Raw genomic sequence first — 60,948 nt, 5'->3', positions numbered from 1 at the left:
CATAGTGGGATGATTTTCGTTGAACATGACACGGATGACCTGAAAGAAGATTTAAGTATTCAATGTAAAAATATGAGTATGTTTTTCAATAACCTAGTTACAAGAACATCGGAAAGTAAATAAACGTATGAATTTGTGAAAGGTGTATTTATAAAGACAACTGAAAGGGTCAATGATCAGGTAATGAACAATAAAGTTGATTGTGAGGGATTGCGCTGTGAGAATGTCGAGTTAAATTTACACACTCAAAATTATATAATTTTTTCATTTTCTAAATCTAATTTGAAATCTTTCTTCATTTTGTAATCAACGACGATTAAGGAGTATCTTTTGAATTTGTATTACAACCAGATTGAATCTCTCACAATAATATTTCATTGCATATAAGTATAATACCATAAATATAACCATGACAACAATGTCGATGTTATGAATATAGCTACTGATAAAGCAGACTATATTCGAATCATATGAATAAAATAAAAACTATGATATATAGTCTATTTTAAAATGATATTACAAAAGTTCCATTTTAATAATCTAATAAAATATATTCATTCCGTCCCAAAAAAGATGTCTTGTTGAGAGTGGGCACGATAATTAAAGAATAATAGCATTTAATTAAGAGAAGAGACTAAAATACCGTTGCTTTTTAAATAATTTTAAAAAGAAAGTTAGAGATACTTTGGAAAATTAGGAATAATTTTGTTATAAAGTGAGGACCACAATTATTAAATAAAGAAACTAGACAAACTCTATTGGGAGGGAGAGAGGGAGTATAAACTACAACTACAATAAAACAAACAAATTTACAGGATATTAAGTTCAATTGAAAATTTATCCCTTGTGCACTTCGATAGCGTTGGTGGATTCCAGTAAAAAAAAAAATAATAAAAAAAAATATATATTTCTTAAAATATTTCATTTGGCTCACGAATTTTTATATTTTATTTTTTCATTGTTCTTATCCAGATTTCACCATCTTCAATCTGTTCTCCAATAAAAATTGCTTGGTTGAATACAATTTTAAATTTTGCCATTGTAACTGTTCTAAACAACAATCAATCACAGAAATTGACAGAAATTGGGCGAGCAGAACTGAAGTGAGGTGAAATACAAGCATTGATTAAGCCACCAGCAAGCAAACTAACTAACAGAAATCGCAGAACAAGAAGTCTAAGCAGGTGTCCGTACACTCGTAGAAACAGGAGCAACTGTGCAGCAGTGTATCCATTCAATTCCAAAACAAAACAAATCTTAATCAGAAAGAAATTATTCAAATTCAGAAATGCAAAAAGTGGAATTACTTTACCATTCGTTGATAACTTTGTCTTGCTCGTCGTCTTCCATTGCCTTCTGGTTCGTTCCCGAGCCACCAATCGTCTGCGTCTCCGGCGGATCCATTGATTGAGAATTTGCGAGATTATGAAAAATTGGAAGTGTACTATTTCAGTGGCTAAAAAATACGAGAATCATAAGCAGAAAGCGGTTATCACTTCCCACATGCTTCGCTGTTCAATCTTTCCTCATTCTTCACTATTGACGCGTGGTAAGGTAATTTATTGGGCACGCAATCTACTTTTGGGAGGAATGGGAAACGACGTCGTTTCGAAACTAACTACATAAAAATAAACAAGTTATCAGCGAAACGACGTCGTTTTCAAAATTATAAAAGGAAAAAGAAAAAATCCGTTTCGGATCGGGATTTTGAACCCGACGTGAATCGAACACGCAACCTTCTGATCTGGAGTCAGACGCGCTACCATTGCGCCACGGATCCTATTGAGATGTATTTGAAAAATAAAATATTTATTTATTTAACCCACCTTTCGAACCGAACCGCTCCCGATTATGGACCGGCGGTCCAGCATTGTTTCGTAGGAAAAAAACAAAAGAGGAATTGTATAACCTGGCCTTCTATTTTCCTCTAATTCTCATTAGTACGGATTTTTATATTATAAAAAGAAAAATAAAGAATCAAATATTAAAAAAAAAAAAAAAAGAAAAAGGGACACATGGTGCTTGGGAGATGAGATATATATTATATCTTATAAATACGAGTTTGTATGGATCTGCCACTTGAAAAGTCTATTTTGCCCCTCATTTCAAAATGACAATTTAGCCCTTAACCTACCCTTGTACTGGCTTGAAAAGACGTTTTGGAACCGTCGTCAGCAACCGCCGTCAACCGCCCAAGACGAAACGTTTTGGAACGTCTTCTGGTCGGTTACATCAACCGCCTTGCCAAACGCCTCCACCAGTTCCAGAACTCAAATAGCCCAACCGACCAATCCAGAGACCAATCGGTAGACCAAAAGACTCATTGGCCGCACCCACCAAGCGACTTGTCTATCCGCCTGCGGACCAGCTGACTTGCCTATCCGACTGCAGACCACCATCAGACCTGTCTGTCCGACCGCTAACCATCCTACCGAGGACCAGCCGACCATACCAACCGACCGAGGACCTTCCGACCTGCCTATCCGACCGCTAACCAACCGACCTGATCATCCGACCGAGGACCAACCGACCGAGGACCTTCCGACCTGAGCGCAAATTTTTCTCCTTTTCCACCCGACTTCGTGTCTAACTTCCTTTAAGATCCTGCTATCCTTATTTTTATTTTTATTATTATTATTTTTTGTGCGTAACAATTATCAAAGTTGAAATATCCTTACTATTTTTGACATTTCAAAACTCATAAAGAGATGCAGGGTAACCCTTCTTATCTCAGTCTATCCGCCTACGGACCAGCTGACTTGCCTATCCGATCGCAGACCAGCCGACCTACTTTATCCGACCGCAGACCATGAGATCTGTCTGTTCGACCGCTAACCATCCGACCAATGACCAACCGACCAAGGACCTTCCGACCTGCCTATCCCACCGCTAAACAACCGACCTGATCATCCGACCGAGGACCTTCCGACCTGCCTATCCGACCGCTAACCAACCCATCTGACCATCCGACCAACCGACCTGACCAACCGACTTAAGCACAAATTTTTCTCCTTTTTCATCCGACTTCATGTCTAATTTCCTTTAAGATCCTGCTATCCTTATTTTATTATTATTATTATTTTTTGTGCGTAACAATTATCAGAGTTAAAATATCCTTGCTATTTTTGACATTTCAAAACTCATAAAGAGATGCAGGGTCACCCTTCTTATCTCAATCTATCCTTCTGCGGACCAGCTGACTTGCCTATCCGACCGCAGACCAGCCGACCTACTTTATCCGACCGCAGATCATCAGACCTGTCTGTCCGACCGCTAACCATCCGACCGAGGACCAACTGACCGAGGACCTTCCGACCTGCCTATCCCACCGCTAACCAACCGACCAGACCAACCGACCGAGGACCTTCTGACCTGCCTATCCGACCGCTAACCAACCCACCTGACCATCCGACCGACCAACCTGACCAATCGACCTGAGCGCAAATTTTTCTCCATTTCCACTCGACTTTGTATTTAACTTCCTTTAAGATTCTGCTATCCTTATTTTTATTATTATTATTTTTATTTTTTTTTGTGCGTAACAATTATCAAAGTTGAAATATCCTTGCTATTTTTGACATTTCAAAACTCATAGAGATGCAGCGTCACCCTTCTTATCTCAATCTATCTGCCTGCGGACCAGCTAACTTGCCTATCCGACCGCAGACCAGCCGACCTACTTTATCCGACCGTAGACCATCAGACCTGTTTGTCCGACCTACTGACCATCAGACCTATCTGTCCGACCGCTAACCATCCGACAAGACCAACCGACCGAGGACGTTCCGACCTGTCTATCCCACCGCTAACCAACCGACCGAGGACCTTCCGACCTGCCTATCCGACCGCTAACCAACCGACCTGATCATCCGACCGAGGACCAACCGACCGAGGACCTTCCGACCTGAGCGCAAATTTTTCTCCTTTTCCACCCGACTTCGTGTCTAACTTCCTTTAAGATCCTGCTATCCTTATTTTTATTTTTATTATTATTATTTTTTGTGCGTAACAATTATCAAAGTTGAAATATCCTTACTATTTTTGACATTTCAAAACTCATAAAGAGATGCAGGGTAACCCTTCTTATCTCAGTCTATCCGCCTACGGACCAGCTGACTTGCCTATCCGATCGCAGACCAGCCGACCTACTTTATCCGACCGCAGACCATGAGACCTGTCTGTCCGACCGCTAACCATCCGACCGATGACCAACCGACCAAGGACCTTCCGACCTGCCTATTCCACCGCTAAACAACCGACCTGATCATCCGACCGAGGACCTTCCGACCTGCCTATCCGACCGCTAACTAACCCATCTGACCATCCGACCAACCGACCTGACCAACCGACTTAAGCACAAATTTTTCTCCTTTTTCATCCGACTTCATGTCTAATTTCCTTTAAGATCCTGCTATCCTTATTTTATTATTATTATTATTTTTTGTGCGTAACAATTATCAGAGTTAAAATATCCTTGCTATTTTTGACATTTCAAAACTCATAAAGAGATGCAGGGTCACCCTTCTTATCTCAATCTATCCTTCTGCGGACCAGCTGACTTGCCTATCCGACCGCAGACCAGCCGACCTACTTTATCCGACCGCAGATCATCAGACCTGTCTGTCCGACCGCTAACCATCCGACCGAGGACCAACTGACCGAGGACCTTCCGACCTGCCTATCCCACCGCTAACCAACCGACCAGACCAACCGACCGAGGACCTTCCGACCTGCCTATCCGACCGCTAACCAACCCACCTGACCATCCGACCGACCAACCTGACCAACCGACCTGAGCGCAAATTTTTCTCCATTTCCACCCGACTTTGTATCTAACTTCCTTTAAGATTCTGCTATCCTTATTATTATTATTATTATTATTATTATTATTATTATTATTTTTTGTGCATCCTTGCTATTTTTGACATTTCAAAACTCATAGAGATGCAGCATCACCCTTCTTATCTCAATCTATCTGCCTGCAGACCAGCTAACTTGCCTATCCGACCGCAGACCAGCCGACCTACTTTATCCGACCGTAGACCATCAGACCTGTTTGTCCGACCTACTGACCATCAGACCTGTCTGTCCGACCGCTAACCATCCGACCAGACCAACCGACCGAGGACCTTCCGACTTGTCTATCCCACCGCTAACCAACCGACCGAGGACCAACCGACTAGACCAACCGACCGAGGACCTTCCGACCTGCCTATCCGACAGCTAACCAACCCACCTGACCAACCGACCAGACCAACCGACCGAGGACCAACCGACCTGAGCGCAAATAATTCAATTGTATTTTTCTTTTACAGTTTATATTTCAAATAAATAATGTTTCACTATATTACATTATAGAATAGTCGCGCGGTATACCGCGCAAGAGCGTGTTCTAGTATATATATATTTGTAATTTCTTATGAATTATGTTCTAATCGAACGGTTGAGTAGTGGATTTGCCGGGCTGGGCACTAATGAGAGTTAGATAACAATTTTGGATTAAAATATACAAAAACTACTTATAATAAATCACGGCCAACTCAGTAATATTTTGGGTAAACTGTTTTTTAGTTTCGTAACTGGACCCTTATCATTTTAGTCCTGTAAGTGAAGCTGTCGCAAACTAGTTCTATAAGTGAAAATTTTTCGTTGTTTTAGTTCTCCGGCGCCGGAGACGCCCGCGTGGCTCGTCGGAAGCTACGTGTCCATCAGGTGTCCCGCCAAGTCAGCGACACATGGCGGACACGTGGATTTTATTTTATTTTTTCATTTTTTATAATTATTTTAATTTCTTTTTAATTTTTTTTAATTGGACTAAATAAAAATAAATTTAAAATAAATTTTTAAAAAAAATTTAAAAAATTTAAAAATAAAAATAAAAAATAAAATCCACGTGTCCGCCAGGTGTCGCTAACCTTACGGACACGTGGCCTCCGGCGAGCCATGCGGGCGTCTCCGGCGTCGGAGGACTAAAACAACAAATATTTTTCACTTATGGGACTAGTTGGCGACATACTCCATTTATGGGACTAAAATAATAAAATGGTTCAGTTACGGGACTAAAAAACAGTTTACCCTAATATTTTTTTTAAAAAAATATTTATACTTTTAGAAATGATATAGGTATGTTGCTAGAGTTTGGAAAATATATTTGGTTGGAGTTTGGTATAAAATTAATATTCGATAGAATATGATATTTTGTGAGTGAAAATAATATATTATTTTCGAGAAACGCAAAATTTAAATAGTAAAATTTGAAAAAATTTACTAAAAAAACATGTGTATGAAAGAACAAATCTTATTAATAATATAAAACTTCATATTATCTCCTTTTAGAATAATTATATTATATATATATATATTCAAATACTTAATTCAATTATAATTTTATTATTTATATTTTAATCAATTTATTATTTTTTTCTATTTATCTTACTAGTTTTTATTAATTCTTTATTATATCTATCGTAATATCCAATGTATTTTTATTTATTTTATTTATTTTATATTAAAGTATTACTCCCTTTGTTCTGTGTATAATTTGCAATATTTTTTATTTTAGTATATGCTATATATACATACACTGTAATAGTTTTAAAGTAAAAAATAATTAATTATATTTTATCTCATTAAAAATCATTCGAATTAAAAATAAATATATATTATTTGTTCCACTTAATTTGTTAATTATTTTTATTTTCGTCTGTGCCACATAATTTGTCATTTTTTTTTCGAAAATATAATTATACATTTTAATCACATTTTAAAATTTATAATTTATATTATTTTATTTTAATAAAATTATTTAATCATCTTAAAAATCTTAATTTATAATTACTTACTAATTACACAATACTTAAAAATCTATGCCTAAATTAAATAAGACAAATTAGTTGAAACAGAGATAATATTTATTATAGTCACATCACCTAATTTTTAATTTATTCTACTTAATACTACTTAATTCAAATTTTGTTTCAAAAGCCAAATATTGCATAAGAAATTGCGAAAACATAAAGAATTTGATCGGAAAAAATGGAGTATAATACTCATCCGTCCAATTTCTATTGTCCTAAAGTATATTTGCACGATTTTTTAGGTGATTGTTTTTTTTATGAATTGACAAATTTGCCCTTAATTGTATGGTACATATTAAAAGTAATAAATGAATGGAGGATAAAAATATAAAATTTGTGTTTAAAAAAGAAAATAGGACAATAGTTGTTGGACATCCCAAATAGAAAAATAAGATATTAGTTTGTGGACGGAGAGAGTATTATATTAACGTGGTGACCCCATCAGTCCATCACCTAAATTTTAAATAATGAGGGTTTGTTCGTTTGAAGAATTTTACCAAAATCCTACTATTAATCCAAAATTTTTTTCTCAAAAACATCAAATCAAATACCTATTTTTTATTTTTTATATTATACTAAAAATCAATTTTACATTCAAAATATCACATCAACACCTATTTATATTACATCATACAACTATTCAAATTCAAAAATTTTACTATTTGAATCCCAACTCAAAATCCAAACCCCCAAACAAACACACCCTAAAAGTCTTCTCGGCCGCATATGTGTTATAAAAGGTTTAACCAAAATTTGCTTAGATTTAAGATCGTTTGAATTGATTTAAAAAAATAAGTTGAAAATTTAAAGTAGAAGTAGAAACAATTCGATTTTGTGTTTGAATGAATGATTATAAAAGTATTTTTTCATAAAAAATTATTTGGATGTAACATAGTTAAAAATGCATTTAACAGTTTTTTCAGCTTAAAAAATTGTTTCAATTTTTGGATATAAGTCAATGCAGATAAGTGCAAATGCTTTTTACAGAAGCAGAAGCCAACAACTACTAAAATAAGTTAGAAGTCAAAAGCAAAAGCAGAAGCAATTTAATTTTGTGTTTGGATGAATGATTATAAAAATATCTTTTCACAAAAAATTATTTAGATATAATAGAGTTAAAAATACATTTAACAATCTTTTCGGCTTAAAAAATTGCTTCTACTTTTCGATAAAAATCAATGCAAATAAGTACAAAATGCTTTTTACAAAAGCAAGGCCAAAAACTTCTTCCAAAAGCCAATTCCAACGGGGCTTAAAAATTGTTGTTTGTGCTTTAGTGTGGGCCCATCTAGCCAAGTGGCAACAATCCAATGATCCGGTGCAGTGCACCTGGTGTCAAACGTTAGAATCCGTCAACCAACGAATTGCCCCGGTTTCACCATGGGTTTTATTTCATTAAAAAATAAAAATAAAAAATTACCTATACTTCCCTTGCGATTTCAAAATTGCATTACGTTATTTTATACTTTAAAAAATATTATAGAAAATTCCGAGACTTAATGTAAATTTTCACTTTATTATATCCCTTATATTTTCAAAAATTTTTGTATTAAACCTTTAGCGATGCAAAAAAAAATATAGATAAAAAATCGTATTCTCATCACACAAGTAAAGTTTCATAGCGAGAATTTAATGCAACTTTTATCAAAACTACATAAAAGTTATAAACAATTTTACCTTAAAAAATTGAATTTGAAACCCAACCTTTCGAATTATAGTTTCGATTTCGATTTAACGGTTTTAATTGTAATTTCAAAATTAATGATAACAGTTTAAAAATTGTAAGTATCAATTTGAATCGTCAAACTACTTTTTACACATATATTCTTAATATTAATATGTAATACAACTTAAGAGTAACAAACATAAATTTATTAATATTTTACGATATAAATATAAAGATATTTGTACAATATATTGTAAATTATAAAAATATTTTTAATATTAGATAAATAATACAATTACTAAAATAAAGAAGAATATTTTTTATAAGACTGACCAAAATAAAAAAATTAATAATTTGTTAAGTGATGAAAGAATTTTATTTTTATTTTTATTTTATTTTTTTTTGTAAATTCCATTTTCATTTAAAAATTATGTTAATTTCCATTTCAATTATACATATTTATTGTATAAAAATGATATAAAAATATTCCTCAATGAAAAAATTTACAAATTGAGAGATAATGTTAAAAATACTTGAATACAAATTTTAAATATTTTTAAATAATATATAATATACTTCTATTATACACAGTTATTTAATAATTAATTTATAATATCTAAAAATCTAAACAAAAAATTAATTTAAATGTGAGGGAGAGAGTATATTATTTAAAATATTTAAATACATATTTTAAATACTTTTAATTATATAAATCAATTTTTTTTATTTTAAAAATGCCAGCTATATCATTTACATCATCAAAGAAAAATAATAATAAAATAATATTATAAGAAATGCCAGCTATATCATTTACGTCATCAAAGAAAAATAATAATAAAATAATATTATAAGGAAAACAGTATAAACATCAGTTTCGATTCGGGCTCGACGAGTTCAAAACCGATTTGGTTACACCCAATCACCTGTTTGGGTTTTTCGCCCATACTTAGAATTTTGATTTTATTTATACGGACGAAAACAGTAAAAAAATTGTATGTTTATTGTATGAATCGATGCACCAGATGGATATGCGGAGATGTTTTGTAGTGTCGTTTTGATGCGGAAAACGCTGTTGCAGTGTTTGTGAATTTGATTTGGATTGCAGCAGTATGGCGGCGAACGGGCCGCCGTTGGGGGAGACTAGAAATGACGGTATTGATAGGCCTACGAATCCTATGGTGACGCCTTTATTGACGGATCTTTACCAGTTCACCATGGCCTATGCTTACTGGAAAGCCGGCAAGCACAACGAACACGCAGTGTAAAGTTTTTGTTCCTTACATTTCTTATTGGATTGATTGTAATTTGTATGTGGAATAAACTGTTTTGGTAATTTCAAAGAATTTAAGTTTATAAATTTTTGATGAAATGAGTTGTATCGATCTTCATTAGCCTCATTTATGGCGCAGGATTGTAATATCTCTTCAGATTAGTAATAGTAGATCATTAGTTAAGGGAACTACTAAGCAATTTTGTTAGAAAATAAAGTATGGAGGATTGAGAATCAGTCTCTTATTTGCAGCTTTATGTTTTCTTTTCAGGTTTGATTTGTATTTTAGGAGAAATCCCTTCGGAGGGGAGTACACAGTCTTTGCTGGTTTGGAGGAGTGCATTAAATTAATTGCTAACTTTAGATTTAATGAGGATGAAATTGCTTTTATAAAAGCGTCGTTGCCGCCTTCATGTGAGGTATTGGTTGGATACTTACATTCCATTGAGTTCATCTCCATGAGTGCAAGTTTCTGAGAGGAACATATGGATTATTTGTGTGGAGGTCAAGCATGAGATATGTGAGTGGTATTCGCAATGAAACCACTAGTATGAAATGAAAAATAACATTGGAACTCATTTTTCCTATCACAATTCTACTTGCATTAAATTGGACCTCTTTGTATTTGATCGTAAGCGTGCTATTTTTGTATCCGGAGAAATGTTGATTAGGAATCTTGCATTAAAGTTATCATGTGTTTACATGACATACTGAAGTTCAGATATGTTGGCTAATGAATGTCTGGCTCTAGGATGGCTTCTTTGATTATCTTCGAGGATTGGACTGTAAGGATATGGAGATACATGCGATTTCTGAGGGATTTGTTGTATTTCCCAAGATACCTATGATGAGGATTGAGGGGCCAGTAGCTGTAAGTACCTCTTGGAGGCACATTTTGGATCTGTATTATTTACCCAGAATATATATATATATTGTCTATCTTATTAGTAATATTACTCATTCCTGATAACTATAATGATAATTTTTCTGTTAAGGTGGTTCAACTCCTCGAAACCCCTCTTGTCAATCTCATAAATTATGCGTCCTTAGTAGCGACAAATGCTGCACGCCATCGTTTTGTTGCTGGGAAGTCTAAGCTTCTTCTTGAATTTGGATTGAGGAGGGCACAAGTATTGAGTTATTCATTTTGTTCTCTGCTGATTTCTCAGTTTATAAGAGTATAATAAATGAATGTATGTCTTGTGCTGTTGCAGGGCCCTGATGGGGGTATAGGAGCATCAAAGTATTGCTATATGGGCGGATTTGATGCCACAAGGTGAGTTTTTGGTGAAATCAAAATGCCGTTTCTATTCATAGTTGATAGATTCTGATATTTGATGGTCCATTTCCTTATATCAATATCCGTTGTGATGAATAACACCTATAACATGAGCTCTATAGAAAATAACTAACTGGAAGAAAAACTGCGAAACATACCTCTTCCACATTGAAACTATATTGGTCTACAATTTCTTCTTTTCTTCACTTGGCATTTAGCTGCCTGTTAATTCTGAAAATTCTAGAGTAAGGTCATTTATATTTGCTTTTGGTTTTGACAGCAACGTGGCTGCTGGAAAATTATTTGGAATACCACTTCGGGGAACACATTCTCATGCGTTTGTCAGCTCATTTATGGTATATACACTCAATGTGCATTCCAAGTTTGGTTTCCCAGAAGCTAGCTTTTCATTTTATCACGTATTTTTTAATTTTCTCCCTTGTTCTGCATTTTGCAAGATGCTATATTTTTAGAGACATTTGTTATGAGCAGAATATGGTCCCTTTCTATTGGTTATGATTATGTACTTCCATTCCTGTTATCATCATTTGGAAATATATATACATATAGGTGCGTGTCTAACTGTCTATATATGTCTTTATATTTGTAGTATTTAGATACCATTATGGAGAAGATTAGTTTTGCATGCGGACTTCCATGCACCTTTCCTATTTACTTAGTAGCAATATCGATGGAAAAATATTCTTTCTTTTTGTATGGTTATTTATTTCTTTTGGCAAAGTATTTGCATTTTTATTCTCTAGAATCTGGGAATGGTAAGAATGGGTTTCATAACTGATTGGCTTTGATTGAGCAGAGTTTATTGTGTCTATTTTGCATTGCTGTTCTATTCAATTTTCTCTAACCTGTCATTTCTCTGATATATATACATGATCTGAGTAAGTCAAATTATTCTCCAGAGCCCTGATGAGATTACTGAGAAGTCACTTCTGAGCAAGGATAGGTCAAAAATTTGCTCCGACTTTGTTAGTTTGGTGCAGACATGGTTAAGGGATTTAAAGGTTTGGTAGATATTCTCTTTACTTTCTGAGTGATGAATTATAAAATTTTAATCTATTCATGATGCAATAGGTAATGAGTTTGAGTTCATGGCTATAATTTCATGCAAATATTTTCGTTGTTTCGTGATAATGCATGATTTTAGTGTATTTTCTGCTATAGTTGCTTTATGTAAGGAGCATGCTCATCTTGTGTAAAGGCACAAGGCTTAACCAAATAAGACTCCAACAATGATATTAATTATGTTTGTGCAATATGAGCACAATGGGATGAATGCTATGATACATAAAAGTCCTGGGAATTTTCAAAATCATTTATGATAGCGAAAAGTAGTGCATGGTTGTCAAGTTGGGTTTTCTGTAGGCTGCTAGTTAGATTTATATCCATGATTTGCAAGATTCACAACCAATGCTGTGCAATATCCAGTGTTGTACCTTTCTGTTCTTTCTTTCTTTTTCTTTTTAATGGTTTTCATTCATGTTGTATTAGTGCATTAGTTTCAGCTATGTCTCAACAGTTCTTGAAAGTTTCTTAATGTCGTTGAATACATGGAGCATCAAGTCTTTAGAAGCTTTTTTGAATTATGCATAAACATGCTTGTATTTTATACATTAAGGTGTTTGTTTGCATTAATGCTCACTTATTTAATTTTTGCACTTGTTCAGGGGTCTCGTTCATTAGGTGATCACTTTGGTGAAACAAACCAAAGTGAATTGGCAGCTTTTGTCTCATATGCCTTGGCTTTCCCAAACAATTTTTTGGCCCTTGTCGATACTTATGATGTAAGTTAGCATTTAATTATGTATTTAGCCATTGTATGTTTGTTTCAACTTGATTCTTATGTTTAATAAGCATGAATAGCATAAAACCTGTTATATTTAGTTGGAGCAACGGTTCCTGGTGTTTTTCATCTTGCTGATATAAGAAATAATTCATGAGCTTGCTTCTGTAATCGTTGCAAAGACCACATAACTCGCACAAACTAATAAATAGATTATCATATTAATTGCACATGTTTTTTGAACAAATCAACTAAAATTCATCACTATTCATATGAAAAACACAAATGTTTCCAGAAATCAGAAATTGTTGTATGCCAAATTCCATGCTGTTATATCAGAAGACTTTATCGGTTGCAGCATGCATTGTTTGTTCTAGCATTTAATGCATATTGTAATTTGTAACAAATCTAGTGTGCTCAAATACATTGTAGTCCGTATATCTTGTCATGTTCCACTTTATGATAAAAGTTTCACTTTATTGAAGTGGATCGATTTCCATTGCCTTTTGATTTCTGTTTTTCTTTCCATTGACTCAGGTTCTATGCTTTATTTGAACAGGTTATGAGAAGCGGTGTTCCTAATTTTTGTGCAGTTGCTCTAGCTCTAAATGAATTGGGGTTTGTCTAGAAAGCTTATTCTTGCATTGTTAATGTTTGTCTTTTTGTTATATGTTTGATCTGTCGGCTATGTATGCAGTAGTATATACTTATGCAAGTTCTGTACCCCCTAATCAATTTGCTTTAGCCTTGTTCAAGATGTCAATTACTATCTTTTCGTGCTATGTAAGTAACTTTTCAAAATAAATGCTTTTGTTACATTTCTTATATTTATGCTTTTCTCGGTCAACTATATATGATTGGTTTTTTTCGATTTTGGTTCACCTCAACTATCAGCCCACAAGTCAGAAAGAAAATACAACAATGTTTACAACAAAACCAAAATTTCTTCCTACATATAGCTTGTATTTATCTCTATTATAATACCTTGTTTTTTAATGCCCTTTTGCAGTTATAAAGCAACTGGTATTAGATTGGATTCAGGTGATCTTGCGTACTTGTCATGTCAGACTCGAAAGTTTTTCCAGGATATCGAAAAGGAGTTTGAAATACCGAACTTCGGAAAAACAAGCATCACAGCAAGTAATGACCTCAATGAAGAAACTTTGGATGCTTTAAATAAACAGGTAAGTGCATTAATCAGCTGTTTTCTATACATCATCAATCTTAAATGTTAGTATGGCATTAATTTCTCTGAACTTTTTTATTCATCTTATTGTTGTCGTTGTAGGCTATAGTCTTTGTTTTACCTATTTTTAATTTTTTTTTTATTACAGTTCATGTGATTTTTGTTGGCATACTAGAAGCACAAACCACAAACCAGATGAAAATCCTTTGGAACACTTCTCTCTCTCTCTCTCTGGTGAGAGGCTTCTGAAATCCAAAGTGCCATTCTAAAAATTTTCACCTCAACTTACTATGAACATATCCACATGAACAACTTTATATATATGTATATGTATAAGATTTTGTGTTTTAGAAGGCCTGGAGATTAAAGGAGAACAAGTTCTTTTCTTTGATGCCTGATGGGGTTTACTATCCTTCATTTAACACAATTATCTTATATTCATCCTATGAAGGATAGTAAACACTAAACACACCCTAAGTGTCCGAAATAGTCTGGACTTCAATAATTTCATCCGGAGCAGCTGTTTCTTGTCATATTCTCTGAAACACTTAATTTGGCAATCAGAACCTAAAAGAAAGAATAATGTTTTGATCACTACTGCATTTCATGTTGTAAAGTTGCAGTTATATTGTAAACCTTCTTTTGTCAGGGTCACGAGGTTGATGCATTTGGAATTGGAACTCATTTGGTTACATGCTATGCCCAACCTGCATTGGGTGTTGTTTTCAAATTAGTTGAAATAAATAATCAGCCTCGCATTAAACTTTCTGAAGATGTATCAAAGGTTTGATTAACCATCGTCATAGTACTTACAATTTTATTATGTGCTTTTTTACATATCCTTTTCTCTTAGGTATCCATTCCATGCAAGAAAAGATGCTACAGATTATATGGGAAGGAAAGTTACCCTCTCGTGGACCTTATGACAGGGGAAAATGAACCACCTCCGAAGGTATTTTTAAAATTTTTATACTTTCTTAATCCTATGTTTTCTTTTTCTATAATCTATCTTTTAGCATGTAGCCCATTAGTGTGATGATTTATTTCGTAACTTCTTAAAATCTGAAGACTTTGGTAATATTGATTGGTTCCTTTTACAGAAGATATGGTAAGCATGTAAACAGTTCGGAATGTCTAGAATCTTGTTATAAATTTCGTGAAGGAAATTTCTAAGGCAGTCTGCTGCAATGCTTCATTTAGCTTTATTTAATTATATATTTATAATAGTGAGCCCCATATGCATTTTATAGGATTGTTTTGTACTGCCCTGGTGAAATCTACTTGTTTTGCATGTGTAGGTAGGTGAGCGAATCTTGTGTCGTCATCCTTTTAATGAATCCAAAAGAGCATTTGTGATACCACAGCGTGTTGAGGAGCTTATGAAATGCTATTGGCCCGGAAAATCAGGTAGAGATTCTGATCTTTTCATTGTGTAGCAAGAAACCTTGTTACCGTAAAATGACATCCATTGTAGATGTTGAGCAGCTTTCGATACCCCTAAATTATTCAAAATTGCTTTTTTCTTTGTCGTTTTATTCTCCTCTTTATTCTCAGGAAAACCAAGAGAAGAGCTACCATCCCTCGAACTGATTAGAGAACGGTGTATCGATCAACTGGATCAGATGCGACCTGACCACATGAGAAGATTGAATCCAACACCATACAAGGTAAGCTAAATATCTTTTGACCTACAACCCCTCCAAAAGCACCTTCTATATTCCTTAGTCATCATCACACCTTTATACATTATCCTCTGGGCAGGTTAGTGTAAGTGCGAAATTGTACGACTTCATTCATTTCTTGTGGCTCAATGAAGCGCCTGTGGGAGAGTTGCTATGAAAATTATGTGATGCGCCATATATGGAAGCCAAGAACACTCCGATTACCTTATTAAACCCCTTACATGTTTATACTTACATCCGAATCACATAGCCATTGTTTTCTTGCTCCGGGTTGTTCAATAATTGCTCTATACCGATCTGGCTACTTTCATCTTAACATTGAAAGTGAATATTTGCTCTTCACAAATTGTTGGCTCTTTTATTAACCTTCTTTTAATGTACGGTTGAGAATCTCGGGCGGAAGTTTGGTTAATTACTTAAGGTTTGAGTACCGATGAAATGCGAAAGGTACCTCCTTGAAGATTTTTACACTGGTATTCCATCCTTTGTTCTCGATAGGATTTCTATCGGTGTTTGTGTTCTGATCAGGTGGGGTAATGAAAATTTACTGACAATCGATTTCTTGCAGCTCTCCCGGTGTAGAAGCAGCATCCTTTTGCAAAGCTGAATGGAAAGCCGTGTTCATCTATGCAATTTGAGTACTTCTCTGGTTAGTTCTTTTCTTTACTTTTTGCTGCATATTTCATCTCTTTTATAGTTTTATGCCATTAGAAATGTTCATTTGTATGTATGTGTACGTGCACGAATCCTCTTCTCTTTAACCACACCAATGGCGTGATTTATGTGCAAATATACATGGACTAAGAATAAGCTTCATTTAGACGTAAGTTTTTTAAAATCGTTTTAGAAATGGTAAATCAGAAATGCCTTCTTCAGTCCTATTTAATAAAACAATAATATTTATATTCATTCAAAACACTCAATTTATTCGCAATTAATTTATATTAATCATGAATAAAATTTTATATATTTTTATTTATTTATATTATATAATTTTTTTTAAAAAAAAATATACATATGGTATATATTTTAATAAAATATAATTATTAAAATAATTTAATATATATTTTTAATCTTATATATATTACATCATAAATTAAATATTAATTAAATAAATCACTTTTAATTCAACTTTCAACTCATTAATTCGTTGTACACTCAGATTTTATTTCCATTTTATTGCACCGTATATTTTTTCAGGCCGGGATCTAAAAATAAAAGAGCATGAAGTATTATAATGTCTATATAATGCATAGATATTTTATAAATGGAAAATTATAACGTATGGTAGATCATTATCAAAAAATTTCTACATCCAAGTCCATTATCATAATGGCGAAATCAAACTTCATACTCTGTAGTGCATATAGACAAATTAAATCTTTTCTTGCTCTTAAATCAAAATCTTCATTAACATAGGAAATACATAAAAACAATCCAATGTAGATCTAATTATAACTAGCTTCTTAAACAAAAAAAAAAAAAAAAAAAAAAAAAAAAAAAAAAAATTATAACTAAGTTTGTCCCAAACAGTCGATCAAACATAAATAATCCATTTCCTGAATGGGCATTGAGCACCTCTTGTCGGAGTCCAATTTCCGCATCCGAAAAATTGTTTTCCTTGCTGTGACCCGTGTCTCATAATCAATCCTTTGATGCTTTTTACTCGACAGTAGCACAAAGGCGCGGCGGTATCATTTGGCTCGTAGGGTAGCATGCCGGTGATTGAAAACTCGTATCCTTTGTTAATGATCAATGATAATAGCCGTGCGGTGTTTTTCGCGTCGTCTAGTCCACAATGCCAACGGCCTTCCCATGTTAGGCCGGCTTTCTCGACGGCCGTCTTTAAGTTGCACTTTTCTCCACCAAAGATGTCGTGAAAGGGAATTTGCAAATTGATCCATCTATATAAACAAAGTTGTCGAAAAATTACGAGGGTTATTACTCAGGATTTTACTATTTTTAATTTTTCCATTAAAAAATATCATATTAAACATCTATTCTTTATTTTCTATATTATATTAAAAATCAATTTTACGTTCAAAATATCAAATTAATATCTATTTATATCAGAATAATAAACAAAATAGATCAAGAATTTAGAGATTATAGAAACATACCTATTGAAATATAATGGCTTGTAAATGTTTTTGAATTTGCATTCAGATTCAAGCATTATTTCGCAATCACAATCGGACCATGTCACGATGGCGAAGTTGGTGTTCCTTATTCCCATAGTTTTGAGCCATTCGTCGTGTTGGAATATAGCTTCGGTCAAAGTGACTCCATAATCGACCTAAAAAAAAGTCAACAAACATTAATGAGATCAAAGTGAATAGTACAGTAAATAGAGTTTGGATCTATTAGAACCTCAGTTTGTTCTATTCCGGTGAGCTCCTTGCAAAAATCAGTGAGGATCGGGTTGTAGGTTGGACGGACATATCTCTGAAACCATCCCTGTGTTTGCCCAGTGACGCCGCTGACAACTATGGATGGGAACTCAATTATCTCTTGGGGATAAATGATTTTTCCCTTATCACAAGTTGCCTCGAAATCAATTACAATGAAGTATTGAAATTCTTGCAGGTATTGTTGGTAGGGATGAGTATTTTGAAGAATTTCCATTTGTAGTTACGGTGGAATAAACATGTAGAGATATTGAGGTCTTGAAACTTCGAAAAATAGTAAAAACTTATTGTATCTGTATATAAAAAAAAATATAAAATTAATATTAACAAAAGCAAAAACAAAAAGTTTATTATTTTTTCTTGAACACATTACAATATATATCTTCTTAGGGCATATCCTTCGTTGGTATACATTTACTATTATTATTATTATTATTATTATTATTTTCTACGATTTTTGTTGTTTTCCCGAGTGTCTAGGGGATTCAATAATTCCGGTACTGCTAACTATTTATTTGATTGTCTGACATAGATTTAATAATTTATTTTTTATTATTTTTAAAGCATGCAAATATTTCAAAATACTTTAAGAATATGCACAGACGCAGACACATACTCAAATTTTTATTATTTTCAAATTTTTTAAAATTTTTAAAATACTTTCAAAATATAAATAAAAGCATGCTCATTTTCGTAAAAGATGACCGGGTGGTGTGGGGATTTGACGTGTGACTGTGAGGTCATGGATTCAAATCCACGAAGGACTAGAAAGTCTAGTTGAGGAATACCTAAGGTCACCGAAATATCTCAACAAAGGAAGAGGAAATCTCTAACTCCATCTAATTAAAAAAAAAAAAGGAAGAGAAAGTCTCTAACTCTATCTAATTAAAAAAAAAAGAAGAGGATGTTTAGTTGAGAATCTCTAACTCTATCTAATTAAAAAAAATGAAGAGAAAATCTCTAACTCTATCTAATTAAAAAGGAAGAGGAAGTCTAGTTGAAGGATACCTCTTTTCAACTTTAGTAGACAGAGATAAGAATAAGAAGTCTAAATATCTCAACAAAGAAAGAAGAAGTCTCTAACTCTATCTAATTAAAAAGAAAGATGAAGTCTAGTTGAAGAATGCCTCTTTTCAGCTTGGTAGACAGAGAGACAATAAGATAGCCTATTGAAAAAATAGAGAAGAATATTAAAATGAGAGTACGTAAGGTTTAAAGTTCAAAGGTTTTCACTATATATAAACTTTTCATTCTATGTAACAAACTTTTTGGATTTTTTTCTAGATATCTAATCATATCTAATATACGTCATATCTATATTAATTTATATTTATTAATTATAATATATGATTATTTATTAAAATAAAGTATATTTTAACGTATATTTTTTTGTATGTTTTTAGTACACATAACTATAATTATAGTCATAACTAAGTCGGAGTTTGGGACAACTGCCTCGCAATGAGCTTTTTTAATTTTTTTATTTAATAATATATATATATATAATTATATATTAATATGTCTCTCCAAAACTCCAACACCAAGTATTACCTTATTTTGCCTCTTATTTTTTTCTTTTTTTTCATCATTCGTTCCCATTATTTATTATTATTATTATTATTATTATTATTATTATTATTATTATTATTATTATTTTTCACGTTGGTGTTGTTGTGACTAGAGTAATAGAAGAAAATGACATAGATCGTTGGAAATGAATCGCCATTTTGCCTCTCAAAAGTTTAGGGCCCCGTTCAGGTCATTGACAATAGTATTTATAATAATAATAATAATAATAATCACAATGACATATAAAATATTTGGTTTTTTATCCATTCCAGATTAAAAGAGTTTTCTATTATTAAAAAATAATAATATTTTATTATTTTCAAGTGTATAAAATTTTTTTATATTTGAGTCATTTGATTTTATTATAAAATAGTTGTATATGTAATTGTATTGCTGTAAATTTATATTCGGTATTGAATTATTGGAACAAATTTCATAAACAAAAATTCGATAAAAGAATTAACGGAAGCAAATTCGAAAAAAAAAAAAAAAATCCAAATTAAACTAATAATAAACCAACACCGATATGAAATTAAACAAAGTCATAATCTGAAATATTTGGGAGATTAATAAAACGCAAACAAACAGCGCCTCAATCGAAATGAGAATTGAATTGAAGTATTCCCTTCCTGTTCGTGACTTGATTTGCACGCCTCAGACATTTCACAAAGCAATTTTACCGGCGACGATTTCTCCGGTCATCTTCTTCGGCAGTCCTAATCGCTTCGATTTTCTCCAATCTTGACGATCTTCTTCATTCTTCTTTCTCCCTCAAAGGGACCGCGGTTTTCGGCTCAGAGCGATTGATCTGAGATAACCACGCATTAAGGTTGGAAGTTGGCTCGTCACTCCAAGCCTCGACACCCACCGGAATCGACTATTGGAAAGTACTCAATATCATTACCGGAATACTCTCGAAACTCACCGGAATTCCATCGGAACACTTACCGATTCATCCCTCTCTCTCTTGGTCTCTCCTATTCGGTTTCTACTTCTCGAGAGCACTTAACTCTCAATTTCACTTTCTATATCTAACTAAAATTTAACTTTAAAAAAATTGTACTCTCCAAATTATTATAAAATTTCATAAATTTTCTATATTTTTTATAATTTAATATATCAATTATAATTTAAAATTTTAATATACTCATAACATAAAATAATTTATATTTTAAAATTTTAATTTAAATGTAGTATATAGATTAATTATTTTATATTATATTTATTATTATTATTATAATTATAAAGAAATACTAATTTAAATTGATCAGTATTTACGTTTTGAAATTAAAAAAAAAAACCAAATAGTACCTTATAATTTTATTATTTTTTTTTTAAAAGAAAAATATATATATATTTTTTGACAATCAATTCAACGGGACCTAAAAATAAAAGAGCATGAAGTATTATAATGTGTATCTTCTTCATCGATTTTATTCTCCTACTTATTGGGTTTATCAGTCTTAAATAGGTCGATGACTACGACTGTTTGGCATAAATATTTTATAAATAGAAAAATATAGCATACGGTAGATCATTAACAAAAAATTTCTACATTCAAGTCCAAATGGCAAAATCAAACATCATACTTTGTAGTGTATATAGACAAATTAAATCTTGTCTTGTTCCTAAATCAAAATCTTCATTAATATAAGAAATATATAAAAACAATCCAATGTAGATCTAATTATAACTAATTTCTTAAACAAAAAGAAAAAAAAATATAACTAAGTTTGTCCCAAACAGTCGATCAAACATTGATAATCCATTTCCTGAATGGACATTGAGCACCTCTTGTCGGAGTCCAATTTCCGCATCCGAAGAATTGTTTTTCTTGCTGTGACCCGGGTCTCCTAATCAATCCTTTGATGCTTTTTACTTGACAATAGCACAAAGGCGCGGCGGTATCATTTGGCTCGTAGGGTAGCATGCCGGTGATTGAAAACTCGTATCCTTTGTTAATGATCAATGATAATAGCCGTGCAGTGTTTTTCGCATCGTCTAGTCCACAATGCCAACGGCCTTCCCATGTTAGGCCGGCTTTCTCGACAGCCGTCTTTAAGTTGCACTTTTCTCCACCAAAGATGTCGTGAAAGGGAACTTGCAAATTGATCCATCTACATGAACAAAGTTGTCGAAAAATTACGATGGTTATTACTCAAGATTTTACTATCTTTAATTTTTCCATTAAAAAATATCATATTAAACATCTATTCTTTATTTTCTATATTATATTAAAAATCAATTTTAAGTTTAAAATATCAAATCAATATCTATTTATATCAAAATAATAAACAAAATAGATCAAGAATTTAGAGATTATATAGTACTAGTTGGGAGGATAAAGCATACCTATTGAAATATAATGGCTTGTAAATGTTTTTGAATTTGCATTCGGATTCAAGCATTATTTGGCAATCACAATTGGACCATGTCACGATGGCGAAGTTGGTGTTCCTTATTCCCATAGTTTTGAGCCATTCGTCGTGTTGGAATATAGCTTCGGTCAAAGTGACTCCATAATCGACCTAAAAAAAATCAACAAACATTAATGAGATCAAAGTGAATAGTACAGTAAATAGAGTTTGGATCTATTAGAACCTCAGTTTGTTCTATTCCAGTGAGCTCTTTGCAAAAATCAGTGAGGATCGGGTTGTAAGTTGGACGGACATATCTCTGAAACCATCCTTGTGGTTGTCCAGTGACGCCGCTGACAACTACGGATGGGAATTCAATTATCTCTTGGGGATAAATGATCTTTCCCTTATCGCAAGTGGCCTCGAAATCAATTACAATGAAGTATTGGAATTCTTGCAGGTATTGTTGGTAGGGATGAGTATTTTGAAGAATTTCCATTTGTAATTATGATGGAAAGAATGTAGTAGAAACTTATTGTATCTGTATATCAAAAGAATATAAAACTATTATTAACAAAAACGAAAAGTTTAGGGTTTGTTTTTTTACACTTTTTCAAAAAACACAATTTTTTCAAAGAAATTAAAATAATAAGCATATTTATTATTTTTATATTATTTATACAATTTTTTATACTTCACAAATAAATAACAAACATACTCCTATTATTTTTTTCCTTAAGGGCATTAAAATATTTATATATATTTTCTGATGCATATCCTTTGTTGGTATACAATTAATTATTATTATTTACGATTTTTATTTTTTTCAAAGTGTCCCTACGATTCAATTATTCCAGCATATTGCTAAACTACTTATATATATTGACGACTTGACCTATAAATTAAATAATTTATTTTTTATTATTTTTAAATCAAACAAATATTTCAAAATATTTTAAAGAATATACTCAAATTTTTACTATTTTTGAATTTTTTAAAACTTTTAAAATACTTTCAAAATATAACTAAAAGCATTCTAAAATTCTTTTATTATTTAAAAGATAAATAAATTTTATTATTTTTAAAAGGTTTTTTTCCTGGAAAATTTTTCAGATTTTTTTTACTATTACCATTTTTTTTTTACTATTACCATTTTTTTTTTACATAAAATATATCATATTAAATTATTCTTTAAAGTCAAAATCAAAATAAAAATCCAAATATAAACTTTAAATGGACTGACATGAAATATAATAGGTTTGTTTATGTTTTTGAATAGCATAATTTTCTATAAATATTATTAAAAAAATATAAAATTACACACAATTTATTTATTTATGTATAAACGAGAGTCAACCAACATGCTCTCTCGCGGGCAAGGGATAGACAACATAAAACAAGATTCGATAGACTCAAATCTAAATAATCTAATATTTTCTCCGTTCTAAAACAATAGTTTAATTTTACTATTTTCGTCCGTCCCAAAACAATAGTCTTATTTCCATTTTTGGTAACTAACTTTTCACCTTTTTACAAAATTATCTACACTTTTTCACAATAATTACATAAAGCATAGATATCACTTTTACACCCACTATCAATATAATACTCCCTCCGTCGCAAACAAGGTGCAACATTTGCTTTTGACACGAGTTTGTAGGTGGGTAGTATTAAGTAGAATGATTTAGAAATTAGGTGATGTGATGGAGAGATAAATGTATATTTTATTATTTTATTTGGATGACGTGAGGGGATAAAGTGTGAGGTACATATTAAGTATAATTAATTATTTCTTATTTTTAGAAATGTTGCAGGGTGTTTGGGACATACCAAAAGGAAAATGTTGCAGGTTGTTTGGGACGAAAGAGTACTATTGTTTCTTAATTCTCGTGCCCATCCAAAATGTTCCTATTGTTTTGGGACATACGGAGTATATAAATAAAACTAAATCCAAATATTAATCTAATAAATGTAAAATTGAATATCTAAAATATCCCAAGAAATGAAAAGAAAATCTAAATAATCTAGTATATAAATAAAACTAAATCCAAATATAATCTACCTCTTTTCGCAGACCGAAATACGATCAATAGTGCTCGGCAGAACCGCCAACCAGAAGCTTGATAAATAGAGAGACAATAAGATAGCTAATAGAGAAAATATAAGAGAATCTTGAGATGAAAGTATATAAGTTTGTGTGTATGGTTTAGAGTTGAAAGGTTATGACTATTTATAAACTTTCCATTTTATGTAACAAACTTTTTTAATTTCTCTAGATATAATATAATCATAGTTAATAGGATATTATATCAAAAATCATATCTAAACCTTATTTATTTAATATGAATAATTTTTTTGGAAAAGTTTGCAATATTTTTTAAATTTATATTTATTAGTTATAAAATATATGATTTTATTGACTATGGTATTTATAATAATAATAATAATAATAATAATAATAATAATAATAATATTAATATTGACATAAAAAAATATCTGCGTTTTATTCATTTTAAAATAAAGTATATATATTTTTTAATAATTACATTATTTATTAAACATTAAACATATTTTTATTATTTAACTAATATCATATAATTAATACTATTTCTCTCTGCTCACAAGGTATCATATTTTGTTTAGGTTATTGAAAAACAAAATAATTATTTAAAAGATATTTTAATTTTATTATTATTTTATCATAAAAAGTAAAACAAAAATTACTTTTACATTATTTTTATATCCAATATGATTAAAGTACTAATATTATTTTTTAAACTTCGCGTTTATATCTATATATTCTTTTTTTCTATAGTTTCAACAAATTTTATTTATAATGTAAAATGATTGAAAATTAATGCCTTACTCCCTCTGCCTCAATAACGGAAATTTGTAGTTTGATATTTTTATTACGAATAATTATATGTGTAATAGTATTTTTATAATTTATATATTGAATTATTAAATTATTTAAACAAACTTCATATACAAAAATACGATAAAAAATTAGCGGCTACAAATTCAAATAAATCTAATAATAAACCAATACCGATGTGAAATTAAACAATGGCAGAATCTGGAATATTTGGGAGATTAATAAAACGCAAACAAACAGCGCCTCAATCGAAATGAGAATTGAATTGAAATTTTCCCTTCCTGTTCGTGACTTGATTTGCACGTCCAGACATTTCACAAAGCAATTTTACCGACGACGATTTCTTCACCGACAGACACCTCCGGCGGACAGCTCCTCCTCCGGCGACGACGCGGCTGCTTCCTCCTGTGGACATCGTCGAACACTGACGGCGGGGCTGGGCAGCGGCAGGGATCATGACTCCGAACAGCTCAGCTCCGGTCATCTTCTTTGGCAGTCCCGAACGCTTCGATTTTCCGACGATCTTCTTCCTTCTTCTTTCTCCAGCGAAGGGGCAGCGTTTTTCGGGGCACAGCAAATAGGCTGAGGTAACAACGCAATCAAGGTTGGAAGTTGGAAGTCAGCTCAAGCCTCGACACTCATCGGAATCGGCCGTTAAAAGGGCTCGATATCCTCACCAGAATACACTCGAAACTTTGTATTCACTACAAAAAAAATAGTATATTTATAACGGAATTCTGTTCATAAAGTGTACGTCTAACATAATTTTATTCCTAATTTGGTCTCTAATGTCATTAGTGACGGAAAAAATAGATTTAGGGATGAAAAAACCTCGTTACAAAAATAATATTCTTGTAGTGATATTACATAATTTGTTCGGTTTGTATTTTTTGTAACACAATTTTTTATGAAAAAATAATTTGAATTGGGATTCAGGAAGTATTCCGATTTCGAGTGTGAGGGAGAGGGAGAGAAGCCGAGAGAATTTCCGAGTGGTTTTCCGGTGAGTGAGAACCCCTTTCCTTTCCGATAGCCGATTTTGGTTGGGTAAGAGCTGACCTCCACCTTGCGGGATTGGTTACCATAGGCCATATCGCGCATCTGGTCTGAGCTGAAACATATCGTCCCTTTGCCGGAGAATTGAAGATTCAAATCGGTATGAGTCGGAGTTTTCTGATGTCGCTGGAGTTGTTTCTGTTCGTGTTTGGAGTAAACGATATTGCCGGTTCGCCAGAAGAGAGAAAGCAACCACTGCTGTTCGTTGGGAGAAGCTGCCGCTGCTGGCATTGTTGAGCCGTCGTCGTCCGATAACTGTATGTCAGAACTTATTAGGAATTAAACTCTAAGTCCATGATCTACCTTTATTCCATTAGCGCTATCGAATTCGGATCTGCAAACAATGGAGGATTTTGTGTTCTTCGAGCCCTCTTGAAAAAATCGCTAAGAGTTTTGCCGTTACTACCACGATAAGATACAAAGAGTAATGGATGTTGCGTCTACAATGATCACATCCGTGATTTATATCCCTTGTTATTAATTGATATCACAGATCACTTACTAAATATATTTAAATCCAATAAAATTAATAAATCACTTAACATAGGCTTAACCTGACTAATAACTTAATAATTACATTTAACTCACAATTGGATTTTTAATTGTCCACCGGTGAAGCCATCGTCAATCTCCTTGTCCGATTGGGAATCATGTGGTTTGGACATCAATAGATCTCGACGAATAGAGAAGTAATTGAATTCCTGTCATGCTCGCTTGATTTCAATTATCATTTTGGTTCTCCCTTTGTGCGTTGATTGTTCAATTTCAGAATTTCGATGATGCCTTTGTTTTTAATTGTGTTAATTTCATTTCATTTCGATTTGGGTTTATTTTGAATTCGATTTCGTTAATTAATTAGATTGTATATTTTTTATACGACGTATCATTCGATAAATCCAAAGATCTGGGAATAAATTGACAACATTTAAATTGGAAGACTGTGTTCATCTATGCAATTTGAGTAATTCTCAATAAGTTCTTTACTTTTGCTGCATATTTAGTCTCTTTTATAGTTTTATGCCATTACAAAAGTTCATATGTATGCATGTGTACTAAACTACACCATTGGCGTGATTTATGTGCAAATATACATGGACCAAGAATAAGCTTCATTTAGATATAACTTTTTGAAAATTTTTTAGAAAATGGTAAATCAGAAATGGCTTCTTCCTTCTTATTTAATAAATAAAATATATTTATATTCGTTCAAAACACACAATTTATTTGCAATTAATTTATATTAATCATGATATTATATAACTTTTTTAAAAAAATAATATACATATTGTATATATTTTATTAAAATATAATTATTAAAATAATTAAATATATATTTTTAATCTTATATATATTACATCATAAATTAAATATTAATTAAATAAATCACTTTCAATTCAACTTTCAACTTATTAATTCGTCGTACACTCAAATTTTATTTCTATTTTATTGCACCGTATATTTTTTCGGGTCGGGATCTAAAAATAAAAGAGCATGAAGTATTATAATGTTTATATAATGCATAGATATTTTATAAATGGAAAACTATAATGTATGGTAGATCATTATCAAAAAATTTCTACATCCAAGTCCATTATCATAATGGCAAAATCAAACATCATACTCTGTAGTGCATATAGACAAATTAAATCTTTTCTTGCTCTTAAATCAAAATCTTCATTAACATAGGAAATACATAAAAACAATCCAATGGAGATCTAATTATAACTAGCTTCTTAAACAAAAAAAAAAAAAAATTATAACTAAGTTTGTCCCAAACAGTCGATCAAACATAAATAATCCATTTCCTGAATGGGCATTGAGCACCTCTTGTCGGAGTCCAATTTCCGCATCCGAAGAATTGTTTTCCTTGCTGTGACCCGGGTCTCATAATCAATCATTTGATGCTTTTTACTCGACAGTAGCACAAAGGCGCGGCGGTATCATTTGGCTCGTAGGGTAGCATGCCGGTGATTGAAAACTCGTATCCTTTGTTAATGATCAATGATAATAGCCGTGCGGTGTTTTTCGCGTCGTCTAGTCCACAATGCCAACGGCCTTCCCATGTTAGGCCGGCTTTCTCGACAGCCGTCTTTAAGTTGCACTTTTCTCCACCAAAGATGTCGTGAAAGGGAACTTGCAAATTGATCCATCTATATGAACAAAGTTGTCGAAAAATTACGAGGGTTATTACTCAGGATTTTACTATTTTTAATTTTTCTATTAAAAAATATCATATTAAACATCTATTCTTTATTTTCTATATTATATTAAAAATCAATTTTACATTCAAAATATCAAATTAATATCTATTTATATCAGAGTAATAAACAAAATAGATCAAGAATTTAGAGATTATAGAAGCATACCTATTGAAATATAATGGCTTGTAAATGTTTTTGAATTTGCATTCAGATTCAAGCATTATTTCGCAATCACAATCGGACCATGTCACGATGACGAAGTTGGTGTTCCTTATTCCCATAGTTTTGAGCCATTCGTCGTGTTGGAATATAGCTTCGGTCAAAGTGACTCCATCATCGACCTGAAAAAAAATCATCAAACATTAATAAGATCAAAATAAATAGTACATGAAACATAATTTGGATGTATTCGAACCTGAGTTTGTTCTATTCCGGTGAGCTCCTTGCAAAAATCAGTGAGGATCGGATTGTAAGTTGGACGGACATATCTCTGAAACCATCCCCGTTTTTGTCCAGTGACTCCGCTGACAATTACTGATGGGAATTCGATTATCTCTTGGGGATAAATGATCTTTCCCTTGTCGCAAGTGGCCTCGAAATCAATTACAATGAAGTATTGGAATTCTTGCAGGTATTGTTGGTAGGGACGAGTATTTTGAAGAATTTCCATTTGTAGTTATGGTGGAAAGAATGTAGTAGAAACTTATTGTATCTGTATATCAAAAGAATATAAAATTATTATTAACAAAAATAAAAAGTTTAGGATTTATTTTTTCACCATTTCAAAAAAATACATTTTTTCAAAGAAATTAAAATATTACTCATACTTATTATTTTTATATTATTTATATAATTTTTAGAGCTCACATAAAAAAAAAAAAATACTTCTTCAAATAATTTCACTAAACAAACACACCCTTATTTTTTTCCTGAATACATTTTAAAATATATATATCTTTTCATCCCACATCCTTTGTTGGTATACAATTTATTATTATTATTATTATTATTATTATTATTATTTACAATTTTTGTTGTTTTCCAAAGCTCGGCACTGCTAACTACTTATATATGATTGTCGACTTGCCCTATAATCCAATAATTTATTTTTTATTATTTTCAAATCAAATAAATATTTCAAAATACTTTAAAAACATATGCAGATACATACTTAAACTCACTTTTACAAAAAGATTTTAAACTTTTAAAATACATTCAAAATATAACTAAAAGCATACTCAATTTTTCTTTTTCAAAAAATTTTCAAATTTATTATTTTAAAAAAATTTGTTTATTCGAGAGATTTTTCAGATTTTTTTTACTATTAAGGTATTTTTATATAAAATATTATATTAAATTATTTTTAAAGTCAAAATAAAAAAAATCCAAATATAAACTTTAAATGAACTCACATGAAATATAATATTTCATCCGTCCATTATCTACGTATTCATTTATTTTTTGTACGGAGTTTTAGAAATATTAGTATTATATTGGAGCGTGGTGGTATGAATAAAGTAGAAAAAATTAAAATAATCTTATTAGTATTGTGTGATATAAATGTAATGACATTTGTGTAATATATTGTAAGTTGCAAGGGTATTTTTAATGTTGATAGAAAGTAAAACTACTAAAAACATAAATAAATACTTTGTTATGGACATACAAAAATAGAAAAATGGATAGATTGTTAAGAAACGGGGAGTAGGTTTCTTCCACCAAACGAAACTTGCCCGTGGACAACAACAAATGAGGGACGATGAGACTCGAATTCGAAACCTAAGGCTCTAGTACCATATTATAATTAAATTATGAAAATAGGAATATTGCAATCATTAAAACAAGAAGTTTATATATAGGCAACATAAAACAGACATGGTAGACTCAAATATAAATAATCAAGATTAAATTCAAATCTAAATCCACTAAATCTAAAATTGAATATCTAAAATATCTCAACAAACGAAAACGAAGTCAGGTTGAGGAATACCTCGATCAACAGAGAGACAATAAGATAACCGACTGAGAAAACAAATCAGAATATTAAGATAAGAGAATGTGAACTTGTGTGTAAATTTTAGGGTTGAAAGGTTATGACTATTAATAAACTTTTCATTCCACGTAACAAACTTTTTAATATTTTCTCTAAATATGATGTAATCATATTTCATAAGATATGATATCAAAAATCATATATAAACCTTATTTATTTAGTATGGATAAAAAAATTTCGAAAAGTTTGCAATATTTTTTTTATTTATATTTATTAGTTATAATATATAATTATATATTAAAATAAAAGTATATTTTGACGTATTTTTTTTGTATTTTTTTAGCAAACATAATTATAAATCATAGTCGGAACTTACTCGGGGTTTGGGGCAACTACCCAGCACTCAAATTTTTTATTTTTTTATTTTTTTTTGGTGTGTAATAATAAATATTTATAATTATATATACTAATATTTCTCTTGAATTTCAACTCGACGCTATTACCTTATTTTGCCTCTTATATTTTTTCTCTTTCCATGATTCTTTTCCTATTATTATATTATTATTATTTAACAAACTATTTTTTTTTATTTTATTTTGGTCTCTTTCATAATAAAATATGTTTTTTTAGTAACTGTATTGTATGCTTAATATACTTCTAATTTATAATATATTATACAAATGTCATTACTTTTTTTATTATATAATACTAATACATTAGTTTAGTATTTTTACTTTTATTAGTATTTATAAAAAAACCCGTAAAAAAAAACAGAGGGACGGATAAAATACTTCCTCCGTCCAATTTTTATTGTCCTAAAGTATATTTGCATGGTTTTTTACGTGATTATCTTTTTGTTATGAATTGATAAATTTGTCTTTAATTGTATGGTAGATATGAAAAGTAATAAATAAACGGGGGGTAAAAATATAAAATTTATGTTTAAAAAAAAATAGGATAATAGTTGTTGGACGTCCCAAATAGAAAAATAGGACATTAGTTTGTGGACAAATGAAGTATTATTTTTTATTATTATTATCATTTTTTAACGTTGGTGTTGTTTGGACCAGAGTAATAGAAAATTACATAGATCGGTGGAAATGAATCCGCATTTTACCTCTCAAAAGTATAGGGACCCGTTCGGTCATTCACTATAGTATTTATAATAATAATAATAATAATGACATAAAAAAATATCTGATTTTTTGTCTATTTCAAAACAAAATATATACTTTTCATTCTCACTTTTAAAATCATATTTACCTTTTGTATCATTGTACTTAATATTAAAAATATTCTTATATTTGTATAATTTTTTGTACAAATATCATTCTATTAGTATTATAAAGCATTAATTGAAATACTTTTGCAATTTTTTTCTTAATTTTATACTACGTTTTGATATAATAATTAATATTAAAATATCGATATGCAAGAAGTAAATGATTTGTTATTTTTATTTAACTAATATCACATAACTAATACTATATCCGTCTACTCGTAAAGTATCATATTTTTATTGTGGAATGTCTAATTAAAAGATAATCATTTTAAAAATAGTTTTATTTTACCATCATATTATTATTTTTACATCAAAATGTAAAAATACAATTATCTTTACATTATTTTTATATTCACTATAATTAAAATACTAATATTAATATTTAAACTATGTGTCTATATATATATAATATATATAGTATTATTTTCGTTTCAATAGCAACGTAAAGTGATTGAAAATTAATATCTTACTCCCTCCATCCCAACGAAGGAATTTTGTAATAAATTAAATAATAATAGTATTTTATTGATTAGTTAAAGTATATAAGAATTTTTGATATTTTTGTCATTTAACTTTATGTATAAAATAGTTGCATATGTAATAGTATTGCTATAAATTTATATCTTGTATCAATTGAATTATTCGAACAAATATCGTATAAAAAATACGATAAAGAATTAGCAAAAACAAATTCGAAAAAAAAAAAAATCCAAATTAAACTAATAATAAACCAACACCTATATGAAATTAAACAAAGGAAACACCTACTTAATCGAAATGAGAATTGAACTGAAATATTCCCTTCCCGTTGGTGACTTGATTTGCACGTCTAGACATTTCACAAAGCAATTTTACCGACGAGGATTTCTCCGGTCATCTTCTTCGGCAGTCTCGGACGATTCGATTTTCTCCAATCTTGACGATCTTCTTCCTTCTTCTTTCTCCATCATAAGGATGGCGGTTTTCGGCTCAGAGCGAATGGCCTGAGATAACATAACACGCATTAAGATTGGAAGTCGGGTCGTCACTCCAAGCCTCGACACCCACAGGAATCAGCCATTGAAAAGTGCTCAATATGATCACCAGAATACTCTCGAAACTCACCTGAAATTCCATTGGAACACTCACCAATTTCTCTCTCTCTCTCTCTTTGAGGGACTTGCTCGGTTAAATTTTGAATGATCAAAATTTTCAATAAGTATATTTGAAATTTAAGAAAAAGTTAATAATATGATTATTTTTTTAAAAATAAAAAAAAATATATTTTATCCGCCCAATTGAAATATTGACATTTATTATTTTCGTCATTTCCAAAATAAGGTTACAATTTTCTAATTTAGTAATTATACTACATACATAATATAATAAATATCCATTTTATTTATAATATATTACACAAATATCATTATTTTTTATTACACAATATTAGTAAGGATATTTTTGTCTTTTTCATTATAACCAAATATTAACAAATTTATTTGCAAAAAGTAAACGACAACCTAATTGGTAGTTGAAAATAGTAAAAATATATTTTGAATTGAGATTGAGAGATAGATGTTGGTATGTTGTGAATTAATAATAGAGTTAATTTTTGTTTTTTATAACACGACTTTTTTTTTTGAAATATTATTAAAAATTAATATATATATATTAATATAACATATATTTTATCAACTAAAAAAAAAAAAAAAGAAGCTAATATTTCAATATACAATACTCTCTCCGTCCCAATACAATAGTCTTGTTTATCATTTTTGTCTGTCTCAAAACAATAGTGTCATTTCTATAAATAATCATATCACCGTAAAACCATCCTTACTTTTTCATTATTATCACACATTTGTTACTATTTTTTTTACTAATATACTTACAAGAGCAAAAAAGTTATTTATCCTTACTTTTTACCAACTACCGATATAATATCAATATTCCTTAAATCTCGTGCCCAATATAACAAGACTATACTTTTGGGACGAATGGAATATCATCTATTATGTTACCGATATAATTAATATACAAATCATATATATTTTATTTAGTTACAAAAATTAACAATTTAACTCAAATATTCAATTTGTTCACATATCATTTCACAACGCTCAATGAAGAGACTAATAATTTATTATATTACCGATATAATTGTCGATATTTCATATAAAAAATACAAAGTGAACACATAAATTATATGAACAATCCGATCAAAAATATATTCAATTGTTTGCTCGTTGTTTGACTTGACTCTTAAGCTTTTATCGATTACAATACGTATTATTATTAAGTTATTTTTATAGTTTTTTTACCATATATACAATGAATATAAAGTACAGGTTTTTAAAGAAAGTAAAATTTTAATATAAAAAATACTTTAAATTAAAACACTAAAACAAATAAATTCTTAGAACAATCCCAATCAGTCCATGTCATAACGGAAAAGTTAAGTTCTGTTCTTCTGTAAATTTTAACATATATTTTTACTATTTATATATTTTTTTTCTTTCAAAAATATTAAATCAAATAATTTTTTTTTATATTATACTACACATTTATTTCACATTCAAAACATTACGAATTCAACATAAATTCTACCTCGGAACACAGAAAATACACAATAAATTATTTCATCAATATTTAATAAACCGTAAATCACCAATTCAAAATTGTTTATAGTTGGCTCGAAGAATCTGTACCATTTTCTCATTTATTTAAAAACTGCATAAGACTCCTTATATTTCAAAAACATTACATCTAACCCCTTAAAATTTGCACCAAACTCTCTAATGTTTTAAAAATCATTGCACAAAAATTCTTCAAAAAGAGATTCTTGCAATTGAAGAGAGAGCTTCGTGCAATTTCTAAATCAAAATGCAAAACTTTTCAAATCAACTGTGGGTTACAAGTAATTTTGCTTTGGTGGCCATAATAAATGGAAGTTCAATTTCAATATAAACCAACCTAAGAAGCACCGGTACATTCATGGCAGGGAAAATGGCCATTTCCTCCACAATTGCTGCAGCCTGAAGCAGATTCAGATTTGGAGGGGATCTTTGCTTTTGTCTTTGTCTTTGTCTTAGTCTTTATCTTGATATCACCAATTATAGGAATCAAATTGAATGCCTCTCTTCCTCTTCCTCCTCCAGTCGGCTTCATAAACCCAGACCCTTTGCATTTTGAGCATGCTATTAGCTTCAGATCACCACATCTTTTGCACATCCCCAATGACCTGCTTCCATTTATGAGTATCACATCATTCTCCCCAACCGCACACATTAACAATAACAATACTTATCAAATTAGGTAGAAAAAGGACCTTTAACTTTAAGGTTCCAGTTTTGAACTCAAAGAAAACATAATGGCAAAAATTATGCACTCAAGCTAATCACCACAAGTTTTAGAATTGTGAACAAGTTTCTACTGTTAAATTCCAAATCCATAAAGAAGTTTGTGGATTCATCAATTTTGGTGGTGTAAATCATTCAAAAGCTATTAATTAAGTAAATGACGCGCTTTAGACTAACATTTTCTTCAAAGCTTCATCGTTAAAAATCAATTTCACGTTTAAGAACGAATCTGTAAAGAGCTAGCTAAGCAGGTGTGGCATAAGTAGCTGGATTGATTCGAGTGCAGTTAAAGAAGAAATTGACAAGGAAAACATCACCGACGTGCGTTGAGAGGCCGAAATGAAGGAATCGATTTTGGGAGCTGAAATGGTGGCTGAAAGCAGAAGAGCGCCCACTGCATAGCCAGCTACTTCATTTGCTGTTATGTTCTCCAACATCTTCAACGCCTCTGCGCTTCTGCTCCGCCGTCGTCCGTCCCTTCGGTGACCACAGAACTTTTGCAACTACAAACTTATCCTTTAGAAAATAAAATTTTAAGAAATGGATGGGATGGGATTGGTATTTGATACGATGTGTTGTTCCTTATTACTACTCCACTCAGTCCACGTATCATGTCTACAATGTCGTTTATGTCACTTTTATATTTCATATCATTTTTTTCTAAAAAAAAAATTTATTGCACACTTTAATCTCATTTTAAACTTTTTTAATTTATTTTTATTTTTTTAATTTTAATTAAACTAATTAATTATCTTAATATTAATTTATAATTATTTATATTATAAAATAATTATTTTCATTAATACATTCTTAATTATCTATTAATTATATCCCTCTATAAAATACCGTATCTACGGTATAGCAGAGAAAGAAGGAATAATATAATATATCACTTATATTTATTATTTTTATATTTTATACAAAACAAACACATACTTCTATAAAAAAAAATATTTTTTAAAAATTATTTTACAAAACAAATGCATATTCTATTAAAAAAAACTTCTAAGATGTGTTAGTTTAAAAGATTTTCTCGTAAATCTATTAATTTATCAAAAGAATTTTTTCTAAAAAATATAAAATAAATATTTATTTTTTATTTTATATTATATTCTTTTCATTCCATAATTAGTATCTGCTTGCATACGACCTAATCTTTCGTAGCATGCATTCCCGTCCGTGTCGCAACTTTTAATAATATTAGTATTATATTGAAATTTAGTAGAAATAAAATAGAAATTACTAAGGATGTGTTTGTTTGGGGATTGTATTTTAAATACATTATTCATCCAATTTTTTCCCCCAAAAATATCAAATCAAACATTTATTTTTCATTTTTTTATATTATACTAAAAACTAATTTTAAATTCACAACATCACATTAACACTTATTTATATCACATCATACAACTATTCAAATTTCAACTCAAAATCCAAACCCTCAAACAAACAAACTTTAAAATAAAATGAATACTTTGTTATTGGACAAATTAAAATGAAAAAATAGATATTTTATCGTGAGACAGAGAGTATTAAATATTAATTTTACATTCAAAACATCACATTAGAACCACAATTATAATTTAAAATTTTTAACTATTTAAATTTTAACTTAAAATTCAAATTTCAAACAAACAAACAGCTGCTTTAAAATTATTACTTCCTCTTTATGCATATTTAAATATTAGTATTATATTATATTACAGCTAAAAAGAATAAAAATACTCTTATTATTATTATTATTATATAATATAAAAATAATAATATTTATATATAAAAATAATGACATATAATATTATATAAATTAAAAAAATATTTATTATTTTAAGTAGGTAGTTAATAATTTTGTTTTGAAATGAAGATTAAAAATAACAATTTTTTAATGGAATGGGATGGCGCAGAAGGAGTATTATTTTCTTCTGTCTTCTATTAAAATATTATAAATTATAAAGATATTTTCTTTATTATCCGCAAATACAATAATTAGAGTAATGGTGAGGAAGCGTACACGTAGACAAAGCCGTTGTACCTTTGACCATTCAGTACACCAACGGAGGAGGAGGAAGAACAGAGGAGGAGGCCGCGCCGCCATGTCTCGGGTGGATTCAGCTTCTGCCGCCGTCACCTTTCCCGGATTCCGAACCTCTTCCGATCTGCCTCGAAACCAACAGAAGAACCGCTTCGTGAATTTCCACTTCCACAATAAAAAAAATCGCCGACAATTCAGAATCTTTTGCCAGACAAATCCGAATCCAGTGGAATCCGCAGCAGCAGAGGAGGTAATGCAAATTTCGCTGCTATAATTATATAATTCGAAGGTTCGCGAAGCCATAGTATCAAATCAAAACGAAAACCGCGTGTGCAGGAAAAGCAGTTACCGGAGGAGGCGGATTCCGAAGCCAAAGGAAACTCAGATGCAACCACAGCTCCGCCGGCCGGAATCGGATTCCCGGAGTATCCAGACAAAAATTTCAACCGGCGAATCGCGGTGGTTTCCACCGCCGCAGCGGTTGGACTGTTCCTGTCGACGCGACTGGAGTTCGGCGGCCGTGTGTCGTTGAAGGATCTCTCGGCTTCAGCATTGCCTTATGAGGAGGTTTGAAATTTATTCGTCCTTGCTTCGTCTTCGTCTTCGTTTTCCATAGATCTACAGCAGTTTTCAATCGATTTGTTTTTGGTGCTTAGGCTCTCTCGAATGGAAAACCAACTGTGGTTGAGTTCTATGCTGATTGGTGTGAAGTTTGCAGAGAATTGGCACCAGATGTCTACAAAGTGGAGCAAAAATTCAAGTAAACAGCAATAATACCTATTATATCTTCTGTTTCTAACATCTTCAATTCACCTCAATTTCATCATCGTCTTGAAGATGTTCATCAATGTTGAATTGATGATTGCTGGTTGTTGTTGTTGTTGTTTAGGGGGGAAGTGAATTTTGTGATGTTGAATGTCGACAATACAAAGTGGGAACAAGAGCTAGATGAGTTTGGGGTTGAAGGCATTCCTCATTTCGCCTTCCTCGACCGGGAAGGGAACGAGGAGGGGTACGTCGTAGGCCGTCTCCCTACTAAATACCTTCTCGAAAACGTCGACGCCCTTGCCCGGGGTGAAGCAACCGTGCCTCACGCTCGTGTCGTTGGGCAGTTTTCAAATGCCGAATCCCGGAAAGTTAGTCGGGTTGTCGATCCGAGAAGCCATGGCTGAAATAACTAGTACTCAAAGTTATCATTTGCTAATGAAGAAGATGATCATGGTATTCAAAGATTGAATATTATTCAAATGTGCCCATAATTGCAGGAACTTCTATTATATATACATACGTACATACAAACATAGACACACACACAAAACTTCACTTATCATAGCATCCTTGAAAACCTCTCAAGAAGGAATAAATGAACGTTAAGAAACAGGTGGAAGACATAGTTACCTGACTATATTACTGAGTAAGCTGTTGGCGGACGGCGAGCTCTGCTCGCTCGGCCATGGATCCCGAACGGAGACAGGGGAACAATCCTTCATCTCGTCTGTTACAGGCAGTTCATCCGCGACCGTTCTCTGTGGAACGATCAATCGCCGGCTACCCAATCCTGTGCGCTTACTTGTCGAATTGTTGAACGACGTCTCGCTCCCTTGGTACGGAGACGAGCAAGAGGAGGCGACGGAGGATCCCATGTGGATATTCTCTTCCATCGGCGCCCAACCGCTGAGCCGGATCTGTTCCAGCTCGTCCGCCACTTCCATCATCGACGGCCTCATGTCCCTGTGGAAGGCGAGGCATCGGAACGCCAGCTCAGCCAGTTTGTGAACCGACGAGAGTGTCCACGCGTCTCTGTGTGGCTCCAGGTATGGATCGATTATCTCGTCGACTCGACCCTTTCCTATCCTGTCTGTTGCCAGCGCAGCCAGGTTGATATCGCTGTGCGGTCGCGAAAAGTCTACGACTTTCATCGCCGTGATGATTTCGACAAGAACCACGCCGAAGCTGTACACGTCACTTTTATCCGAAAGGTGGAAGTTCTGGTGGTATTGAGGGTCGAGGTAGCCGGGCGTACCTTGCGGCGCCGTCGAAACATGGGAGTCGTCCGCCATGCCGAATCTGGAAAGACCGAAATCTGCGACCTTCGACTTGAACTCGTAATCCAACAGAATGTTGCTGGATTTGATGTCTCTGTGGTATATCGGAGGATTGATCGCCGAGTGAAGATGGGCGATTGCATGAGCGGTTTCTGCTGCGATGGTTAGACGTATCGTCCATGGCAAGACGGGGCCTCTCTCTCTCTGTAGATGCTGAGACAGGGTGCCGTTCGGCATGTACTCGTAAACAAGAATCTGTTCACCGTTCTCAATGCAACAGCCTAGAAGACGGACGAGGTTTGGATGGCTCACAGAGGACAGGAGCTTGATTTCGTTCATGACCTGCTCAACACTCTCGTGGTCGCGGTGTTTTATCTTCTTGATCGCTACCATCTCAAAGTTGTGGAGCTTCCCAGAGTAAACTGTGCCGTATGCGCCGGTTCCCAACCTCTGTTTCTCGGAAAATCCATTCGTTGCTCGCTCGATTTCCTTGTAAGGATAATATGGGACACTCGAGCATCCGGCTGCTTCGCTTATCAGCCGCTTTGCGCTCAGCCGGCTCTTTAGAAGCTCGGTGCGTCGCCTGATACAGTAGCAGATGGCTGCCAGAGTAGCCAACATGGAGGCTCCAACAGTAATCCCTACAAAGATCACCATAGAAGATATATGAACTGTAACTCCAATGCTACTTGAAAGAATAGGTTTTTTCGATATAAGAACAGCAAGTACCTGCAATGAGTGCTGTAATTCTACCATGGCTAGACCTTTGTGGGCTGAGCTGCTGTGGTGCTGGTGCAGAAGCATTAACTGAAGAAAATAAAAAGGTTGAGATACATTGGGTTGGAAGTATTTGAAATAAGTCATTAGAATGCAATTCATGTCAAAGATGAGTGAAGCAAAATTGCAGAAACTTGGTTAGGGATTTTGCCCAAAAAGATGACATTGGTTTTCCATATATTTTCAATCTCTCTCTATACATATTTTCTTCAGTATCATAAGCTATGTTTCAAATTCATAGTCGATGAATTATACTACCTCCCTCCAAGCTAATTTGTCCATATTAGTTGGGTACAGAGTTTTTAATATTATTTAATTAATAAATAATTAAGAAGTATATTAAAAAAATAATTATGATATAATAAAAATAATTATAAATTAATATTAAGATGACTAAATAATTTAATTAAAATAAAAAAATCATGAATTTTTAAAATGTAATTAAAGTGAATAATTATATATTTTTTTTAAAAGAAAAAAGATAAATTATGTGTGACTAATCGAAAAGAAAGAATGAACAAAATATATGGGAGATAATAATAAGAGTTGAATTGCAAAAGCTTTCAATCTCTTGTGACATTCCAATCAGTATTTCCCAATCTAAAGCATCAAAAGATCACATATACCAGCATATGAATATCATGTCCATATTCGGCTTCATATTTCCCCAACTATTTTACAGCAGAAGGTCCAATGAAATAACAGAATTAGTTTTACTAGCAAATAGTTCCTAACCAAAATTGCTTCTAACCCATCTCTAGTTTCGAAAAACTGCACTATTCCCCGTCGTCATCGATTAGAAACCGAGCAATATTCTTTGCCCAAACTTAATGGATTGTGGAAGCAGAATGGGGATGGGGATTCTAAACCATAGTAGGCCATAGTACAACTTTTTCAAATCACAAGTGAATTATAAATAATTATATGTAATTTTTATTCCAATAACATGTCATATTTTCATCAAATGCTCACCCTATTACCCATTCCTAGAAAAAAGAAAGTCAAGGAAGGCAGCTTCACACAAGTCGCCTTCCTCCCTCCTTCCAAATACTCTCAATCCATTTGTCATATTACATCAACTACTACCCTACCAATAAAAAAAAAGTCTAAATTATGTGAGGAAGATTCAAACCAATCACATCATCTCACTGCCAATAAGTTAAGAACACACTCCCCTCCTTGCAATAGTTTAATCAATTCTTGAAACTTCATTTTATCCATCTATATATTATCTTCTGAATCTTGTTCAACTGTAAGATGAACTTTCAACTCTCCCCAAGACTACAGAAATTTCCACATCATAAATCCCAGTAACTAAAAACTTAAATATAAACTTGACCAAACACACTGTCCCACAACTATGGTGCCAAACAGGTCAACAATACTTGCTAGAAAAATCTTAGGTCTTGTCCATTGCACCCACACGTTATCATGCTGCTATAAACCTAAAATCACTTTTCATGTTCATATTGATCAAATTCAAGAATGCCCAAATTCTACATAATTTCCATGTAATTAACTAACACACAAGCAAGAAATCTTTAATATACAAGTGGTAAATAATGACAGTGAATGCACTGACTCACCTTGCCGGCAACCCTCGCCGTCGGCGAAACCATCTCCGGTGTAACCTACTTTACATTCACAGCGGATTTGGGTAGCATTTTTGACGTGGTGTCGAATTGTGTTGGCATTGCTAACACAGGGAAAGCTTTCATTTACCCACCATTTGAGCTCCATCATCCGGAAATCCAATGAAGCAGAAACAGTGGTGTTCACACTAGCATTCCCTATCAAACCTACCATTACCGACGAAATCAGGCCGCTGCAATTCAGTGTCTTCATCCTTTTATAGTCCAAAAACTCAGAATCGTCGTTAGTATCTCCTATATAACAACTCATGGTTTGATTATTGGTGGAATCGATGCAACCGTCTACTCCGATCCCTAACCTCTTGAGCAGTCTGTCAGGAAACAAGCAGTCATTGATCGGCCTGACGCAGTGATCTAACAGAAGAGCGTTGTTCACCGTCGGCGAGTAGTTCGTGCCTATCAGCGAGGATAAATCTTCGATCGAACGGGTGCAATTTGGAGGAACACTTACCAAAATCCGATCGGACGTTAAATTCAAAACTGTAAATTCCCCAATCTTCATCAAATTCAAATCTCTAGTACAGTTCAACCGGATTGCACATCCTTCGGTGAATCCAAACGGAAATGGCACGGGTGAACTGCCACAAGTTCGATTACACGCAGCAGCAGCGAGCGACGTGAGTGCTAAAAGTCCAAAACCTAAAACAATGATGAATCGGCGAACACGAGCAAACATCTTATGCAGGCGATACCACAATTCTCACTTCATCAGCACGAACGCGGCAACGGGGGGGAACAGCACAGGAACAGAACACAGAACACAACACCAAAAAAAACACCAATTAAATAGGGTTACTAATCTGCAACACACGATAGACGGTTGACTTGAAGCGAGAGTATTAATGGAGGAAATAAAGAGGTGCAGTTGATGTTGGTTGGGGGAAATTAAATGCCCCTCAACGCTTCTCGTAATTGCTCCTCCATCGCTTCCATTCAAAATTCACGCCACGATCCAACCAACAGCCATCAATCCCTTCCCCGTGGTTGCAGAAAAGGCCTTTGACCCGATGCACCAGTCGAAGCGCACGCAGACGCAGGTGAGGAAGACGAAGGAAAAGCGTGTGAAAATTCCGGGAAACAGAGCGAGGTTTATCCAGTGCACTAAATACGCAGCAGAACATGGCCATGGCGGAGACGTGAAATGACATTCATACCCTCGCCAGTAATGGATGATTTTTAAATTAAATTAAAAAGTGATTAAATGTGTTTGACTGCCTTTCCAGAAAGGTTGATTTAGTCTAATATAGTGGAGTTTGGGTTAAACATATCTTTCTAGTCAACCAATACAATATTTATTAGTATTTTTTTAAATTTTAAAAGTTACGTTTTGACATAGAGAATTACATTGAAAATAATATTAATAAAGAAAATAGAGAATAAGAATCAATTTTTTTATTTATTAAAATATGAAAGAATTTATATGTAAAAATATTTTTTTGTTAAAATTATATATATATATATTAAGAATCATATTGCTAAAAATATGAAAAATAAATATAGCAATCTAAAAAAATATATAAATGATCATTCACTTAGCATTTTTAGATAAATTATTTTTTTTTTGTGTATGCATGGAGAACTGCGTTCGTAATATTAAAAATAATATTTTATATTAAATTATTAACGGTAGATAATGTATACTTCCTCCGTCTATTTTCTATTGTCCTAAAGTATATTTACACAATTTTTTTAGGTGATTGTCTTTTTGTTATAAATGAACAAATTTGCCCTTAAGTGTATGGTAGAAATTAAAAGTAATAAATGAATGAATGGTAAAAATGTAAAATTTGTATTAAAAAAAAAATAGGACAATGTTGGACGTCCCAAATAGGAAATTAGGACATTAGTTTGTGGACGGAGAAAGTATATTATATGAGTGTATATATATTTGTATTTTTTTAATAATATTTATAATGAATTATTCCATTGAAAAATAATGGATGGAGATACTGAATATAATGTCAAAGATAAAGAGATAGATTTATCAATTAAGAAAAAATGTGACGATGAATAGAAAAAAATAAAAAATAAAAAAATTGTGAATTGTGAATTCTTAACAAAAAATATTAATTGTTAGTGTGTTTAATTGGTAATTTTTATTTTTTTTATAAAATAATAATTTGAATATGATATTTTATAAAATTAAAATAGCATATTTTTAAAAAACTAAATGGTAAAAAAATAGTTAAAAAATTTGAGAAATGGACACGACCTATATATATGCATGTTTATTCAATTTTTAAGTTTTTTTTAAAAAAATTTACACTTGTAAGAGAAATGAAAATAAAGATTAAAAAATCATTGGTTTTTTAATTTTAATTCTCTTACCTAAATAATGATATATTATTATTTTTTTATGACGTGAAATCCGCAGTTTCTATCCGAAAGTGCGTACTGGTAAACCCCTCGGTCGAACCTAATGCCTTGCAAACCAGGTCAGACAAAAAAGTCACACTAAACAAACCATGTATAGCAGATGACCTAAAAAGTCGGGAGTTTGAACCCATGATCTCATGGTCACAAGTTCAACCCTACGTATCATTTTTCTAGAGTGGCTTCGTATCAATTTTTTTTTTTTTTTTAAAAAAAAGTAAAATAAATTGTACTCCTACTTCGGCACATTTAATTTGAAATGAAATTAAGTTGTGTCATCTTTAATGTATTATTTGGAGAAATTAGAGGAATCTTTGATTCAATTATAAGTTTTCCGTTATAATCAATATTTTAAATTTTATCTTAAAATAATGATTTCTTTTAGTTAAATTTTTCTTTAAGTACAAAATATCCAAAATAGCAGTTTTTGTTTTTTCATTTATAAAGATTAGTGGATTTATTTGTTTGGTTGGCTTTGTTATTTCAACAAAAAAATTTAATATATTTTTTCAAAAATTCTAATATATTATATACATTCTTTGTTCTTATATTATCCATATAATTTCTCATACCTCACATAAAAATATCAAAATATAAAACAAACAAGTTTCATCGAGGATACGAGTAGGATGTTTGATAATTAATTTTTTGAACGGTTTTTAACTTATTTCACAGCTTTTTAGTTGTTTGATCAGTTAATAAGTTAATTTTAGTGTTTGGTAAATCAATTTTTTAAAACAACTTATTGAATCTGTTCGTGAAAAACTATCCTATCCAACATTTCACTTTAATTATATTTATTCTATAATTGTCCTTAAATAGTAATTATTTTCCCTATTTATTATTTTAATATATTTATATTTTTGGTAATTATAATTTCATTTTAAACTTTATAGTAATTGAAATTATTAATTAATTTTATATATTTTTTATTTTCTTTGTAAAATACTATATTAATTTACTAAATTAAGAAAAAAATATAAATATTATTAACTTATTTATATATATTTATAATATAAATTCTATATTGTAAATAAATAAAATTGATTAAATTGATTGAAATTGTATTAAATTAATTGATAATTAACATAATTAAAATGCATATACCAAAAATTTGTTCTTTAATATTTTATGTTATTTTCTACACAAAAATTATTATTTTTTTTAGTAAAATATTATTATTTTTACAAAAATAATTAAAAACAGCAAAATAAGTATATTAATAATACTTTCACAATTTTCGATAATCGATAATAAAAATTATCAAAAGTTTTAAACTCCAAATAGTACAGTTGAATACTTTTAAAATACAATATAAATATTATCGTTTGTCATTTTACATATTAACAACTAATATAAAAAAATTATTTTACCAAATACTTTAATACAAACTGCTAATTAAATTAAGTATATTAATTAGTTAATTAAAAATATATAAACTATTTTATTGTTATACTAAAATAAAAATTAATTTTATATTCAAAATATTATATAAATTAAATAATTTAAAATGTTGCTCCCTCTTTCATCCAAATCTATTCTTATTTTCTTTTTTTTTTTAATTATCATCTAAATTTGTTTCCGTTTTTCTTTTTGTGTGTTTGTTTGGGGGTTTGAATTTTGAGTTGGGATTTGAATAGTAAAAATTTTGAATTTGAATAGTTGTATGATGTGATATAAATAGGGTTTGATGTGATGTTTTGAATGTAAAATTGATTTTTAGTATAATATAAAAAATGAAAAATAGGTGTTTGATTTGATGTTTTTGGGGGGAAAAAATTGGATGAATAGTGGAAATCCACCAAAATCCTTCAAACAAACACACCCTTAAAAAAAAAAAAAACCATTTTTTAAAAAATTTTCTTTATAAAAAAAAGTAAAAATTACTATTTTATCTATTTTTTAAAAAAAATTGGTGTCTGATCAAATGATCACACACAATTGGATAACGAATACGAGTTTTAGATTTGTGTTTAGTATTTAAAAATAATAAAAAAATTTATTGAATTAATTTGATTTGATATGAACGGTTGAAATTGGGTCAACTCAACACTAATATGATATTGTCCGCTTTAGGCTAAGTCTGCACGGATTTGTTTTTGAATATTCTCCAAAAGGCCTCGTACCTGGAGTTCACTTGAGACTTATAAAGTGAGCAATTTTCTTCCCAACTTCCGATATGGAATTTGGATTGCACCCCAACATGAACAAATATTATATAAAATTACGAATGAAAATTTTTTAATAGGTATTTAATACAATTATTTTGAAAAAGAACATATTTTACTTTCATTTATTTCATTTTGAGTTCGAATTTAAGTTTAATCCCATGTTATTAATTCAAATTTGCTTCTTTTTTCTTTCTTAACTTTTATTTTTTAAATTTAGGTTATATTTTTTAATATATATATATATATTTACTATTGTCTAAATACAAAGTATTTATTTATTTTTTTAATATCTATGGACTTGCTACACATTACAAATATTTTATATTAATATTTATTTATTTCAACACTTTCACATTAACTTTACACATCATAATTATATGAATAATGTTATATTTTTGGATCGAAAAAACTAAGTCGAAAACAAATTTGAAATGAATTAAGTAGAACTTTATTGAAGAACAAAATCCAAAAAAAATCAAAACATAATCGAAAATACACTATATGCCTTAGATTTTAGTAGATCAACCCCTATTAAGAGAAGACCAAAACAGCGACAAACAACTCTGGCGCCTGCCAACATTATCCCGGCAACACGTACCTTCTACCGAAAAATGAAACTCAATTCTTGCAACGGAAACGGAACGAAACAGAAAAATCGAACCGTAAAAATCCTCACAAATACTCCATAGAACATTACAGAAGAAAGAACATCTCAATTTCGCAGTGAAAAATCACCGGAACCACCGGAGAAAAACATACTATCTCCGTCTCATAACAAAATATTCATTTTTCTATTTTGGTCTGTCTCGTAACAAAGTATTCATTCTTTTTTTTAAGTAAATGTACTATCTACGTAATATTACAAATATCCTTACAACTTCCAATATATTACACAAATACCATTACTTTTATATCACACAATACTAATAAGGTCATTTTAGTTATTTCTACTTTATTCTTATTATATCTCAATATAATACTAATATTTCTAAAACTTTATGTAAAAAGCAAATGGATATATAGTTATGGGACGGAGGAGGGAGAATAAGAGATAGTGCGGGTGAGACAAAGTGAGACAAAAACTCAGCGGCACACACACAGATGTGTGTTTTGTGGTGAGGAGTAACAACATATATTAACGGATAAATAATTTAGATTTAAGCCCTAGGATGGACGTTTGGGATTTGATTTTGGGAAGACCGGATCGCATGGGTCGGATTAGCACCGGACGGGTATGGATAATTCGCCCAAAAATCGAACAAATAAAATAACCTTTACATATTGTAATTATATATATATATGTTTGGATAGTTTAGTAGAATTTTATAATAGTTTTACTTTTTTAAAACAAAAAATTGTATGTAGGATGTGTTTGACAATTAGCTGATAGTTGTTAGTTGTAAGTTGATTCGATTAGTTGTTAGCTGTTAGCTGATTCGATTAGCTGATTTGATTAGCTAATTCGATTAACTGTTTGTATTAAAGTGTTTGGTAAAATAGCGGTTTGATATTAGTTGTTTATACGTAAAATAACAATTAAGGACATTTTATATTTTATTTTCAAAATATTTAGTTGAGTTTTTTCGATGGGTAGACTTTTTTATAATTTTATTATTAATTTTAAAAATTATAAAAATTTTAGTAAGATATTTGTTTTTTTTATTTTAAAAATATTTTGTAAAGAATTAATGCAAGCTTATTAAATTAATTTTTAATTAATATATATTTACATTAAATTTATAATTCTAAATAAATATATTTGTTTTTTAATAAAAAAAATACTATGTGATAAAAAATGCTATATAATTGATTCAATAATATTAATATTTTTATATTATCTTTATTCTAAAATTTTTTTTAAAAAAATTACAAATAAGATAATTGACATATAAAAGAATAATTATTTTAAATTTATAAATATGAATTTATAAGTTATTAGAAAATATATCTAAATAATTAATAAATAGTGTAATAAAAAAAAAATATATGAAGGATCCAATAAGCTATTTGAAAATGCTAATTTACCGAACACCAAAATTAGATGATTTACTCGTCAAAGAGCTAAAAACTCTTAAATAAACTAAAAACTCTTAAAAAATTTGTTAACCAAAACACCCTCTTACTCTTACCCCGCCCAATCCATTCCTGTAATATTTTACTAATAATGAAATTTTTATTATTGAAAATTAAAATTTATGAAACTATTTTGTAATATTATTTGAGCGAAATAAATTTTTTATTGATTTTTAAATATTTTATTAAAAGTTAATATATTTTTACTAAAAATATAAGTCGAAATTATTTTATTTATAACAATATAATGTATAAAAGTATATTGTTTTATATAAATCAGCCAATACGGATAATGCATGCATATATATATATATATATAATTTGTTGTGCAATATTATTATTATTATTAAAATACATATTATCCGCTTAATAATTTGTACTAACTTGTACTGATTTAATTTGATCAATACGAATTGGACCTAAATTAAAATCATATATTTGTCTCTCTATTTTTTATATGCCGATTGGAGTCGACAGAGTAACCTTTCACCTATATTTCTCCCATTTTAATATTGTCCAAAAAATATATACACACGTGTTTGTTTGACGGGTTTTACTCCAAATCCATTATTCATTCAATTTTTTTCGTCAAAAAAATATCAAATCAACTACTATTTAAATATTTTACTATTTAAATCTAACTCAAAATCTAAATTCCCAAACAAACACACCCTAATTCATCCCTTTCCAAATTCTCATGCAACAACATATTTGTCCATCTCCAATTTCACCATTAAATATATAATTCACCAATTAATCGTCCATTCCTAATTCCAAATATTTATTTATTCATTCATTCATCATCCATTCATCATCAACAATCCCTATTCGTCTAATTCCTCTTCCCCTACCCCTTCCCTCCCCACCAATTAATCATTCTCACATCATTACCTGAAAAATTCCATTCCATGAACAACAACACCACCACCACCACCAATTCCGACACCGGCGGTAGCCAAAACACGGCGGCGCCGCCCGATTTGCGAAGACAAACCTTGAACAACCTCCTCATCCTCCACCACCATTCCCAAAGGAGAAATATTAACAATTCCGACGATCTCCCGCCGCTTCGCTCTTCTCCGGTCGCGTCGTGCACGTCGTCGTCGTCCCCGACCTCCACCACCCTCTCCACCTCCCCCCTCTGCAAATCCCCCTGGTCCTCCCACGTCGTCCCCGACTCCTCCTCCTACACCGGCCTTGTCGCCTCCCTCGTCCGCGAAGACGGCCACATTTATTCCCTCGCCACCGCCGGAGACTTCCTCTACACCGGCTCCGAAAGCAAGAACATCCGCGTGTGGAAGAACCAGAAAGAATTCTCGACCTTCAAATCCAGCTCCGGATTTGTCAAGACCATCATAATCTCCGGCGGCCGGATCTTCTCCGGCCACCAGGACGGCAAAATCCGCGTCTGGAAAGCCTCCAGGAAGGACCCGCGACTCTACAAACGGGTCGGGTCGCTGCCGACGTTCAAGGCCCGGATAAAGAGCTCCTTCAGCTTCAAGAACCCGGTGGCGGCGGCAGCGGCGGCGCAGCACGCCGACGCAATCTCGTGCCTCGCGTTCAGCGAGGACCGGTCGCTGCTCTACTCAGCGTCATGGGATGGGACGTTTAAGGTTTGGCGCGTTGCCGATTCGAAGTGCATGGAATCCGTCGGCGGAGCACACGGCGATGCAGTGAACGCGATTGCCGTCGGGTTCAACGGCCTCGTTTTCACCGGGTCGGCAGACGGCACCGTCAGGGTGTGGCGGCGGGAGTCGCAGGGGAAGGGGACCAAGCATTTCCCGACGCGGACGCTTCTCAAGCAGGAGTGCGCCGTCACAGCGCTCGCCGTCAACCATTCCTCAGGCGGGTTTCTTTACAGCGGCTCGTCGGATGGCCTCGTCAACTTCTGGAGGCGCCGGAGGGAGCTCTGCCATGGCGGGGTGCTGAAGGGGCACAAGCTGGCGGTGCTGTGCCTGGCAGCGTCTGGGAATTTGGTGTTCAGCGGATCCGCCGACACCAACATTTGCGTCTGGCGGCGGGACGAGGGCCGGCACATCTGCCTCTCGGTGTTGATCGGCCACACCGGTCCGGTGAAGTGCCTGGCCGTCGAGGAGAAGGAGAACGCCGGGTACTGGCGCGGAATGGGGGACCGGCGGTTCACCGTGTACAGCGGCGGGATCGATAAGTCGCTGAAGATATGGCGGGTGACAATGGCGCCGGAGGCCACCGGGGTGGAGGCGGTGCCGGCGGCGGCCGGCGGAGAGTTTCGGCAAGTGACAAATCTGTTGGATTAAATTGAATGGAATTGGGAAAAAATTGAATTGATCGTTTGCATGGTTAATTGGAATTTGGAAGGGACAAAAGGGTAATTTCGCTATTGTATTAAATTCAATATCTGCCCTACTGCATTTACCTGATATTTTTTGAAACTTTTGACACTATCCATCTGACCCTATCAAATTTTTGAACCTAAAGAAGATTCTTAAGTGGTCATTATATCTCTATCTATACAACTTTTCTGAATCTAAATTTCAATTAGGCACAAAATTGTACCTTTCCTGCTCCTGTGTGGTGAGCAGAACATTTTTGCAAGCCCATCCCAAACCCGACATCGTCTCGATCAGCACCGGGGCATCATTCTCGGCGGTTTTCTTGCTTTCTTCGATCAATTCTGGCCACAGACGAACAACTGAATCTGCCGAAACAAGCCCTTCCGGTAGGAGGCTATTGCGAATTCGACAAGCCTAGGTATTCCATGACAATGCTTGAATTGCTTCTAGAAACATAACGGTAAGAATGATCACGAAGAAGAGGAATAAACATTTGGTTACCTGCAATAAACCCGTAATAACTTCAGATGTTGCAGCTCCTTCCCGTACGCATAGAAGAATACCGACCTGCAATTGCATCAGTGGCGAAAGATTGATTAAAATTCATTTAAACTGTTGAATAGAAATTGTGTTGCAGCCCATTATTTTACAACATACGTACATCGTTTAGCCCACTATCATGAGGCAACCTCTCAATACAGACGAAGTAGAAATCTTGATCGTTTAGGGACCTCAACATCATCATGGTCGGCTTCGGAATTTTCTGATTTTGATTCAAGCAGCCAATTCTAATAGGCAGAAGTTCCCTGCCTGATCCAAAGCTCCATTAAGAATATGTTTTTGATCCTATGGAAACTTACAAATTAACATCGTTAACTGCAAAGAAAACATTACCTTTCCTCCATAAGAAATCAACGCCTTCCCTCTCACTCACTTCGGCCGGTGACGGGACATGTCCTTGATGAATCCAAATATATATTATTTCCTCAAGCCTATCCTGGATAAGACCATAATAATAAAAAGGAGACACTTCATTGAAATGAATATGGGAATAGTAACTTTTAGCCAAAAACAAAACCACATGAAGAGTTTAACTCAAAATTAATATATATGATCAGGAATTGCTAGTTTGATTTAGTATTGGGTCGACGAAAATAAAAATTTAAAATTTTAAAAGCAAAGCCATGTCTGGATTAGAGTTCTTATTGTTTTCTGTTAAATTAGGCCTCCTGTTATTAGTGATTAGTCTAGGTGCATTTTGACTAGGTATATTTATCTGTTGTACTATGTAATTTAATTATTATAGATAATAGAATAAACATAGATATTTATCTTTTATATTTTAGCTTAAAAATACTTGTCCATGCTTAGTTGGGTCGATTTATATTTTGAAACCCAGTTATAATGTACTATAGATAACTCATTTACATGTCAATCGCATGTCAATTCTGAAGGATTGCTAAAGAAAATTCAGGCCAATAGGTTTCCTACCCTACTCACAGGCTAAACTATATATTTACCCTTTTTTCCGACTAGATTTCCATCCTAACCATATGAGTGCGTACACGTTGATATATGAAATGAAATTTCACATGAATTATAATGACCTTGAATTTGAACAATACAGGCAATATAAGAATTATAATGACAATTCTAAGAACTGACCTTAGTCAATGTCTGCAAGTGGATGTGCTTTAGCCCACGATAAATCCCATAAAGGTCCAAAGCCGAGAATATTGGGTATACAAAAAATGGTAGAGTTTCCAGTAATCTTTCACAGGACAGGAGAGCCAGAAATTATAATCAATGTCGTTTTTTATAAAAATGGGGTGTTTGATTAAGCTAAGTGTACTAGCAACCTTTGATTGTTACGGAACAAAATGTTGAGGGTAGCAGCAAGCATAAGCCCAATATTGTCGAAGCATACTGTTTGAATCTGAAAACCCAAAAACGACAATCAGATTTCAAAATACTGGCAGTTCATTAGAATACTTGAAATCTAGCCAGTGTCATGTCACAACATACTTGTGACTTTGCTGAAACTTCTCCGAGATTGTCTGCTATGGCAAAACTTCTGTGAACAGCAGACTGATAAAATGTGATAAATCAAATTAATGCCACAGGGTGTCTAAACTATACAGAACAGAAAGCACACGATAGGTGGTTCTAGTTCATAAACTACGGAAAAGAAAATGAAACAATACAAAATTTAGAAAGAACATGGATATTAAAGAACTTACGCCAGTTGATATGTGGCAAGCAAGGCTTATTTGTTTGGCAATGTTGGCTATTGTCGCAAGAAGAAGGAAGTATTGGGGAAAGACGGGAGTCAACAACTCAACTCCAATGCTCAGGCTGAACAGTACAGATGTTGAGAACCTAACTCTCTTCGGTCATGAAAAGAAACAACAAAATGAATCAATTACAAATGCTCTAATGGAAAAAACTAAGACAACAAATTTACGGCTTAAAGTGGGGAAGGCATCTATAACAAAGGTTACACATATATCTATTTGCACAAGAGAACAAATTGCAGATAGTTCTAGAGGACTGGAAGGCTAGAAGCCATACCTTCAAATTGGTATCAAATGCCGAAGCAAGGCAAGCAGTGTATATGCACCTACTCAGCCGGCCGAGCCCATCCTTCAAAACCCAATTCAGCGCAGCAGCTGATGGAAGTGATCGAAAATAGCCAATTCCTATTGCCCGAAACATTGCCTAAACATTATTTCAAACATGATAGAACCAAAACACAAGGTTAGTAATGCCAAAACAAATGATCATACATAATCATGCGCAAGCACATTCCTATGATCCATCACTTCCCAATTTAATCCAATTCAATCGAAAAGCTTAAATTTGTCAAACCAAATCGGAAGGAGAATTCTGAACTCCGTACCTGAGTAGCAAGAACTTGAAGTGCAGAGCTGAAAACTCTGTGCAGAAACTTCCACTTCACATACTCTAAATAATTTGGGCCTACTACCCTCGGCAGAAAGAAGTTCCTCACAGCATCCCCACAAACTCTATTCAATTTCCTAATTGTATCCTCAAAATTAAACGATAATTGCCCCAAAGAAGATCCATCAACACCGTCCACGCAGACCAGTTTCAATTCCTCCCCATCCCACACACACCTGGAAACCTTCCCTGAGTGGCGCACCACAATAGGGAGGTCAAAACTTTTGGCACCACAACCGTTTATGCAATGCGTTTTCAGATGCTCTCCGTCTTCGAATTCATGGTTGATACTGAAGGAGGTGTCCAAGCAGTTTGACAGGGCTGAGGGTCTAAGAGAGTGCTTTGGTTTGAGTTTGGGGAATTTCATGTTATCATTTATTGGAGGCAATGTGGAGTAGAAATGGGAATTGGAACTGATGCATACTGAGAGTTTCATGATTTTTGGCGTTGGAACCAGTCTGAAAATCTACAAATCTGAAATAGTGAGTTTGAATTATGATTAGTACCTAGAAGAACATCCAGATGATGAACAGATTAGTTGTGAGCTACAATTGCTGAAATCCAGTGATTCTTGAGGATCCCTCAGGACTTCCAAAGCTAGATGAATCCAGACCATCTGTAGTATAGACCTGTAACACCTTAGTCTGTCACTCTAGATTATTACAACCAAACCTTACCAAAAGACCCATTTTCCTTGCAAAAAGACCTCTCAACACATCATTGAGGCTAATATATAGTAAATAAATGCATCCTATAGTTAGAAAGCGTAAGTAAATAATTACATGCAAGGAAATTAATAATTTAATACAAGGTTGTTTCTCTCACTCTCACCATTTATCCCAACACGCCCTCAAGAGTATCCCAAATGCTCGGTGAACCTAAAAATGTGTAATCCACATAACACATAAATGGCGATAAGCTGAGTAAGTTAGATGAATCATATAACCACATGTCTGTTATAAAATGTTTTTGTCTTAGGATTTAATTGAAAAGGGAGGAGAACTTATATAAGTACATTAAGTTATTCTAGTCACACCAAGTTTGATTTAAAGAAATTTTAACACACACAAAAACTTTTAAACCAAATAAACTCACGCACATGAATCTCAAACTCATTTAAAACAACCAAACAGAGGAGCCCCGTCCTACCCTTACCCCATGTTTGTTCATTGAGTCTTCACACTCTAGAAATCACCCAAAGAGTATATAATCAGATCCTCTACATCCCCACCCCTCCCAAACCCAAAATCAAGGTTAACATATAATTCCTAAATTACTGCTATAACTTACAAGGATCAAACCCATAATTGAAACTACGCCTATACAAACTTAGAACGCCTAACTGATTCCTCAAATATTCCTATGGCTAAGGACATATTAGATTGTCAACTATTATCATTTCAGTTGTCTTATTATCCTTTCAGACCCTAATATTAATGATGCTCCCCTCCCATACAACCAAAACACAAACATAATGATAAATGAAATAACATAGTGATCAATATAACAACAAAAACTAAGCCAACCCACAACTCCTAAGTGTGTATGTGTGTCAAACATAAATTCAATATGCATTTAAAAAAAAAAAAAAAAAAAAAAAGGAAGCTCCATTTAAAATAAGAAAGTGCACTGCACGCACACCCACTCTATATTTTCATTCTATCAGATTTTCACAAAACTACCACTTAAAATAGTGGGTTTTTCACAGCAAACAGACCCAAAACTTCAAGGAATTTTCAATCTCTTCAAAAGATATAGTAGCAAGAATACGTAATGTTGACCCATTTTAAATATACAACCCAATAACTGAAACAAAGGCCATCTAACTTGACAATCAGATTTTCGTAAAATGCAACCCAAACATATGATTTCACATATCAATGCAATATTTAAACAGTAAGCATCATACCTAAGCATGCTTATAAGCAACATATATATATATATATATATATATCTTATATACACACACACATTGCTTGAGAGCCACATCTATCGATCACCAATCCGGAAAATAGTAGCAAAGCTGCACACAATTTATTTTCAGACATTTAATACAATATAACCAAGTTAAGCCCTAAACATCCATAGATAAAGTTAATGCATTTTAAAACCACTCTTGAAACTGTCTAAACCCTGCACTCGAACTAACCTTTAAAAATGCATGAAAACGGGAAATGTTGAAAGATTGGGAAACTCCAAAGCCCAAAGTTTTACCAAACCACCTCTCGAAACCCACTTCACTAAACACAAATAGGATTATTGTATAGTTCAAAAGGTTCAGTCATTGAAAAGACACAATTATGGAGTTCACAAAGCAGGACGACAATAACATTTTTCTCAAGTTACAAACCCCACACCAAATGGTTACCAATCTCAAAACGATTCCATAAAAATACAACCAATTCACTTCTAAAAGGCCATTCAGCAATTCAAACTTAATACCATACCTGACAAGGTTTTCTTCAGAATAATATCATTAATATGCAACAAAGCATCCACCACACCACACAAATGACCACACTTAAGGCAACTATCAAGAATAAACGAAAGAAATTATCAATCAAGACAGCCCCAACCTTCCAGCTTGGAATCCAACAGAAATTCCGTTTCCCCACTGATTCATTCAAGCATTATCGGACTGGACCTATCAACTCCGGACCAGTCACCTTCGCTCGCCGCCGGTCACTTCTGTGCGACTCGACACCACCACAGACTAACGCCTTCACCAACAACCAGCTTCTCCTTGCCCTTGGCTCGCCTGAGAAGATGAGCGTGGGCGCGCCTCAACACCAGCCTCAATCCAGAATCTCCGAGCGGCGCGTCGCCGCTGGAATAAGACTTCCACGACCAGAACTCGCCTTTTCTTGCCCAAGCCTTCGTCGTACGCTGGTGGTGCCGTTGCTCTCGCTCGTCGGCGCCTGTCTCTCACGTCTTCTTCTCGACACCATTTCCATCTTCTTTATTTGGATCCTATTTGGGTTATGGGTTATTGGGTTTGGGTCTTAATTTTTATTTTTAATTTTTGGATCTTAGTTTTAGTTTGGGCCTTTAGACCATCATTTGGATTTTAATAATTCTCTAGTTATTATTCATTAATTTTTTTAAAAATATATATAAAATTAAAGTTTTATTTTTTATATTATGCTAATAATTAATTTTATATTCAAAATTTAGTGTATTTTTTCTTGGTAAAAATTTGAAAAATTTTGATTTAAATTTAATAATAAAATAATATTTAATGAGATATTTTATAAGGTTAAAAAATATATTTCGAGTCCAAATAATAATGTTTGAAATTTTTTTTAAAAGAAATACATCATAAATTAATATCTATTTATATCATATCAAATAGATATTTAAATTTAAAATATTTATTATTTAAAACTCAAATTTAAACCTCAAACCCCCCAACAAACGGTTGTTTTTTGAATTACTTTTATTTGGTTTGTATTATTCGAAGTAGGTATTTGTGTACATATTTTTTATTTTAAATACATATGTTTTATTTTAAGCATAAAAATATGTTAATAATATAAAAAATAATATTTTGTATTAGACTATTAAATTTTTAAAATAAATATAATAGTATATTATATATATATTGTATAAATATGAATATATTATCGAAAAGCATGTAAAAATAATTGTTGAATGAGCGCATCTATTATGTTTTCATACAACCTTTCTTACTTAACTTGCATTATATTTGAATAATAGTTTAGATGTAACAGTTTATATAATAAAATAATACTATATATTTATAGAAGTTATATAATAATAAAAGAAAAATAAAACTAAACTTCATTGTATTTAAAATATTATTTGTTTAAAGTTTTAAACTAAAGTTATATGTTTTTATTTAAAACATTATATCCGACAATTCTATAAATTATATTGTTTATGGTCAACATTCAACGTAAAATATTATTTTTTACTCTCTCCGTCTCAATACAATAGTCTTGTTTATCATTTTTGTCCGTCTCAAAACAATAATCTTATTTTCATAAATAACCATATGACCACAAAACTACTCCTACTTTTTCATTTTTATTACACAATTGTCACTACTTTTTACACTAATACACTCACAAGGGCAAAAAAAATTTTATCTATCGTATTTACCAACTACCAATATAATATCAATATTCCTTAAATCTCGTACTCAACTCAATTAAGACTATAATTCTAGGACGGAGAGAGAGTATGTTACTATTATAATTCTTTGTAGCTAATATGAAATCACATTGCACTAAAAAAAATATAAAGTGAACTAACCCAATTTCTCCTTTCCAATTATTGCACAACAAACTTAATTGGAAAAATACTTTATATACTATTCTCCATTTTTATTTTTTTTTTAGCTAACTCTCCTCTCTTTTGTAAAATTATCTTTATTTTTTACAACAATTATATAAAGTAGAAATATTTTGATCTTTTAAAAATATTTTTACACTCAATATCAATATAATATTAATATTTTTAAATTTTCGTGCTCACTCCCAATGTACCCAAAGTATTAGATTGACAAATAATCCAATTATTAGTAATGTTTATAGTCATTTTGGTAAATGCACATTAATATTTTTAAATTTTGTATTCGATATCTAATTGTTTTTCTTAGTGAATATGCAATGTGTGTTGCTGGATTGCAAAGTAGTTTATGTGGTTGATTAGAATATGTAGGTTTATGTGTTAAAATATGTTTAATCTTGCTTGTGTTTTTGTTTTTGTAGTAATTGTGTGTATTACATAGTAGATTGTTGTGTGTGCAATCTAGGTAAATATTAGAATCTATGGCTCTACGTAAGGTATGTTTAGTCTATATTGATATTTTCTCGTGAGTGCAGTAAGAGACAAAAGATGATGATGAAATTTATTGGTGTAGATAAGTCTACATATGTGTATATAATAAGTATGTAACTTGGAGTTAGTTAAATCACAGAAAAAAATAGGTTGAGATTGTTGAAAATTATGGTATTTTGTAGTCTAACCAAACTTGTTCTTTGATAATACAATTACAACCAATCAAATATAAACAACACAATTGATAGGTTCATTCAACAATATCTAGATTGTTGTGTGTGCAATCTAGGTAAATATTAGAATCTATGGCTCTACGTAAGGTATGTTTAGTCTATATTGATATTTTCTCGTGAGTGCAATAAGAGACAAAAGATGATGATGAAATTTATTGGTGTAGATAAGTCTACATATGTGTATATAATAAGTATGTAACTTGGAGTTAGTTAAATCACAGAAAAAAATAGGTTGAGATTGTTGAAAATTATGGTATTTTGTAGTCTAACCAAACTTGTTCTTTGATAATACAATTACAACCAATCAAATATAAACAACACAATTGATAGGTTCATTCAACAATATCTAGATTGTTGTGTGTGCAATCTAGGTAAATATTAGAATCTATGGCTCTACGTAAGGTATGTTTAGTCTATATTGATATTTTCTCGTGAGTGCAATAAGAGACAAAAGATGATGATGAAATTTATTGGTGTAGATAAGTCTACATATGTGTATATAATAAGTATGTAACTTGGAGTTAGTTAAATCACAGAAAAAAATAGGTTGAGATTGTTGAAAATTATGGTATTTTGTAGTCTAACCAAACTTGTTCTCTGATAATACAATTACAACCAATCAAATATAAACAACACAATTGATAGGTTCATTCAACAATATCTAGATTGTTGTGTGTGCAATCTAGGTAAATATTAGAATCTATGGCTCTACGTAAGGTATGTTTAGTCTATATTGATATTTTCTCGTGAGTGCAATAAGAGACAAAAGATGATGATGAAATTTATTGGTGTAGATAAGTCTACATATGTGTATATAATAAGTATGTAACTTGGAGTTAATTAAATCACAGAAAAAAATAGGTTGAGATTGTTGAAAATTATGGTATTTCGTAGTCTAACTAAACTTGTTCTCTGATAATACAATTACAACCAATCAAATATAAACAACACAATTGATAGGTTCATTCAACAATATTTGTCAAAGATTTAGGAATTTATATTGCACTTTATTCATTAATGTAGCACAATAAATTATGCAGGATAGCATAATAGCCGATTTTTTTTTTTTTATGGACAATAATGTTATATTTCAACATATGTATAGTTATAAAGAAAATAATTCATATGAAGAAAATAGTACAAGATGTATTTTCATTTAACAAAATAATATTATTATACTACACATAATATGTTACTCTATTTTACAAATTTACCACAAATTTAGCTAAGTGTTACCACATGTGCATTTATTCAATACAATATGTACTTTCATTCAGGTAAAATAGACAAAACAACGTATAGTTGGTACGTATTAGGTCTCTAATTGCAAAAATCAAAATTAAAGAGAAACAAACACTATTAATAAAAAAAGGTTGAAGTAATTTTTATTTTTTTTTAAAAAAAGATAAAACTCTGGAAAAAAGCAAAAAAAAAAAAAAACAATACATCATAATAGACACTTTTTTTATTTGTGGACAATAATATTACGTTTCAGCACATATATAGTTAAAAAAAAAAATTCATGCAGAGAATATAACACAAGATGTATTTTTATTCGATACAATAATATTACTTTACAAAAAATTTAATATACTATCTTGTTTTTAAATTCAGTAAAAAAGTGGCTAAATATTAGAACATATTGTGCATTTACTCAACATAATATAAAATTTTATTTAGCTAGAACAGACAAAAGAGCGAACGGTTGCTGTGCATCTAACATTCAATGCAGTAATAAATTTAAGAGTAGCAAACATTATTAATCAAAAGCTTGAAGTAATGCAAACATGAAAAAAAAAAAAAAAAAAAAAAGATAAAACTGCAATGGAAGTACAATAAACAGACAATACATTACAATAGAACCTTTTATTTATGGACAATAATTTTACATTTCAACACATTATAGTTACAAAGAAGCAAATTTATACAAGGAATATAACACAAAATATGATTTCATTCGGTACAATAATATTACTTTACTACAAATATAATATGTTACTCGTGCTTTAAAAGTTTAACTCAAAAGTAACAAAAGGTGTCAGCACCTATATATATATATGTATTTATTCAACATAATATATAATTTCATTCATTTATATATATATATATATAAAAAGACTGAACAATTGATGCACATAAGATCTTAAATTCCAACAATCAAAATTATGATAAACAAACACCTTAAATCAAAAGCTTGAAGTAATCTAAACACAAAAAATGATAAAGTTATAGTAAAAGTACTAAGTTTTCCGAGAAAGCAAAGCACACAAAAATAGTTGGTATCTTGAATGTGAAATAGTTGATTTATCGGATGTTGAAGAGATGGGCATAAGCACAATTGAAGGAATTCAATATTGACAACCAAATAGAATAGTTTGGATATTTGGACAGGATATTGCAGAATTCCATTTATTGCTACCAAGGAATGCGAAGGACAAATGCTTATTTGAAAAATTCTTCTGCAATAAAAAAATAAATAGCTTGTATAAAGGGTGGAAAAATGAGAATTTTGTTTTTGAAAAGGAAATTGAGAAGGAAAAAGTTAAGCTTTTAGAGGATTTGATAATCCTATTTTTGTCATTCCACAAAGATTTGTTGGCATGAGGGTCAAAGAAAGAAATATCTGCCATTAAAGGACGTCATCTTGTCGGATGAGATGGAAATTGAGAAAGAATTTCCTGAAAATGAAAAGATGATTT

At 31.9% G+C, this 60,948-nt stretch overlaps 7 protein-coding genes, 1 long non-coding RNA gene, 1 other non-coding gene and 1 pseudogene across 20 annotated transcripts; 2 read left to right on the top strand and 8 right to left on the bottom strand.

Moving 5' to 3' along the window:
• Positions 1-1,014: 1,014 nt before the first annotated feature.
• On the bottom strand, positions 1,015-1,576 carry LOC127242134 (uncharacterized). The gene is made up of 2 exons (XR_007836707.1): positions 1,313-1,576; positions 1,015-1,214 (listed from the first exon to the last, which is right to left on the bottom strand). It is a non-coding gene; the product is annotated as an uncharacterized LOC127242134 (long non-coding RNA).
• A 132-nt stretch (positions 1,577-1,708) lies between these two features.
• Positions 1,709-1,780, bottom strand: TRNAW-CCA (transfer RNA tryptophan (anticodon CCA)). Its single transcript has one exon. It is a non-coding gene; the product is annotated as a tRNA-Trp (tRNA).
• Positions 1,781-9,404: 7,624 nt separating this feature from the next.
• On the top strand, positions 9,405-27,969 carry LOC127242169 (nicotinate phosphoribosyltransferase 1-like). Of its 5 annotated transcripts, none has more exons than XM_051261596.1 (17): positions 9,406-9,784; positions 10,065-10,212; positions 10,545-10,664; positions 10,789-10,923; positions 11,008-11,069; positions 11,353-11,428; positions 11,993-12,094; positions 12,758-12,874; positions 13,433-13,491; positions 13,883-14,057; positions 14,709-14,843; positions 14,913-15,011; positions 15,358-15,466; positions 15,614-15,726; positions 15,821-16,188; positions 16,310-16,390; positions 27,926-27,969. In XM_051261596.1, exons 1-15 carry the CDS (start codon positions 9,633-9,635, stop codon positions 15,896-15,898), a joined length of 1,680 nt encoding a protein of 559 aa, XP_051117553.1. In that variant the 5' UTR covers positions 9,406-9,632; the 3' UTR covers positions 15,899-16,188; positions 16,310-16,390; positions 27,926-27,969. The 5 variants fall into 5 exon arrangements, with proteins under 5 accessions (XP_051117554.1, XP_051117553.1, XP_051117551.1 ...); XM_051261594.1 differs by having other exon boundaries at positions 15,821-16,214; XM_051261595.1 differs by lacking the exon at positions 27,926-27,969 and adding an exon at positions 17,415-17,458.
• On the bottom strand, positions 17,279-18,427 carry LOC127242050 (uncharacterized). Its single transcript, XM_051261381.1, has 3 exons — positions 18,112-18,427; positions 17,862-18,037; positions 17,279-17,645 (listed from the first exon to the last, which is right to left on the bottom strand). Exons 1-3 carry the CDS (start codon positions 18,364-18,366, stop codon positions 17,279-17,281), a joined length of 798 nt encoding a protein of 265 aa, XP_051117338.1. The 5' UTR covers positions 18,367-18,427.
• On the bottom strand, positions 20,473-24,173 carry LOC127242049 (uncharacterized). The gene is made up of 5 exons (XM_051261380.1): positions 24,138-24,173; positions 22,320-22,616; positions 22,071-22,246; positions 21,475-21,835; positions 20,473-20,595 (listed from the first exon to the last, which is right to left on the bottom strand). Exons 2-5 carry the CDS (start codon positions 22,572-22,574, stop codon positions 20,473-20,475), a joined length of 915 nt encoding a protein of 304 aa, XP_051117337.1. The 5' UTR covers positions 22,575-22,616; positions 24,138-24,173.
• On the bottom strand, positions 25,195-28,877 carry LOC127242048 (uncharacterized; annotated as a pseudogene).
• Positions 28,878-34,331: 5,454 nt separating this feature from the next.
• Positions 34,332-35,364, bottom strand: LOC127241995 (uncharacterized). The gene is made up of 2 exons (XM_051261318.1): positions 35,142-35,364; positions 34,332-34,702 (listed from the first exon to the last, which is right to left on the bottom strand). The coding sequence occupies exons 1-2, from the start codon at positions 35,255-35,257 to the stop codon at positions 34,435-34,437; spliced, it is 384 nt and encodes a 127-aa protein (XP_051117275.1). The 5' UTR covers positions 35,258-35,364; the 3' UTR covers positions 34,332-34,434.
• A 1,432-nt stretch (positions 35,365-36,796) lies between these two features.
• On the top strand, positions 36,797-38,097 carry LOC127241994 (thioredoxin-like protein HCF164, chloroplastic). The gene is made up of 4 exons (XM_051261317.1): positions 36,797-37,099; positions 37,186-37,416; positions 37,506-37,609; positions 37,739-38,097. The coding sequence occupies exons 1-4, from the start codon at positions 36,812-36,814 to the stop codon at positions 38,019-38,021; spliced, it is 906 nt and encodes a 301-aa protein (XP_051117274.1). The 5' UTR covers positions 36,797-36,811; the 3' UTR covers positions 38,022-38,097.
• Positions 37,758-42,401, bottom strand: LOC127241993 (wall-associated receptor kinase-like 14). The gene is made up of 4 exons (XM_051261316.1): positions 41,258-42,401; positions 39,624-39,701; positions 38,248-39,535; positions 37,758-38,017 (listed from the first exon to the last, which is right to left on the bottom strand). Exons 1-4 carry the CDS (start codon positions 41,997-41,999, stop codon positions 37,987-37,989), a joined length of 2,139 nt encoding a protein of 712 aa, XP_051117273.1. The 5' UTR covers positions 42,000-42,401; the 3' UTR covers positions 37,758-37,986.
• Positions 42,402-49,525: 7,124 nt separating this feature from the next.
• On the bottom strand, positions 49,526-56,169 carry LOC127242174 (protein root UVB sensitive 4). 8 transcript variants are annotated; one of them, XM_051261605.1, is made up of 14 exons: positions 55,790-56,169; positions 54,045-54,091; positions 53,720-53,842; positions 53,152-53,542; positions 52,824-52,970; positions 52,493-52,639; positions 52,278-52,340; positions 52,112-52,188; positions 51,918-52,023; positions 51,147-51,249; positions 50,914-51,062; positions 50,754-50,819; positions 50,476-50,666; positions 49,526-50,204 (listed from the first exon to the last, which is right to left on the bottom strand). In XM_051261605.1, exons 3-14 carry the CDS (start codon positions 53,827-53,829, stop codon positions 49,796-49,798), a joined length of 1,959 nt encoding a protein of 652 aa, XP_051117562.1. In that variant the 5' UTR covers positions 53,830-53,842; positions 54,045-54,091; positions 55,790-56,169; the 3' UTR covers positions 49,526-49,795. The 8 variants fall into 8 exon arrangements, with proteins under 8 accessions (XP_051117562.1, XP_051117560.1, XP_051117559.1 ...); XM_051261603.1 differs by having other exon boundaries at positions 53,720-53,829; XM_051261609.1 differs by lacking the exon at positions 54,045-54,091 and adding an exon at positions 50,336-50,391 and having other exon boundaries at positions 50,085-50,204; positions 55,790-56,168.
• Positions 56,170-60,948: the final 4,779 nt, after the last annotated feature.

This window comes from Andrographis paniculata, unplaced genomic scaffold (assembly GCF_009805555.1).
Source record: "Andrographis paniculata isolate CXL003 unplaced genomic scaffold, ASM980555v1 Contig86END, whole genome shotgun sequence".
Classification (NCBI taxonomy): Eukaryota; Viridiplantae; Streptophyta; class Magnoliopsida; order Lamiales; family Acanthaceae; genus Andrographis; species Andrographis paniculata.
This window is presented reverse-complemented; position numbering and strand designations above follow the sequence as displayed.

Coding starts and splice junctions, on each gene's coding strand:
- LOC127242169 (XM_051261596.1), top strand. CDS start 9,633: ATGGCGGCGAACGGGCCGCCGTTGGGGGAGACTAGAAATGACGGTATT. Junction 10,665..10,788: donor GGATTGAGGGGCCAGTAGCT/GTAAGTACCTCT, acceptor TTTTCTGTTAAG/GTGGTTCAACTCCTCGAAAC. Junction 12,095..12,757: donor CATGGTTAAGGGATTTAAAG/GTTTGGTAGATA, acceptor GCACTTGTTCAG/GGGTCTCGTTCATTAGGTGA.
- LOC127242050 (XM_051261381.1), bottom strand. CDS start 18,366: ATGGAAATTCTTCAAAATACTCATCCCTACCAACAATACCTGCAAGAA. Junction 18,038..18,111: donor CCGGAATAGAACAAACTGAG/GTTCTAATAGAT, acceptor ACTTTTTTTTAG/GTCGATTATGGAGTCACTTT. Junction 17,646..17,861: donor AAGCCATTATATTTCAATAG/GTATGTTTCTAT, acceptor TTGTTTATATAG/ATGGATCAATTTGCAAATTC.
- LOC127242049 (XM_051261380.1), bottom strand. CDS start 22,574: ATGGAAATTCTTCAAAATACTCATCCCTACCAACAATACCTGCAAGAA. Junction 22,247..22,319: donor CTGGAATAGAACAAACTGAG/GTTCTAATAGAT, acceptor GATTTTTTTTAG/GTCGATTATGGAGTCACTTT. Junction 20,596..21,474: donor TCAGGAAATGGATTATCAAT/GTTTGATCGACT, acceptor ACTTTCCAATAG/TCGATTCCGGTGGGTGTCGA.
- LOC127241995 (XM_051261318.1), bottom strand. CDS start 35,257: ATGTTGGAGAACATAACAGCAAATGAAGTAGCTGGCTATGCAGTGGGC. Junction 34,703..35,141: donor ATTTCGGCCTCTCAACGCAC/GTCGGTGATGTT, acceptor AAATGGAAGCAG/GTCATTGGGGATGTGCAAAA.
- LOC127241994 (XM_051261317.1), top strand. CDS start 36,812: ATGGTGAGGAAGCGTACACGTAGACAAAGCCGTTGTACCTTTGACCAT. Junction 37,100..37,185: donor AATCCGCAGCAGCAGAGGAG/GTAATGCAAATT, acceptor CCGCGTGTGCAG/GAAAAGCAGTTACCGGAGGA. Junction 37,417..37,505: donor CAGCATTGCCTTATGAGGAG/GTTTGAAATTTA, acceptor TTTGGTGCTTAG/GCTCTCTCGAATGGAAAACC.
- LOC127241993 (XM_051261316.1), bottom strand. CDS start 41,999: ATGTTTGCTCGTGTTCGCCGATTCATCATTGTTTTAGGTTTTGGACTT. Junction 39,702..41,257: donor CGGCGAGGGTTGCCGGCAAG/GTGAGTCAGTGC, acceptor TATTTTCTTCAG/TTAATGCTTCTGCACCAGCA. Junction 39,536..39,623: donor AATTACAGCACTCATTGCAG/GTACTTGCTGTT, acceptor TGATCTTTGTAG/GGATTACTGTTGGAGCCTCC.
- LOC127242174 (XM_051261602.1), bottom strand. CDS start 55,836: ATGAATCAGTGGGGAAACGGAATTTCTGTTGGATTCCAAGCTGGAAG. Junction 51,250..51,917: donor ACTTGCAGACATTGACTAAG/GTCAGTTCTTAG, acceptor GGTCTTATCCAG/GATAGGCTTGAGGAAATAAT. Junction 50,667..50,753: donor TTATTACGGGTTTATTGCAG/GTAACCAAATGT, acceptor TGGAATACCTAG/GCTTGTCGAATTCGCAATAG.